At 32.7% G+C, this 72,089-nt stretch overlaps 2 protein-coding genes across 2 annotated transcripts; both read left to right on the top strand.

The window, feature by feature from the left end:
* The first annotated feature begins 15,133 nt into the window (after positions 1-15,133).
* On the top strand, positions 15,134-16,192 carry LOC149557604 (uncharacterized). Its single transcript, XM_089832243.1, has 2 exons — positions 15,134-15,438; positions 15,528-16,192. The coding sequence occupies exons 1-2, from the start codon at positions 15,171-15,173 to the stop codon at positions 15,857-15,859; spliced, it is 600 nt and encodes a 199-aa protein (XP_089688369.1). The 5' UTR covers positions 15,134-15,170; the 3' UTR covers positions 15,860-16,192.
* A 19,826-nt stretch (positions 16,193-36,018) lies between these two features.
* LOC149557605 (uncharacterized) lies at positions 36,019-36,995 on the top strand. Its single transcript, XM_089786012.1, has 2 exons — positions 36,019-36,323; positions 36,416-36,995. The coding sequence occupies exons 1-2, from the start codon at positions 36,056-36,058 to the stop codon at positions 36,745-36,747; spliced, it is 600 nt and encodes a 199-aa protein (XP_089642138.1). The 5' UTR covers positions 36,019-36,055; the 3' UTR covers positions 36,748-36,995.
* Positions 36,996-72,089: the final 35,094 nt, after the last annotated feature.

Here is a 72,089-nt window from a genome sequence, read left to right on the forward strand (position 1 = left end):
AGTATTCTTCTTATTAGTTATTCAATAAGTATCCTCAATACAATTGTAATCAAGTATTCTTTCTTGAATTCTAAACTTTTCATCAATTTTCATATTATCACTCTCAATAATAGTCCTTGATCTCTAACTAAAAAAATTGTATGATTTTGTTTTCACCAAAAAAAATCCAAGAAACATTCCTTCATCAATTCTAGAATCAAACTTTCCAATATCCTCATCTCTCTTAATATAGCATCTACTTCCAAATATTCTAAAGTACTTCATAGTAGGTGCATGTCCAAACCAAAGTTCATTAGTGGTCTGACCAATGCCTTGTTTGATTTGTGCTCTATTCATAGTATATACTATTGTATTTAACTATTCTCTCTAAAAGATATGTGATACTTCTTTTTTTCTAACGTTTATACTCTTGTTTCTTAGGTCACTAATTTATTTCTCCTTTCTACTATCCCATTGGGCTTTGGTGGCTTAGGGATTGAAATTGGTCTCTTTATGCCATTATCCACACATATTGTTAAACTCATTTAAAATAAATTATCTTCATTTATTAGATCTCACACATTTAATCTTCGAACTAAATTCATTCTAAACTCTACTCTTAACTATCTTGAATCTCTCAAAAGATTCACATTATTCTCTAACAGAAACACAACACACATGATTCTAGTAAAATCAACAACAAGAATTCCATGAAATACCTTTCACCATAAAATTCTCTAGTCTTTGTAGGACCACCCAAATATGTATGAACAATCTCCAACTTCTCTAAAGTTGTAAAAAATTTATTCATAAAATAATTTTTCTTCTATTTTACCAACAAACCCTCTTTCCACACCATGTTAGTAGGTTTCAAAATCTTAGGCATACTCTCTAACTACAAATGTAGTACTAACCTTCATAATGTCATCAAAGTTGATATGACAAAATCTCTTATGGAACAACCAATTGTCATGAACCTTAATAATGAAATATTTCATTTTAGGATTCAACTATAATATATTAACTCTTTTTCTTGTACCAATTCTAATTAATGTGCCATTCTTATCCTTGATAATATAAATCTTCTCTATAAAATGTAATTTATATCCCTTATCACTAAGATTTGCAAAATACCATCCACAAAGTAAACATCTTTAGTGTTAGTGTTTCCATCAAACATGATAAATCCTTTTCCTTTTATGTGACATGTTACATTATTCCCAACTCTAACAATTCAACCATCATAACTATTGAAATCAACAATTTTTTGTTTCTCCTATCATATGATGGGAACAACCACTATCTATAATCCAATAAGAGTTTTATTTTCAACTTGTGATATTAATGCTCTATCTTCTTTTATTTCTTCTCTCTCAGGGCTCTCTTCTTTAATAGAAGCAATCAAATATTATCATCCTCATCATAACTATCATTCAATAACTCTACCATTTTAAAATCAAATTCACCATCCTCATTAACATAAAAAAAAGTCCTTGGGCACTATTGATGTATAAAGCTTTCTAGGCTTCAAATTCTTTTCTCTTGTAGGAAATTTAGAAGAATAATGACCAAAATTTTTACATGTCCAACAAAAATTAATTTTGTTTCCTTTAGGTTCTCTCTTCATAAGTAGGGTAGGTCCTTCTTTAATCTTCTTGTCTTCTTCATTTTTTGTTTGACTATTAATAACATAGTCTCCACTTGTACCTGCACTTCTTTTCAACATAGGTCTTCCTCTTTGTACAATAGAAGAAGTCTCTACTATAGGAAATTATCCACTTTGTTTCATCCACATTTCAATGTCTCTGATCTTGCAAGAAGAGTCTCTCTTATAAAGTTAGGTTTGCAAGGAATAACTTGTTTAATTAGACATGCTCTCTATTCACAAGAAGGTGCCAAAGTCTTCAATATTTTCCATAAAACTTCATCTTCTTGAAATATTTTCTTTCCAAATATCATAGTTAACTCCATCAAACTTTGGAATATTTTTCTTGAAATTTTTCATAGATCTACTTAAGCTATTAATTTTTTTCTTCAAGGACATAATTCTTTGATAACAATTGTTAGAAAGTAATGTCCACAAAGATAACTATGAGGAGTGGGGAATGTAAATTAGAAATGCATTAATTTTTTTTTCTCAATGTCTTTATTAATTGTGAAACATGTATACAATAGATGCACCAACCATAGAAAGAAAACCATACATAATAACACCATATATGTTAACTAGGGAAAATCTTGATAAGAGGGAAAAGCCCAGTGACAATGATGCCCACAAGATGTTGTAATAATATAAAATATTCTTTGGAAAGGATGGAACCTTTTAGGAGAAAATAAAATATAATTAGTACATATGAGTCTGTATTGGGGGACTTTAAATCCCTACTAGAGATTCTAACCTTGTTAGGATTGATGCCAATCTTGCTAGGAGTTTATAGAAGGACAACTCAACCCATTGTCTAAATAGCTTAAATACTATTCCTTCTAAATAATATAAGTGTGAACTAAAAAAAATCCAAATAGAAACTTATCCTACCAAATTAGTTCCCTTTATCTTCATTGTGCATCAACCACACCAATATCTTCTTTGATCTTCACAAGTTCTCTTATCAAGCTCGCACAATGCATATTACAAAGATATGACCATAGACCACACATCGCATCTAAGGAAAACATTCCTTTATACCAAGTCTTAAGGAGTCAGTATTGAGCTAACCTTGAGGCTTTCCCAATTTATAATAATAATATACATCAATCTTAAGATATTACAATACATGTTATATTATAATTTTACATCATTTCAAGTTTACAATCAAACTGTTTGCTCACAAATTTCATAAATTTTTACTTGATGATATTATATTTAAATTCCCTCTTAACCAAGGAATATTTAACATGTCTTCAACCCCTATCTCAGTATACTCAAGAAAATTCCATCTCTATGAGGAGATAGAATCAAAACAATAGTACCCGCTTTCCAGAAATGCTATTTGAAAGATACCTTTAGTAAAATCCTCATAACTCTATCTAGTCTTCATATTTTTGTATGCGCTCCTGACTGTAGCAGCTAGATATATTTTGGAATATTTATTTTAAGTGTGTATAAGCTGATATTCCATCTTCAAATTATTTCAAATGCTTCTACATCTATAACTCGATGAGTCTTCATGGAATAAATAGTATGTTGACATCAATGACAACACAATCATGAATGCAATACATAACCAATGAATTATTTATTTAGAAAGTCTAATATACTCCCTTATAGGAATATCACTAGCATTTATGCTAACAATTCTTTAGTTGCCTACACCTGAGAATTTGAGTGAGGTAAGATCATTTCATGGTTTATCTAGTTTCTATAGGAAGTTCGTCAATAATTTTACCTTAGTTTGTAATGCTATGAATGAGACAATAAGAGATGATAAAAAGGATTATAAGTGGACACATGAAGGTGATAAGATCATTTGAGACTTTAAATCAAAAGATTTTTGAATTATCCATGTTATCTTTGCCACATTTTAGTAAGGTCTTTCAAGTTGAATGTGATGTAAGTGGTAGTACAATTGGAGCTATGTTGAGTCGAGATGATTAATATATTACTTTCTTTAGTGTGAAGTTGAATAATGGTAAAATAAATTATTCTTTGTATGATCAATAGTTACTATTTTTTAATCTTTGAAGAAGTGGAGACATTATTTGATACCTAAGGAGTTTGTGTTATACACTGATCATAAAGCTCTAAAGTATTTGGGAAGTTGGCATAAGTTGAATAAAAGACATATTCAAAGTGAGTTGAGCATTTACAGACTAAGACATATTCAAAGTGATTTGAGTGTATATCACATTGGACTATCTAACCCAACTAGAGATGCATTAAGCAAAAGAAGATCTTTGTTAATCAAGATTCAAGATGAAAGTTGAAGTTCTCGACTTTGATGAGATGAATCATTTGTATAACATTGACACTAATTTTTTTGAGGGTAGAGAGAGTGCAGATAAATAGTACCAAATCAATTCAGTGAGTATGAAGATTATTTAATTCAAGAAGGTGTGTTGTTAAAAGGAGTTCATTTGTGCATACTAAGAGGATCTATGAGCATTATTTTGGTTAAGGAGAAACACAGTGGTGGATTGGCTAGTTATTTTGGTATTGAAAAGATATTGAGTTTGAGTAAAAAAAAGTATTAATTGTTGCACTTGTATAAGGATGTTTATAAATTTGTAAGGAGTTGTGGATTTTATAAAGTTGCAAATGGAGTAGATTAGAATACTGGATTGTATAAGACTATTTTAGTTCTAGAAAAACCATGCAATGATATTAGTATGGATTTTGTTCTTTGTTTACCGAGGAAAACAAGACAACATGATTCTATGTTAATATTTGTTGATAGATTTAAAAAGGAACATTTCATACCATGTAGGAGAAAATATATTGTATTTCATGTTGCTAAGGTTTTCTTCAAATAGGTTGTTAGATTTCATGGATTACCGATGAGTGCTATATCTATCTAAGAAAATAAGTTTGTTGGTTGCTTCTAAAAGATTTGTGTAGGAATATGGAAACCAAGTTGAATTTTAGTTCTACATTCCATCCATAGACTAATGGATGTAAAGGTTGTGAATAGACGCTTAGGTAATTTTTTGAGATGCTTAGTTGGAGATAAACCAAGTAACTAGAATTTAGTATTGGCACAAGAAAATTTGTCTTATAATAATTCTATGAATGAGAGTAGTGGAAATACATGTTTTGAGATTGTTACTCAAATGCATTGTAGAGGTATGCCAAATTTAAGGGATGTTGGTGAAATGAAGAGGATTCCTGAAGGCAAAGAATTTTCTCAATTTATAAAGTCTTAGCATGAGGAAGTGAAACATAAGTTAGAATAGAGTAATCATAAATACAAGGAGAAAGCAAATAATTCTAGATGACATATTATTTTTGAAGTTTGTGATGGGGTGATGGTTCATTTGAAGAAGAGTAGATTATCTATTAGCACATATAGTAGGTTTGAAAAGAATAAATTTTCTCCTTGTAGAATCTTGAGGAAGTTTGATAGTGTAATGGCTATAAAGTTAAGTTACTTGATGACATGGATATATCTCCTATATTCAATATTTCTGGTCTAAACAAGTATCTTAAAAATGATGGTGAATTGGCAATACCACATGGTTATCCTAAGAAGAATGAAGAGATGGAAAATAGTTTGGATTAGAGAGTAAGTAAGGGTACAAGAGGAAAGGATTACTTTTTGGTAAAGTGGAAGGACATGCTAGTTGAATATGCTATGTGGATTTCTCAATATGAGTTGGATGTTACTCAGATTGTGGCACACTCATGATACAAAAGAATCACTTTCTTTCAACCCTAGTTGTTTGATTCATGAGCATCTTGGGTTTTTTTGTTGTCCTTTTTAGTTCTATATGTTCTCAGTGATCATTGTAAACCTTCTTGGTAACTTTTTTGTTTTTGGCTTAGTGGAAACATTCCTCTCTACTTTCATCAAGTGGTTTAGGTTCTTCATTCATTGAGTGATCTTTTTATTGTATTCACCAAGTTTTTTGGCTAGTATTTATATTTTTTGTTTAGTGATGTCATGTTAGTCTTTCAATGAGTTGTCTATTTGGTTCTTATTTAAGAGCCAACTTATGTATTTAATTCATCATCATGACTTAATGTATTGGATTAATCATTGGGATGTGTGTATACTATTTTTTTGCCCTTCTCCATTATGATGATCTAGAAACTTCTTTAAGCCATTTTGGCAAGTATAAATAGGGGGTCTTGGTCTAGTTTTAGATGAAGTAGTTAGTATAGGAGTTAGAATATGAAAAAGGCATCATAGGTCTCACAAGGTGGAGGATATTTTCTATTTCCAAATCTTTGTATTGGTCATAACCTAGAAGACCTCCTAGCCAGGCATGTATGATGAATTAATGAAATATTTCTAGTTCTGTCTCCTTTCTAGCATGGTCTTTATATGATTTGTTTTCTTTGTGTTAACTGAGTAAGGTTGTGTGGTAATAAGGTGAGTCCTTGGTGCTAGTTGTTAGCTTGCCTTGCATTAGCAAAAGTGGGAGCCATTTTTGTGATGAGATGGTGAAGACTTCAAAAAAGTTAATGTAATGTTATCAAATTAATAATTTTTTAATCAAAAACTATAAAATCATATTAAAATTATTAGAAAATATTATCAAAATTTAGTAAGAAAATTTATTTTAAGAAATTGAATCATAGAATAAGTTGTCTTCTATGTGTTAGATATTGTACTAACATCATTTTATGGAATTAAATAATGATTAAATATTAGTTTAAATATAATTTTATAGTTATAGATTTATTTATAGTAATTAATACATCTATTAGAGGGTATGTGTAGGATCATGGTGTACCAAACTATGGCCTTAAGTGGCAGTGAAAAACCAACAAATCAAGGTTATGTCAACTTGACACATAATTTTAAAGTGGTTCTGGACTTTATATCAAAAAGTTGTAAGAAAATAATTTGTACAAAATTGAATCTAGTTTCTAAACTTCAAGGACTTATCTGGAGAAAAAAATATTTGGTTGGTCAAAAGTTTATATGTTAATGCAGTACTACAAAATTTTAGGGCAAAAATAAAAAGTAGGTGTATGTCTGACCACCTTAATCATAATCAAATGATAATATTTTTAAATATAATTTTAGATATAAAAAGTAGACTCATGCCTAGATGTGACACATATTTTTGGGAGTTTCAATTCCAAATAAATAATTAAGTATGAATTTTCTACTGTACCATTTTCTAAATTAAAAAACTCCCGTGTCTGGCCACCTTAACTAGTTCAAAAAAATCAAAATTAAGTTTTTCTATTTTTTTCTTACACTAGTCAAAGCATAGAATGTGATGCATCTGTTGGATTTCACAAATCTTATATGGTTTGAAAGTTATAGCTATTTTTCAACCAGTATGTCAATCAATACTTTGTAGCTAACTCCATTAGAAAATAAGTAATAATTAATTATTGAACTCATAATTTGACAAACCTTACATTTATGAAAAGCTAAGAACATTCTTAAGAAACCCTTTTCATTACATCAAATTTTGGTTAAAAAAAAGTCATCAGCTACATGCTTGAAGTAAAAAACACATAAGAACATGCCAAAAACACATTTTTGGGATGTTTTAAACATGACCATATAAGGTTGGTATTGAAAGATATAGTAGGAATTATAAAGGAATTAGTTGTTTTCATTTAGTATTAGGATGGGTGGGAAAAAAGTTAGAATATATTTTGAAATTCTTTGAGGCATTTCAGAACTACATATTTTTCAGATCGCCACTTTTTGGCACACCATGATCCTATACATACCCTAAAAGCCAAGTATGTATTATCTTATGTTTAAAACTGATATAAATTATTCAATTACTATTATTTTTAAAAATTAGTTGTATGTGATAGTTGTGATAGAGTAATACCATTTTTTCTTATTAATTAAAATATATTGATTTAACTATTAAGTCACTTATTATCTCTAGTTTTCTTAAGCTAAACTTTGGGTATATAATAATTAATTCTTTTATTAATTATTATCATGCAACCTAGGTTAGTTAGATATTAGAGTTTTGATCTCCATTTATAAGGATTGATCTCTTTGTAATTTATTGATTCAATTTTGATAATATAAACTTCTCTTTTTGCTCATTAAGAATGTCTCATCTATGGATCTAAGAATTTTAGCCTTCATAGCTTTTTCTTTTCTCTTTTAGTGACAAGTGTTTTCATGCAAGTGATTCTTGGGAGCTATGGGGTTAATCTTTTATCAACTTCAACATGCTATCAGAGCTCTACAACTTCATGCCTATGTTCTATTTATGAGAAGTTTGGGTTGGCTTTAAGATCTATATATTTTTTAGAGGGTTTCATTTTTAAGAGACTTTTTGTATTGGATCTAGGGGTTGACCTTTTTCAGTGTACTTTGAGCACAAATAGACCTCACTATTGAGCTTAAAGCGCCCCAAAACCCTTATTTTTAGAGAAAAATGTCCAATTTGGACACAGTTGGAATTTGAGGAAAAAAATAATACTACTAGATTGGCCACATTTCTTGAGTTGATTTAAAAAAATTTAGCACAAAAATCAAGATTTTTGGGCACAAAAATTGATTTTTGGCACAAAAATAAAGATATTTTAGCATGAAAATCAATATTTTTGACATGGAAATCGAGTCAATTTTTGATACAAAATTGGCACAATTGTTGAGGTAATTTTTATAGTGGTGTATGAATTTCCTATGGCATTTTGGCATGGATCCTAAGGTAGTAACTATTTCTATTTTTCCCTTCCTACTCCATTTTGACCTACATGTGGTTGTTTGGTCATAAATTTCTCATTTGGACTTTGTTTCTTGCAAACAAGATATTGCTAGAAAGATGGTTCTAAGCTCATTGTGATGGTGCAATTTATTTGGATTTTTAATGTTGATTGGTTTTCAGTTTGTAGTCAAAGTTATAAGTTATATTTTGCACTTCAGGAGACATATCTTGAGACATTCTACTTTCTAGATTATACTCCAAGCACATCCCATTCAATTTTTTTTTGCTTTTTTGCATTCTAGTGGATATCTTGGTTGTTTTAGTTTGTAATATCAATTTTGTTGCTTCATATGATTTTTGATGGGTTGTACTATCTATTGTATCAGCCTTATGTCTCTTTTGATATTTGTTCATATCATGTTGTAGTAATTTTGTAAACACACTAAGATAAAGTGTCACTCCAAATTGCATTTCAATATCTTGCATATCTTTGTATTCTATTGTACTCACACTACATTATAAAGTGCCTTGTAGGGTTTCATGTTGGCCATATTCTTTATCTTCTTTTTTCAAGTGAGTGTTCCTTCCATGCAATAGCCTCATGACATGTTGGTGAAATGTGTCATTATAGGTGTTTGTACTTCTTTTGCACTCTTGATGTTCCAGGTTCTTCTTTCTAAAGGATATATTACATTTAGTTTAAGTGTTCATTTCTTACCTCTCAACATTATAGGGGGTTATATTGGTTTTGTTTCACTTTCTTGGTTTAATGGAGTGATCTTTGTATTAAGTATTTGATCCTATGTACTAGGTGATTGTAGTGGCTAGATACCTATGCATTTTGGTGAGATGAATCATTTACCATATATAAATTCTTTCATTCCTATTTTTGGAGGCTATAAAGATACATTCCATCTTTGATTGGTCAGCTCTTAAAACTTAGTCTTCTCTACCTGGTCATGTTCTATACAATGGATGTTCTTTAGATCAATAGTTTCATAGTTTTTGTAGCTTTATACTTTAGTGGTGTTCTTCATGATCATATTTTGTTCCTATCGTATAGGATAGTCGCTAGTTTGGAGGCTTCTTTAGTCCTTCACTATTTTTTTTCAACATTATTTTCATCTCTTTTCAAAGTACGATTTTTCTCATTGGTTTTCTCTATTTCTCCTCTTTTCAAAGATTTGGTTGTGCTTGAGTATCTAGTTAGGCTTTGTTGCTGGGACCCAAATCTACTTTCAGTACTAGTTTCTAGGTTTTTAGCTACTCCCTAAGTTTATCTTAAGGGGGGGGTGTTAGAGTAAGTTTTTTCTTATTAATTAAATTATATTGATTTAAGTATTAAGTCACTTATTATCTCTAGTTTTCTTAAGCTAAACTTTGGGCATATAATAATTAATTCTTTTATTAATTATCATCATGAAACCTAGGTTAGTTACCTATTAAGGTTTTGATTTCCTTTTGTAAGGATTGATCTCTTTTTAATTTATTGATTCAATTTTGATATTATTAATTTTGCTTCTTTCTCATCAAGAATATCTTGTCTATGGATCTAGAAATTCTAGCCTCCATAGCTTTTGCTTCTCTCTTTACATGAAAGGTGTTTTCCTATAGGTGACTCTTGGGAGCTGTGGGGTTAATCTTTCATCAACTTTAACAAGTTGTTGTAATAATTAATGATATAAAAGGTGAATGCAAGATTTTGATGTAGTGTAGAATTATACTTATCTTTTAGTAGATTATATGTATGTCAATTGATGTCACATAATCTAAATTTTATATTACTCAGATATAGTCTCGCTAAGTTTGCATATCTACTAGTTGATTCATACAAAGATCTCTTTTTTAATTATTGATGACAAATAGCACTTTCAAATTCCATGAGGAATTTCCTAGGCATTAGAGTTAAGTTTTCCTATTTCTCCCCCTTTTAAAACTAGTTTTAAAACTATGCTTGCAAATGTCATTGCAATTTTTTTACATTAACATATGATATCTGAATGTTGATTCTACACATTATTTGAATTTTTGTTAATGATAAAAGAAAAAATTATTTGAAGATACTATAAATAAGAAGTTATAAATGTTTTTATTTCCTTGGGTTTCAAATTATCCACATTGAATTCTTGTAAATACTAGTAAATATAATTAAATCACATGATGTCACCAATATTAAAAAATGGACCTTAAGAGTAAACTCGACAGATAAATAATTGATAATAGTATATTATTGAATAGAATGAGTAAGAGAGGAGGTGAACACACACAAACAACTAGAGTTTTCTTTTGCACAGGGGAGTTGGAGGTAGATATTGATGATGATGAAAACATAGATGGGTGCCTCTAAGTTTTTTGGTTGGACTTGTTGGAGGTGCCAATTGGTCATTGGTTAGTCTTTGGATGTTAGGATGGGCGGCTCTAGTTCTTTTATTTGGGGGACTATGGTCTTGATTGAAGTGAAAATCTTACCCATGTTTTTCACTAGAATATGCTTCCTCATTGTTGACATGATATGGGTGTTCTTGTTTATCTCTTTGGAATGGATTAGAGTTGCTAGATGTGAAGGATTTTGATTTTTTGTAGTCCCCTCCTTCCCCATAGTTTTCCTAGATTTTGGGTTATGTTGTGGGAGCTTGGGATGTCAATATTAAAGCTTTCTCTCCTTTTTGAAGATGGTGTGACCACTAGGTTTCAATTATCCGAGTATTTTCTCAGGGTATTTCTTGCTTCTATGAGATTCATTGTCTTTTAAGAGGCTAAAGTGACTTTGAATGAGGGTCCACAGATGTATTTTCTCTTGGACTATGGTTTTCTCTAGGGATCTCTTGCTAATCCTAGGAGGGTTTGTGCTTTTGAGCCCAACACTATTATTGGTAGATGTTTCTAGATGTCAATATGTGTCAGGGTCTTCCCCCTACCAACCATTTTTAGACATTAATTTTTTTCTATTTAGATTATTCTCCCTAAAATGAAGATCTTATTTTAGGAAATTGTCTTTTGTATTTATTTACACGTTGATGTTGTTTTTTTCTCTTGGCAAAGTTTTCTTGTCAATGGTCAAGGTAGATGCTAATAGTTTTGAAGAGCCCAACTTGATGTGGTTTGGTTTTTTCTTAAGAAATAGTTTTTAAGGCACCTTGTTTGGCCTTAGGCTCCATCTAGAGGAGGATATATTAGTTTGTGGCTTGTCTCATCTATGCTTAGTTCCCATTATGGGAGATCTAAGCCCTATTGAGGCATTGTTTCTTGGATCTCTCTCTCTATCGGTCTGGCTCACTAATCTTCTTTTACTCTTTTATACTATCTTATTGGTGTAGGAGCATCTTAGGTTGTCTTGCTATCCTGCTCATATTTGTTCATTCTGCATGTTGGAGACGAGTGCTAGTGGTTTCCAAGTTTTTGCCGAGTTTTTCAGTGTTGGCCAAGTGACTGTAGCTATTGATGGCCGAGTTAATATAACTAGTGTTGGCCTAGTTACTATAGCTAGTGATGGCTAAGTTACTGTAGCTATCTTGTATTGGCCAAGCTATCTAGTGTTGGATGAGTGTTCCTTCGTGTGCTGAGTAAACCTAATATTTGTTGATGCTTTGGTTCTTCTTATACCAAGTTTGTTGTGATTGGTTCTTAGCTTGATTTGACTTGCATATTTAATTTGGATGTGAATTTAGTGATGGGGTCATATCTTGGGATGAGTGTAGATTATTTTAAGGTCAACCTTTCTATTATGTAATGATCTAGAATCTTTTGTAAGCCATTTTGGCAAGTATAAGTAGAGGTATTTGGTTTAGTTTAGGGATAGGGACTTAGAGAGTTAGAGAAGATGTTTTTGGAATTATAAAATTGAAGATGGATTGTAGATCTTAAAGTTGTATTTTCTATCTGGTTGTAACCTAGAAGGCCTTATATCTAGGCATGTATATTGATAACTTGATGAAACAATAAAGGGTTGCTCTCTCTCTCTCTCTCCCTCTCTATCCCCTTGGTGTTGTCTTTGTGTTGTCTTTTCTTCTGTTGTGTTTACTCAACAAAGTGTTTGGATAGTTAGTTGTGCCTTTGGCCCTAGATATTCAATTTCCTCCTTACACCACCTATTGAGGTGGTTGTCGATATTTGGAAAGTGGTGATGAGGGATCTTTTTTGGGAGGCTTTGTAATGTCATGACTTTGACTACAATTTGATCTATATCTAGTTTTTTTTGGGGAGTGTCCCTTACAACTTCGACAGGCTTTTTAATAATCACTCTATAGAGGTAGTCCTAAATGATGGTTTTGGGAGCCATGATAAAACCCAAAGGTTTGGTCTAGGGATTCATCACATTTCCTCTAAGATTTGGGTATTGTAGCCTCTTGTTGAATCAACATACTAATTTAGAGTTTTGGCTGCAACTACGTCTTTGTATGTATTATTAAACTTTTAGCTACTATTTTTTCTCCTAGCTCAGGAATGCTAGTTTTCTTTGGCACTGGCGTCAGTAGTGTTTCATCAATGTGTTAAATAAGATCTCTATCAAAATTTGATTGTACATGGTTTCAATGTCCAATCACAATTTGTTTTCCCTTAATCAAAAACCTTGACAAAGAAATACTAATATTGATATGGGAATAAATGCTTCCCATGGAGTGTAATAAACTAATGATTTATGTAAATTTGCTGAGATACTAATTTTTTTCCCAACCTTATGCTAATTATTTTCTCATAGCACTTCTTCAGTACAAAGTGATCAAGTATGAGGATTTATTCATGTCATCTGTCTCTCATCTTGTACTTGTTTTCAATCCATGATCTCATCTCTCTAAGATGCATCAACATATTTTTTCACTAACCTCATTTTATTGAGGCTAGGATAAAAATTACCTTTTTCTAAGAGGTTTCTTTGTGGCTTATTTTGTTTGTTCTAATGATATTGAACCTTGGTTGGATGATATTTTTGATGTGGGACATGCATCTTTGCTTGGCTCACCCTTAGCATCCTTTCTTCAATTCTTTAAAGAAGTTTGTTAACATTGTGCATCTTTGGATGAGATTATTTTATATTTCATTATGATATGGTACTTTTACTTCTGAGGCTGTTGGTAATGTTCACAATGGATTTCTTAAGTTGACCTAGGTTCTAAAAACTTACCCATAGTTCATTTTCTTGCATTTTATTGAAAGTAAATATATTGAAAGCTCTAGCTAGTAAGATCATGTAACAAGTCAGTGATCAATCCTAGTCAAGAAGTTGGTAGGTTATGAAGATTGTCCTTTTCATTGTAATCTTTATATTACTAATGTGCATTTTACTTCTATTGTTCTTGCAACATATGATATTCCTAAGATCCTATGATGTATAATACAAATTCAATTCAATGACCAACTCTATACATTTAGAACATTCCAAAAAAAATTATTTTTCTCCACTTATGAAACTTCTAAGTATCTAAACTCATTGGTATATTTAAATTTTATTTTAAACTCGCCTTTCATTATAGACCCTCAAATGGAGCTTCTAATCCCTCTCTATTATGTGTAAACTTTAACTCATGAAGTTGTATAAAGGAAGGAGAAAGATTCTCCTAAATTACACTCTCATCTATGAGCCGAACCTTTGCAAATAAAGATATATAGATTTGGATTAAATATTCATTAGATTTGATCTTTGGGTTAAGCACTGATTAGACTTGATCTTTCATATTATAATTTTCCTTGAACAACTTGATAAGTAGGAGATAATTTCCACAACAAGTCAAATTGTGATATTGCTATTAGGATTTAACTGTGTGATTTTGAGTCAAACTCATTGACCCATGTTTCATAAGGCACAACACTTGGTGAAGGTTTTGCAAATGGGGTTGCAAACTTTGGGTTTAACCATCGAGGAAACTCCATAGTTAAGCGCGCTCAGGCTCGAGTAGAACTGGGATGGGTGACCTCCCGGAAAGTCCCGGTTCTTCACCCCTGTGAGCATCACCTAGATCCAATGAGTGCTAAGTGTTCCATTTATTCTCATGAGAGATGGATTCATGTTGAATCACTACTCATGATCACCTAGATCCAATGAGTGCTAAGTGTTCCATTTATTCTCATGAGAGATGGATTCATGTTGAATCACTACTAATGAAACATGGGTCAATGAGTTTGAGTCAAAATCACACAGTTAAATCCTGATAGCAATATCACAACTTGAACAACTTGTTTGTTTGCTTTACGTTATGTTTCCGCTGGTATATAAAAAACTGGAATCGAATCTATCAAGAATTCAATTCAAACTTATTAAAACCAGCTCGCAACTTTTGATATAATGCACTGTGACTGTATTATATTGATTAAAGGACAAATTATATCGACGGACGAAAAGATATCCGATAATAAGAACGATCTTTGATTAGCAACTTATAACAAAATGGTCTCCTAAATTATGAAAAAACAAATGACGACTAGAAGAAAAAATCGCCGTTACATGATTTGAATAGCCATGCCAATCCTAAACAACTGATATTACAATCTATTAGATTAGATTCTCCATTATTTATGATAATTATTAACCTGTCATTATACTAACAGAGGCAATAAAACTGTTCGCCGGGTATTTTACAACACGAAATGACGAGGATGCGACCCTGTCCAACCAGCTTGAAACTCATTTTATCTGCAGTTTTAGTGAAAAATGTCGACATAAAACTTTTGGATCCTCACGTCTTTTTACGTCTCATTTCACCATCTATTGCTTCGGATTATGGATCCATTGTTGGATCTTAGTCACCTTGCACTAGAATCCCTATTTTCTCTTTCTCTCTCTGTCTTTCTGCCACAGACGTCCATTATCATCACTTTGCTCATCTTCTCTATAAATACGTGCCGTATCATCTCGTTGAATACACACAACACAGTCGTTGAATATATTGAGCTTCACAATGGCTGGACGTGCTCTTTTCTCATTAGTTGCTGCTCTGTGTATCTTAAACATTGCTTTAGCAGCAAATAACAACGCTCCGAAGGTCACAGATATCCTAGCAGACAAGGATGTTCAAGAAGCACTGGGCACCGCGTGGAAGGAAAGCTTTGCGCAGAACCCTAAATCCGCCCAAGTGAGAGGAGGGTGGATTTATGCCGACTCCAACTATCCCGACGAGCACAAATATCTCCTTGTCCAGCACGCCTCAAAAGACCGCTCTACCCAGGGTTTGTCATATGTGATACTCATTTCATTTTATAATACAACCATAATGTCTCATGTCTTATGATTGACAGTGAGAATCTGTGTATTCCAGGAGCAGGTGGAGAGATTGAGCTGGACAATCCGGAGAAGGACGCCGAGCTGAGCAGCGAGCATTACAAACTGGTGGCAGACTTCCACACTCATCCCTTCGCTGGCAAGACACAGCAGAGGGCTGACTCCGACGACATCAAGAGAGCGTACGAGAGAGGGGTGCCCGGAATAGTTGTATCATGCTCCGGTGTGTTCTACTTTGGCCCCGAGCGCCGAGCATCAATGTATGGACCCACTGGCTACCCTCAATCTTCCGGTGAGTCTTACAATGGCCAGAAGGACGTGAGGTTCGGCGATAACAAAAATGTTGTCCCAGGCCAGTGCAGCCCATAAATTTCAACACTCACTACTCATTAGTACTACTATGTTAGTCCTACCACCTCCACCTCCGCCTCCATCATCATCATATTATGTTCATGTTTGATATCTGTATGAACTCCCACTATGAATAAGCTAACGGTGATCTCAGTCTGGATATACTTCCATGTTGCTCTGCAATATGGCATGTCTGTGATAACCCTGTTGCATGAATCTTACGTATGTATTTGAATTCCCACCATAAATTGATGTTGATTTCGGTGTGAACTTGTTCGAGTGTGGTGTATGAAATTGCAGGCAATTTTGTCTCCTGCATCTTTCGCAATAAAAAAGGATTGCATTTGTTTAGTCTTTGTGATTGTGAAATATGCATATCCTTGCTATGCTTCTTTTAATTCTTTTTTTATTTGGGATGCTTTCAGTGCAATAATATATTAATTTAATTAAAATTATTATGTGATTAGTTTTTATTTTTTCTAGTTTAGAATCATTTGAGTTTAAGATGTATGTTTTGACAGAATAATAATCACAAACCATGCAAGAATAAACACAAATAACAAAATAATCAAAAGAATTTATTAACTTTACTGTATTATTAGTCAATATGAGGTATAACAGTATATTACTATAGTATGATATTTAATGATATTAAATATACACTTACAAAATAGGAGATTATAGGAAAAAAATCATTAGATATATTTCATTTTTTGAAAAGGAAAATATTTTCTAGTATTATAATATTAGTTACTTACATTGTGTATGTCATTTTTGATAGTTCTTATTGTTGTTAATTTAAATTACTAACAAGATTTATCTATGAAAAATTATTCCAATCTCATGTCAATGATTCTTTGAATCATGTTTGTGGAGACAATATTGTCAAACCTCAATATTAAAAAGTGGAAGATTAATAGAAGACTTTTGGAATTTATTAAAGTAAAACAATCTTATGCATAAGTGGCACTAGGATTGAAATGGACAAATTCTAAGAAAAATATGTTTTAAATTTAATTAGTTCATGATTTTCAATACATATGAGAGGATTTGATTCTATATCATTGCTCAAAATTTATGATAAAATAATAGACAACTATGTTCCAAAAATTTCACACACACACACACACAAGTGTGTGTGTGTCTATGTATGTATGTAATATTTCAACATCAATATTTTATTATATGATCCATGTTCATTCTAAATTACTTTAATTATTTTCTTATTCAATTAAATTAATATTGGTAAAAGAATACATTGCTTGCTTATATAGATTGACAAATCTAATCTAGTATAATCCTTGCAAATTTTATTCTCCATGTAAATTAGCATTTGAGATCTAATTTTATTTTTGATTATCTATTTTATTTTCATATTTCATTAGTCTCCCCACTAGAGCTTGTCCTATTTATTTTGATCATTTATTTCTTTCATAGAATGGATTTATAATTTATCATATCATTTATTTCTAATAGTCTACCATATGATCCATTATTTGGCTTTTATGATTGACATTTAAATTAAATCTTTTATCTGCCATTAATTTATTCTTGCATAAACATTTATCTTTAGTTTATTCTTAGATCATTCAATCTATTCTATAAATGTTTGTAAATGAAAGGAAAAATACATTTTGAAATATTGATTAAACTACATATTTGAAATTAATTTTACATAATTCTCAAAACCATTAAAGATTCAACTTCTTGGTGATTAATTTTACATAATTCTCAAAACCATTAAAGATTCAACTTCTTGGTGATTATTAAATCAACAAAATTGAGCAATTTAAAAAAAAAATCTTATATAAATGTATAAAAGAAGCAATATTATATCCTTGCAATCATCACCATAATAGAGTAAGGGAAAATAGATCTATGGTTGTATTATCTTAATGAAATAATGAATACATACACTCTTCCTTACTTCTCATAGTAAACATTAAATTTTATAGCACTCATTTATAAAATAATAATAATGATGATTCATAACGTCTCCATCTTAAGTCTTCAATATACATAAATAAAAAAAAGGGAACTTAATATTTAGGAGTCAATGTATCAAAGAGATATCACAATACATGTAATGTCAAATATAGAATTGAATGATATAAGATCTAATAAATTTGAGGAATCAATGGGTATCGAAATAACATCCTATCTTTAAGAGATAGATTAGCAATATTGATTTTTTTTAAAGGAGGATAAATTGAGAATCAATTATAGTGGTTTGATAACTTGATCTAGGAATATGATATTGATCATGAAGAAATTGTTATGAGACTCCATTCAATCCTTCAAGGACAAAGAGTTACAACCATACTCTATTGGTTCTTGGGTTGAATTAAAATCAACATCCATTAATCAATTTTCTAAAAGAATTACTGAATCATTATTACTTTAATAATTATTAAAATTTCACAATAAAATAGACTAATCTATAGTAAATTTCAATCTCGTATTTTCAAAGATCATAATTGGACATCGTAAAAACATGAAGCCTAATTATGCACTAGCTTTATCTATATAATTTGATCCTTTCAAGGAGAAGATGGGTAAGTTCAAGAATTACGAATAGTATATGTTCATGAACTAGCAATAGTATCTAAAATAACAATGAATTATCTACCTCATTTTATCTTTCATTATACGATGAGAGGTCTGATTCCCTTCAAATGATATTTGAGCTTGAATACAATGTTATATATATATGAAGTACACGTGCCTAAAGAAAGTAGAAGCGCCTCGTGCAAATAATCAAAATTATATATATAATTTAAAAAACCAAAGGTATAAAGTTGATGGTTGTAATACATATGAATATAATTATATTATCTTCAATCAAACCATTCATAAATATAGATCATTTTGAGGGTCAATATTCTTATCAATTAAATACAAATATTGATGATTCTATTATACATTCCCAAATCATGGGTGACAATAGAACATAAGCATTTTTCAGATTATGGTAGTAATGCATTCACAAGAATGTAGAAGTAGTGTGTTGATGAAAATTATTTGAATGAAGTACCAAAAGTAATGGATGATAGTATCATAGTAAATTCATGGACAAGTATGTTAAATGAATTGGTAAAGTTTGTTATGTACGTGATGATGACTCCAATATTTGTGTTTGAGATGCATAGTGATGTGATTCAATATGTTTGTTGTCTTCGTGATCATATTTTCTGTTATGAATTGGATTTAGAATATGATAGATCCTTAACACCTATTAATGGTTCTCTAATCAAAATGTTGAGTTCATGCATCTCCTACATAATTATAAAAATAATTATAATTCTATTGCTCAAGGTGACAATCGAGTGCATGGGGAGGAATTCTTTTAAGATGAAGTAATTCCTAAAAATAATTAAGACATATATTATGACTAGAAAGATGGAGGGTAATCTATATTTGAAAATGATTTTTAGTTCTTTTTTCAAATCCATTACACAAAGGAATGATAAAGAAGATTGTGATTTCTTTTAACAATGTGTATTTTGACCTATCTTCGAAAAAATAAAAAAATAAAAAATTATATAATGGGACATTAGAAGAAGACCATTAAAACTATTACAATAATATGGTTAAAATGTGATTTCTATGCGATTATGTAGATCTCACAACACTTTCCCTACACATCTCTATCAATGAGACAATAGGATCAACATTTGGTCAAGTGTAAATATGGTAAAATATTGGTCAAAATTCTAGTGCATGTATTCTTGTTGGCTCCAAAGAAAAAATGAGACAATAAAAGTAGGGAGAATGGAAATGAACGTGACCTACAAAAACACTAATATCATTAACTAGAAAGAATCACAATTACATTAGAAGAATAGAGAAAAAAACTCTCACAAAGATGCGAAGAAGACATTTAGAAAAGTAAAAGAAAGACTCTGAATGTGGGAAACCATGATGATATTTTATTGATAATGTATAAATAGTTTTTAATAGATTCGAATGGATCATACATTATTGAGTAAATACAAACAGTTGAAATTTTTTCATTGTTGCATCAAATAAAAGACACATGATTACCACTGCCAAATATAAAAGAAAATTGAGTCATTAAGTTTCTGATGTAAACCCTCAAAACTAATCTATCTAGGACTTCAACATTGAGAGATATTTTAATACTAGAAAAGGTCCAATAGGAACTTGAATCTATGCCTATGGATAATTTAAAATGAAGAAAATTCTCCTATTTCCTAGACATGCTATCTTGTAATTTGTATGTAGTAGGTGTATGGTAAGGTAAGGGATTTATAAAACAATGTGTGTTGTTCATTGCCACCACTTTGTCATGTCTCCTCTCTGAATTCAATTTTTTCTAGAATTTTATGATGTTGATGACTTCCAATCTACATAGGTTTATGACAATAAAAAAGTACATTATCCTAATAGAAGCACATGAAATTTTTAACTCCTCAAAAATTTGAAGCAAAATATCAAAATTACAAGACTCACACCTCTTTATAGCAAGAAAGTCCCTAGATATTTTTTCTGCTCATGTAGAAGTAGAGAGCCTCGTGGGTTTTGTCAAAAGTATGGATAACATTAGCTTTAGATCAAAAAATGGTTGCCTGTACAATATTTCCCTTGCCTCCTTCCTACCATTTATTGGGTTTGGTAACATCCCATTGTGATCTCTACTTTAGACATCAACATTGTTAATAATATACCATATAAAACTGTAGGAGGGAGAAATTGTCAATCAAATAAACCACCTCATAATGGAAGCATAGATAAGATGAGAAAAGAAAAAATATAATAAAACCTTCTAAAATGTTTTATCTATATATAATTTCTTTGAAGTGTTATCTTACATGTACTGCAATTGCTTTGCATCTAGAATGACAAATGCTACTAGAAAGACTGCCTATGCAATTAGCATAATATTTGAAAGATGGAAAATAATAAAACCTTTGGGGAAATCCCAAAAAAACAATTAGGGAAAACATATAAAGGTGTAAAAATAATATTTAATATAATTTTCTTAGTGAGCACAAGATAAAATAGTTGTGGGAAGATTTCAAGAATTGAATAAATTGAAAAAAGTTTATTGGTGGTTTGATAATGCGGTACCCATTGGGAGGGAGGAGCTATTTTTTTGCTCTACTAGGGTTTCATGCAATCCTTGATTTCCTTATGTATGACTCTTTGTATTGGCTTTCCTTCTATGTTTTCCACCTGTCAAACCACATTTACTGTAGGATTTTTTAGGCTAGTTTATAATGGCCCTAGCTAGTCATGAACCAGTTGTTGATACTTGTGTTCACACTACAGCTTTGGAAAGCCATGGCACCTCCATTGAACAAAGTTCCTCACAAGTTTATCATGAAGGTTTTTCATGAGGTAATCCTAATATAATCCTTCCTTTGCAAGAATTTGATGCCTCTTGTGATTGGTTAGAACAACATATCTTAATAGGGTATTTTGTGTGTAGGACTCCTACTAAAGCTATGCTTTGAGAATGGTTTAACAAGAGCTAGATTCCTTATGGAGTTCGCTTTGACACTATGCAAAACCTTACCAAAGATTTTTTTATTTCACTTTGCCAGCCCATCGCAAGTAGATGTAGTTTTTAGTAATGGTCCTTGGTCAGTTCATTCTTTCCTACTAGTTTTTCAAAGTTCGTCAACAAATTTCACTATATCTGATGGAAAAAATCTTAGGGTTCCTATGTGGGTAGAGTTCCTAGGTTTACCCTTTCCATGTTGGCCTTTAATTAAGTCCATTGCTAATACTCTTGGAAAAGTTATTACAAAGGAACATGAATTTTTTTCAATGCTCATCCTCAGATTTGTGTATGCATTGAGGTTGATCTCTCTAGGGATCTTAAGGATTCTGTGGAGATATAGATTAGTTCTCAAACCTTCTCTTAGAAGGTTTTTTACTTCAACCTACCTAACACCTATTACAGGTGCCAGTTAGTAGAACACAAGATTAGGGATTTCCCTTTGCCTATACATAGGGTTAAACCACTACCTAAAGAGGCCCCTATCAAACTAACAAAATGGAAGGAAAAAGAAGAATGCACCATTGTTTAGTGCAAGGGAAAGGCTCCCTTGGATCTTGAACAGTTATATGTAGTTGTCATTTTAGTTCCTCCTATTTCAACAGGAGTGTAAACCCTAGCTAGTGTTAGAATGCAAGTGGTTTTTTGGGACCAAACCTTGGTGATCCACATGTTTTAAACCATGGTTCATAGGGGATCAAGGTGTTCTCCAAGGCTAACACTTCAGTTGTGATTCACACTCCTTTTGTTGCTTCCTCTATTGCTACCTAGAATGTGCTGCATTCTCCCAATCCTCTCAAATGTGATGAGAAACTAGAGGAGAAACATCAGGCCATAAGTCCAAGGGATTTTCTTTCTAGCTTTAACCAAGTTTCAACTTTCTTGCAGAATAGCTACTCCTCTCTCGAGGGTGAGGAAGATATGGAAGAATTCTCATGAATTTTTTTTTATCATGGAATGTGTGAGGTCTTATAGACCTCTCTTGAAAGTACTATGTCATGGTTACCTGTCATAGATTTGGTAATTTAGATTTTCTCTATATGCAAGAATTTAAGATCTCTAGTTTTATTCTTTCCTCTATATGTCATGTCATTTGGCCGGATGGCATTATGTCTTGGAGGTCACATTTAATCTTATGAAATTGATTTATAATATGATGGATGCTTGAAACATATGAAAGGTTTTCCTGATTATGAAAATGAAAAAGTTGAGCTCATGCATAATTATAATATTCATCAAAATAAATATAATTCAACTTCTTTAGATGACAACATAGTGGATGATGAGGACATATTTAAAGATGAGGTACCATTTTTAAATGATGAAGATACCTATTATAAATACAAAGAATTAGAATATATGTACATTTAAAAATATTTTTCAAGTTGTCCCAAATCCATTGCAAAATTGAATGATAGAAGAAGATTGTGATATTTTCCCAAGATGTGTTTAGAGGTAACTTCAAATTTAATATTTAATTTTATTATATGTTTGGAATTTACAAGTGGGAAGTATACTTCTTGGGGAGGCGGTGGGGGTGAATCAGAAGTACCAAACTTTAACCAATAAAACTTTGAACATTAATCAATACATGCATGCAACATATTTAAATAACATGAAAGTAAAAGAATGCATGAAAATAGTTGACACCATATTTGATCACCCAGAAACCCTCCAAAACAAGAAGGTAAAATTGGGGTGGGGATGACACCCAAAACTTACTGTTGCAGCAATAATATAACTTGTCAAGGTTACAAAGTTGGACTATGAGCCATGGTCTGCCCTGTGAAAGGCCTTCCTTATTAAAGGCTTTTACACCCTGTTAATGGTGTACCTATCTAAAGGATTTACAAAACATTCACTTGGAATGTCACCCTGTTAAGGATTTATACAATGGCTATTAAACCAACTTAAGTCCATAGGATTTCATTCTACTAATACAATTGTTGGAGAGTATAGTAGAATGTTTGACCTGATCACTTACAATCTAATATTGCTGATTCTAGACTGCTATTCAATCTAACCTGATCCTTGTTGATATGATATGAAGTTGTTGTAGAGCTAATACTTTGTGCTACTAACTAATCTTGCAATTCCTCTACTCTGCTAAGTCACCTTGAATGTCCTCTTATCACTTCACCCATTTACTCCTTCTGTTCTTTGCTAACTTAAATAATATTCCTCTCTGAATTATGGAGCTTCAACCTCCTTAAGAGGTTTTTGTGACTTAGGGTTAGGTATGAATCTATAGCTAAGATTCATCTATTTTTCCTCTTTAGCATTCCACTTATTTTGATTGGTTGCATGTTGATTACATAGGGAATCAAAATAGATTCAATATTATCTCTAAGCTTCAAGATCTATCCATTAGCTATCATGCAAAATGGTTTACATCTCAGTTTGTGAAGGCACAAACTCTTATGTCAAAACTGTGTTACTCGGCACTTGATAAAATTGCTGCTCACCACATACTGGAATTCTATCTAGCTTGACACCTGAATATGCTTAGTATCTATTGTTCACTCGGCACTTATACTTACTCGACACTGTCTATTTGCTTGGCACCTAAGTGACTCCACACTTACTCTATTTCTAACTCAAAACCTATTCCAAATTGACACTTATATATATATATATATATATATATATATATATATATATATATATATATATATATATATATATATATATATATATATATATATATATATATATATATATATATATATATATATATATATATATATATATATATATATATATATATATATATATATATATATATATATATAATACTTGGCATACAGTACTAGCTTGGCATGATCTTAGCAAATAACTTAAGTTTGTTGACACTCAATTGTCGAAACCATTCTAAGATCAACAATCTCCCCCTTTGACATGAGTGTCAAAAACACTTAACTATACATGATGAGTCTATCTCCCTTAAGTATAATATTATCACAGTTTGGCATATATACAAAACTTCAAAATTTGTTCAAAATTTTGTGAAGGACTATATACCTCAAAATCTTGTAACCCCACCTGAGTTTATGTACCTTTTTTGTTATCCAAAATCTCCCTTAGTAGATTTGACTCATGCTAATTCATTCTGATACTCTTTATCTGATCTACCCTATTTTTGCTTGTTGTGCTATTTGCTCCCCATTTGACATGTCTCCTCTTGTAGATTAGATCTTCTTCTAGCTTCCTTTTGTAATTTCTTCCCCTTTTGGACACTTATGTCAAAGGGTCTATACCTTGACTGAGTATTTAGCCAAGAAGGTCTTGTTCACTTCTATCACAATTTCGAGAGCAACATTCTAGTTTTGTAGTGCAAATTCTAGGAATTTTATTTGTATTGTTATCTCTGCTGCAAGGTGAACTAAGCCATCTAATGTTAAAATATTTGGATCTTTCTTCAATACATTTTATGTATAGGCTAATTTCTTTTGTAGAATCTCTATGTGGGGTGTCAGGGTAGTTTAAATTTGAACTAATTGGGCTCTTGTATTAGCCTCTTCTACTGTTAGTACAACTAGTTCCTTTTGAGTGTGAAGTGCTATATAAAACTACTTCTCACTTTGAGTTGGATCTTTTGGAAATTGCATGCTAGATATTTTTATGTTTCTTTCCAAGCTCAATATCCTTTGGTTGGTTTCCTGTGTGAAGATTGAAGGGTCACACAATTTTGTGTATAATGAGAATATATTCTCAAGTACATGTTTCACTTTTTCTATCTTGTTTTCCATCTCTACCTATGATAGTGCTATCTCATTGGATATTCTTTTATTGAATTTTTCTTAGAATTTCTTTTTTGACCATTCCATTAATTTGATATTTGCATCTTAGTCCTCATTTGTCACCTCTTCGACAATATTTGACAATTGTTCCAATATATCCTTTGCCTCTTCAGCGGGCTGTAAGTTGAAGGCATCTAAGAAGATGTCCTTGATCTCATGTAATATTTGCTTCTCTTTGTACTCATTTCTGAGTATCTCCTACTTCTTTTTCCTCTCTAATACCTCTTCCATGATGTTTATCTATTCTAGTGTTAAATTTTCATAGTCATATTTTGGAATGACTATCTCCTCATCTAGTGTAGCGTCTCCATAGTGAAGTACCCTTACTACTCTTGTAAAGCTTGAGCCTGGTGTTGAGATTTGCAAATGACATAGCATTAGTGCTTGGCTTCTAAAGCATTGTAGGAGTCCTAGTGGTTGGTAGATTTACCAATGTTTGAATTGCTTCCTACTCCTTTTCCTTTGGACTTTCCTTGTCTTCTTCTGATTTATCTTTATCAATCACAACTATTTTAGGTGGTACACTTCATATTTGTGTAGTAGGTATAGAAGTATCCATCTATCTTGTTTTCTCCTTTGTAGGCTATTTCTCTTCTGCACTCTGAGTCTTGTGTTCATTCATCATGACTTGAACTGTTGAGTCAACCTTTGTAGATGTGTCTATTGTTGTTTGCACTATTGGTTGTCCACTTGTAGTTGTAGGGATGTTAGAAGGTGGTTTTGTGTGTTCACCTTGTCCCTTGTCAAATCAACTACAACTTTCTACAACTTATCTACGCTAACCAAAATAGGATTATTCCATAATTGTGCTTCTAATGTAGTTTGGTCAAGGATCTTCTTGAGGTCCTCTACAGTAAATGGATTGATGTTGTGACTAGAGTTGTTAGGAACATCCTTTATAGTTATTGTATCTTAGGTGTAGAGGTGTCATGTGGAGGGCTCAAAGGTGGTAGTTGTGTGTCTAGCACACTCTATTATATTTTCTGCTCCTCAATAGTTGCCACTTCATCTTTTCATTGTTGGGTCTCCTCCACTATATTTTCACCTTTTTTTGTCTTAGTTTCCTCTTCTTTACCATTCTCCTCCTCTTCCTCATCATTCTTTCTTTCAAAGGGACCTATCTCTCCTAGTTTAACAGTAGTTAATCTATATGTCAGCTTCCACATCTTGGTGGATTTACTAACAAAATCTTCAATTTTATTTTGAAGAATGCTAAAGGCTCTATATTTTGGGGAAAATTTATTCCAATGCTTCTCAATTGCCTTCGTTATCTATTGTCTTGATAATTCTAGTGTTACTTGTACTAGTGTGGACTCTCTTATTTCCTTCTCCATATTGAGGTAATAATACCATTTATTCTCAACAACAGAATATAATTCTTTTGGCATAGAATCATCAAGTTCCAGTGGAGTGTTCTTAAAATTTTCCATCATGGCATATACTGATTCTTTAATCATATTTTGCTTATCTCTACTCAATTTACCAATATCAATACTTTTCAAGCCAGTTAAGTCAGAATTATCCATAATATTATCACAAATATTTTCTAAATTAGATTTAGATGCATGACTTACCGCTCTAAATTGGCTTGTTTCCTCTGACTCAATCCTCTCTTCATTAGAGTTAGGTTGAGCAACATATTTTCTTCTCAATTTCTTCTTTGCTAGTCCTTGTTGCTTGGTAGCCTTCTTCTTTTCCTTTGTTTTCTCTTGTACCTTTTGAGTAGTATCCCTTGTAGTGGCTCTTGTTGCTAGAATAGTAGGCTTAGCAGGACTTGGTTTGGCTATCTTCTTGCTCTTTGGCTTGGCTAGAGGCTGTGTGCTAGGCTTTCTCTTTTTGGGCTCAGGTTTTGCAAGTGCTTCCTTGGCTTGTTCCTCCTCGACACCTTCTCCCTCTTCATCCTCACCCATGCCTTGTGTCAAAACAAGTGGTCTTTGGCCATGTTCTTCCACTTCTTCTTCATCTTCATCATCTTCTTTATCATTGCCTCTAATAGTTCCTTCTCCAAATTTGGCCTTGAGTTTCTTGACCAATTTGTCCTTTTTCAATGTGGATGCTATTTTTAGCTCCATTTCCACCTTTGATTTTACAACATCATAAGTGCAAAAAGGTTTTGCACTTTTGTCAATTTCCTCTGTAAGAAATGTTGTGATTGTTCCTGATTCCTCATCAATGGTTATTTCATACTATAATGGCCTTAGCCATCTAACTCTCGGCACTACTGCTTGAATATAAGTATAATCTATATCAACTAGAAAGAAAATGTCATTTATGTGTTGCTCTACTAGGGAAACTGTTATTCTTAGCCTTTTCTTCATAGATTTCTTAAAATCCTCAAAATAACTAGTCATAATTGTCTCAAAATTGTCTCCCATTGGCTCTATAGATTCATTTATTTGTATAGTAGCTGATCTATTTGTCTTCCATCCTATTTTTCCAAAAGAGGGAAATTTATTTTGAACATAAAAGAATGTACATATCAAAATGGAACCAAACTTAAATTGAGCACTTTTTGATCTTTTTATTGCTCCCAAATTCTCCATAATTGTTGTTGTAGTTCTGCCAGATCATATGTGTGATCTTTCTTTACAATTTTATAACCTACATCCACTACAATGCATGACACACTATTTAGTTAGTTTGATTAGTAGAATTGGTGTGAGATGACCCTTATTATAAATTCTATGAGTGGATCCTTGATGGTTTCTATGGTCATTCCTCTCTTATTCCATTGTGCTCTTGTGTTTTTCTCAATGACTTCCTTAGAGTCACTTCTCAAGGTCTTTGGCCAATCTAGGGTTGGATAACATATGACCCTATGTATGATTCTTTTTGTCAATTTTATAGGCCCTCCTTCCAACCATAAGCATCCATCATAGATTTTGTTCAACACTATCCTAATCCACTTTGTCTTGAAGACTATGGGAAAATCTAGGGCACACGTTAGTCCCTTCTTCTCAACAATGTAGGCATAGTTTATTGTAGGCTTTCCTTATCTCCATATCATGAATCCCTCCAATCTTGCAATTGTAACATTTTCTAACATCTTGAATCATGACTACCTTGGGTGGTATAATGGATAATGCACCAACAGGGTCGTTCTTGTATGCAACTTTGGGTATGGCCCTAAAATTTGGTTGTTTAACTTCATTGCTAACCAGCTAAACTTCAAATGGTTCCTTATCCTTAGGGTTCCTAGAGCTAGAAGCCATTTCTACAAACTAGGCTTTATCAAACTTTGAAACAACATAGCTTGGCACTTGAGAAATACCTTAGATCAATGAAATGATGTTCTATTGCTATTGAAATCTGCACAAATGCTATTTCTTTGCTTTGGAAATCACTTCTTCACTCTACTTGCTGTTTTCTCTATGTTCAAATGATGAAAAATTATTGAAAAATCAAACTGTACCCTTCAATATACTATGTTTAATGCTTATTGCATATACAACTATTAACTTGGCTTGTGCATAATTTTCTACTTTACTTAGCATAAATGCAATTTCCACTTCACTCGACAGCTATAGGAATTATGCGTACTCAACTCTAATAGAAAGTCCTTTTACTTGGCATCAACTTCTTACTATTTTGCTTGGCAGCAACTACCCATTCGGCTCCAACTAGCCTTGGCTAACAACTTGACACGCATTATCATTCACTCAACATCTAAAGGTAACTTTTCATATTTGGAAACAATATGAAAACTTAAGGTTTTCCTTCATAGACTTGTATCTAAGTTTATGCTATTTGTATCCTTTGTAGTACTATCTTATTTTGGAACTAATGTATAATGAAGCATTTGAATATCAGTCCCACATACCTTCTTTGGCTTAGTTTGATGAGGTGTGACCACTTGACCTATTAGGTGAAGTGATCCCTCCATTGGATGTGCTACTTCCATATCTTCTCTTCCATGTCTTATTCAACTCTCCTCTGATGTGTTCAATATCTACTTTCCCTTTTCCTTTGTTGAACTCAAAGGTGGGTGCCTTTGACCTTGTTGGGCAATACTTGTTGATGTGACTAGTCTTTAGGTAGCTGAAACAAGTGGTTTGACTCAACCATCTACTATAGTTACCACTAAAATGCATTCTTATGTAGTTCTCAAGAATGTGTCCATACTCTTGACAGTAGTGGTAGCTTTGCCTAGTGTTGTAGTCCCAATTTTAGTGGTGTTCATGAATTTTTGTCTTTGCTAGTTTGTTTGGTGACCACATAGGATTGGATTTGCATTCAAAGGCTCTATGTCCATACTTCTAATAGTTGTAGTAGTGTCCTTCAAATCTTGGTGTCCGGATGGTTCTAGTCCTATAATCATGTGCTTGATGACCTTTCTTATTGCACTTATGATAGTGACCCTTATTTTTAGGTTTGTCATGGTGATTGGCATTCTTGCTCCTACACACATTAGCACTATGTCCTTTCTTTCCACAAAAATGACAAGTGGATTTTGAATTCTTACCTTTGTCACTTCTTTCTTTAGAAATCTTAGATGATTCTCCTTCTTTAGTGCTAGTATAGTCTAGTCTTGACGTGTCATTGCTGGACCTAAGAGATTTCAGTAGTTGCTCAAAGTACTGAATGGCTTCATTGGGCTTGTTGAACCTCTCTACAATTTCTTTTTCTCTCCTCAAGTAATTTTGAAGCTATTCATTTTGTAACTTTACTGTGGTGATCTCAATGTCTTTGATATTCAACTCATGATGGCCATTCATCATATTACTTAGGGTATCCAGTTGCATGTTGGATATTCTTGCAAGCTCAATTGACTTCTCTTCTAGTCTATTGACTATGTTTCCCTTGTCATCTTCTATCATAGCCTTATCTTCCATGGCTATCTTCTTCTATTCAGTCACTTCACATAGCATCATGGCTTGTGATTCTCGTTCAATCTTGAGAGTTCTGATTTCTTCTACTTGAACTCTATTCTTCTCCATTAGGTCTTCTATTGTTGTATCAAACTCCTTTGAGTCTCCATTAGCAAATACTTTAGTGGTGTCAATCTCCTTTTATTGTGTATCATTCTCAGCTATGGAAATGTCTTTTCTTCTCTTTAGGGATTTCACTAGTTCCTCCCTAGCTTCTTCCAGAGAATGTAGAATGAGATGTATTTCAATCTCCTAGTTCTCTATTATCTTCATAGGCTTTTAGACCTCCATGTCTAGATCTTTTCTCCAAGTTGTAAAGCTTCTCCTAATGAGAACTTAGCTCTGATACCAATTATTGGAATTTACAAGTGGGAAGTATACTTCTGAGGGTGGGGGGGGGGGGGGGGGGGGTGGTGAATCAGAAGTACCAAACTTTAGCTAGTAAAACTTTGAACATTAATCAATACATGCATGAAACATATTTAAATAACATGAAAGTAAAAGCATGCATGAAAATATTTGACACCATATTTGATCACCCAAAAACCCTCCAAAATGATAAGGTAAAACTGAGGTGGGGATGACACCCACAACTTACTACTACAACAATAATGTAACTTGACAAGGCTACAAAGTTTGACCATGAGCGATGGTCTACCCTCTGAAAGGCCTGCCCTATTAAAGGCTTTTACACCTTGTTAAAGGTGTACATGTCTAAAGGATTTACAAAACATTCACTTGGAATGTCATAGTATTAAAGGATTTATACAATGGCTATTAAACCAACCTAATTCCATAGGATTTCATTCTACTAATACAATTTTTAGAGAGTATAGTAGAATGTTTGCCCTGATCACTTACAATCTACTATTTCTGATTCCATATCACTATTCAATCTAATGTGATCCTTGTTGATTTGATATGAAGCTGTTGTAGTGTGATACTCTATTTTGTTAACTGGTCTTACAATTCCTCTACTCTGCTAAGTCACCTTGAATGTCCTCTTATCACTTCAACCCTTTACTCCTTCTATTCTTCACTCACTTACATCATATTCCTCTTTGAATTATGGGGCTTTGACCTCCTTAAAAGGTTTTCGTGACTTAGGGTTATCTATGAATCTATGAATGATATTCATTCTTTTTGCCTCTTTAGCATTCCATTTATTTTGATTGTTTGCATGTTGATTACATAGGGAATCAAAATAGATTTGATCTTATCTCTAAGATTTGAGATCTATCCATTAGCTATCATGCAAAATGGTTTACATCTTAGTTTGTGAAGGCACAAACTCTCATGTCAAAACTATGTTACTCGGCACTTGATAAAATTGTTGCTCGACACATACTGGAATTCTGTCTGGCTCGGCACCTAAATATGCTCGACATCTGTTGTTCACTCGACACTTATACTTACTTGGCATAGTCTATTTTCTTGGCACCTAAGTGACTTAGCACTTAATCTACTTCTGACTTGACAACTATTGCAACTCAACACTTATATATATTATACTCAGCATGCATTGCTAGCTTGACATGAACTTAGCAAATAGCTTAAGTGTGTTGACACTCAATTGTCAAAACCATTCTAAGATCAACAATATGATGAGATAATGGAGAAACATATGTATAAAATATTATGATTATGTGGTCAAAGGTGATTTACATGTATTCTTAAAATCCATTAATGAGGATTTTTTATTTATTTCATATGATCAAGATGACTTAAATAAAGTTGAAATGAAGCCATGTACACTATTTGATGATAAAATTAAAGTTAGGATAGGTTCTTCAATTTGAGTAACTCTAGACAATGATGTGGACATAATTAATTACAAGGATAAGATAAGAGCTGATATATAACATCCACTAGTAAACATAAGTCATGGTAGTAAGTAAGAGGAATGTCATTATACTTGTACAAACATAAAACTAATTTAAAGTTCAAGATGAATACCATAATAAAGTTGAGAATAATAGTATGATTCAATTAAATTGAGATCATAACTCAAAAGGTGATCATAGTGACAAGCGTATTAATGATTTCCCTTTCTTATATGTCATTCATAAATTTGGAAATGGATTAAATGACTAAGCCATAGAAATGAGGGAATAATGAGTTTGTGAAAAATTATAAATTTCTTAAAGGTCAGAGGATTATTATCATGATAGAAGACATGAATGATAAGGAATAGTCTTAAGATAAATTTTTAACATTTTTTATAGGATGTGAATCAAATATTTGATTGAGGAAAGAGTCGATTCATACTTTGGGTGCCCAATACTACAATATGAGATTCTAAACTAAGTTTGTAGATATAAACGAATTGTTTCCAAGAACCCAATGGATAAGTAACTTATCTTGAACTACCATATATTTGTATTGTTTGTATGTTTACAAGGGGCATACATCCTTGAGAAAGAGCCACTAGTAAAAGTCCATGAAATGAGTTGTGATTATTCCTTGATACCGATAAAGATTTCATGTCATGAATGTAGTTGACTTGGAGAATTGAAAAATAAATGGGAAAACTAACAATATTAATGAATAAATTGACCTATGTTATGTATATCTCCATAAAGAAAGGCTATCCATATAATTAATGTTGTGTTCCCTTAAGGTCATAAAGGTCTAATTGTCTAAAACATACTAAACCTCTCATATGTTATGTCATAGTACACATTTAATTCCCTAAAGTCTTATCCACAACTCTCCAATATGTCACATGATAGTTTTACAATGTGCTATCATTTTTACATATGAGCACCCTCAATTATTTTGAAAAGTCACTATCTAGATAAGGAAAAATCATCTTAAAATATATCCTAAAATGTTCTAAAATTCTCCTAATATATTCTATCATTATATGAAGGTATTTCCTCCTTCAAATATTATGATAATTTATTCGAAAGAACTATGGACTTGAGAGAGGGAGAATGTGGACTTATAGAGAAGACAATGTCAATAAAGAATGAACATGAGAAAAAATTTAAATCTAAGAAAGACCTACTTAAGACAATCTCATTTCCAAGTTCCAACTAAAATCTCATGTTTGTATGATGTGTTTTGGGTTATCAACCAAACAAATATATAAGAAATAGGTGTCTATTGACTAATTAGACAATTAGTTTTTCTTTAAAGAGTTTTTCCTAAGTTTAATTAAGAGTAGTGTCTTTTCAGTTCAAAGGGGTATGCAAACTATTAAACTACATATGGATGTGTTGTAAACTAGTAACATAAAGGGTATTATCAAATGGTAATATATATCATCATGAATTAATAAGAGAATTTAGTGCTTTTCATTTTAACTTTTCTATGGAATGTTTCCTTATAGATGAGTTATTGTGATTTTTAAATTTTATGTAATTTAAGGCCATTTTAAATCTTTTCATGAAGAAATTATTTATTAGCATAGGATTTATGAATGTTTCAAGATTCGTTTGAGAAGTTGTCCCCAATATGTTATTTTGTCAAATTGATCTTTTTGGAGAAGTTTAATTCAATTGGAATATTCTTGTGTTAGATATATAATAATATAGTATTTAGGGTTAAATGGAAAATTGATTTATCCAAGGGAAGAATTTAAAAACTATTTCATAGGGGTATACATGAAGGGTCTAGAAGGAAGGTGACAATAAGGCTAATAAGAGAAGAAGGAATTGGTCAATTTGATATTTATTTATTTAAAATATTATCATATTATAGTACAATAAGTAGAAGATAGATAGGCACAAGAATAAGTCATAAATTAAAATATTTGTAGATAAGAATAGAAATAGAAACAAGAATAATCAAGATATCTATAAAGGAAACTAGGGAGTGAATTAGTCTACTTTAAGAATGCATGCCATTTTGAGATAAAGACTAGATGCAAGATACAAGAGATATAATATTCTATAAAAAAGCATTAGCTTGAAGATTTAATTCGTGAATAGGTGTACCCACCTAGGTTTTATAGCGCCGAGGTGTAGGGGAAATTCAACCATAATTTGGTTACTCCCAATTTGTTGGTCAAGTAACTTTGAATGTTTATACAATGAGATTAGCACACTCTTATAAATTTATAATATGCTGATTTGGGAGAAAATAACACCTTTCCCCTAGACCATATAAAAAGGACTAACCATATAGATAACATGCAACTAATAGAAATGAAACTAGTATTTTCTTATAAGAAATGAATATATACATGTATCTAATGGTATAAAATGTAATTTTTCTTGTATTCAAGGTATTAACACCCACCTCACATGAAACGTCTTTCATTTTTTACAACAATAAATAAAATAATCAAAATATCTAGAAAGAGGGAACCCACCTTTTGTAAAACCAAATTTTTTGAATCACTAACATTTAGAGAGTATAGATATGACAAACTCTATAAAGCAAAATATCACCGATAAGATGCAAGAGTACAATATACATGCTATTTACAATATTCATCTAAGGTTCTAGGGTTTCTAAAGTCACAAAGATGCAAGAAAATCAACATAAAAAATTCATTGCGATTTCAAACCCTCCAATGGTTTGAATTTTTTATTTTATAAAAAATATAAAAAATATTTTCAAATAAAATTGAAGTGAAAAAACTAATTTTTATTATCACAACCATAGTAGAGTTTGACAAAAAAACCATATGTATTAAAAAAGAAAATAAAATGTAACATGCATAGTCCATAGAGATTGACTACACAAATAGAGGGAACACAACATTCAATATTTCAACAAAAATGATTAGGATGTTATGAACTACATTGGAAAGTCATTATTACATGAAGATGTTGTGATTGATGGCAAAACATATTTATAAAGTGGTACCAAAGAGATACTTAGATGTGTTTTAATTTTTTTTAACAAACTTGGAGTTATATGGATGGATAACCATAGTTGTCTTTGATGATTACAAAACAAACTTTCTTTGTTGGGATTAGAGTAGAAAAAAATTACTAGATACTCTCCAAGGTAAATATGGAGGAAAACAATGGTCATGAAAATAGATCCCGAGCCTTTAAGAGAGAATACAAGAAACATGACAACTTACCCTTCAAAACTTAAAGCAAATCAACTTATATCTTATGAAAAAGCACTTTGATGGCAATCTCTTATTTATGACCTTCGTTGACATGTAAGCTTTAACAAATATGATATGATCAATATCATTTATCACATTTAATATCTAATGAAATGAATCCTATTCTACATCATCATTAACTTAATTGTAATCCACATCAAAATAGAAAAAATATCAATAAAAAATATTATTAAAATACCCTCTAATTATATCTAAAATATCTATCTCATATGTTAATAGTTCAGAAATAAGAACATATTATGATATTATATCTGTCTAACTAAATTAGATAATCTAGAAAAACTCCTGCATAACAAAATTAAATAACAAGAAGAGATATTCATTACCTATAATACATTAATTAATGGACAAAATATATTCAACCGACCAGCCTATATATGATAATTTGGAGGATCATCGAATAGCTCCTAATAATAACAAAATCTTCCAAATTAATCTTTTAAAAAGTGACGAAGAGACGAAGCAAAGGATCTAACGTGACTCGAGTAGCACTGCCAACCTTATGCAGCGCACTTGCAATTCGATTTGATTGTATTCTCTATTATGATTTGTAATAGTCTTTTTTAATTACTATTTCTTTAATAATTATTAACCTGTCACTATATTAACAGATGCAATGAAACTGTTTGCTGGGTATTTTATCTCATGAAATGATGAGATACCATCCGTGCTCAACCAGCTTGAAATGCATTCCATCCGCATTTTTCAGTGACGAATGTCGACACAACTTTGTGATGCACATGTCATTTTAAATCTTCATTTTCACCTTCTGTTGCTCTAATTAATGGAGCAATTGTTGATTCCGAGTCACCTTGCACTAGAAGCTACAGAGCTCCATTATCAACACTTTACTCATCTTCTCTATAAATACCTGCCTTATCTTCTCGTTGAATACACACAACACAGTCGTTGAACATATTGAGCTTCGCAATGGCTGGACGTGCGCTTTTCTCATTAGTTGCTGCTCTGTGTATCATAAACATTGCCTTAGCGGTAAATAACAACGCTCCGAAGGTCACAGATATCTTAGCAGACAAGGATGTTCAAGAAGCTCTGGGCACCACATGGAAGGAAAGCTTTGTGCAGAATCCCAAATCAGCCCAAGTGAGAGGAGGGTGGATTTACGCCGACTCCAACTATCCCGACGACCACAAATATCTTCTTGTCCAGCACGCCTCAAAAGACCGCTCTACCCAGGGTTTGTTATATGTCATACTTAATGCATATTATAATATCACAATCGTGGTTTACTATGTCTCTTAGTTTACAGTGGGAATCTGTGTATTGCAGGAGCAGGCGGAGATATTGAGCTGGACAATCCGGAGAAGGACGCCGTGTTGAGCAGCGAGCATTACAAACTTGTGGCAGACTTCCATACTCATCCCGTCGCTGGAAAGACACAGCAGAGGGCTGACTCCGACGACGTCAAGAGAGCGTACGAGAGAGGAGTGCCCGGAATAGTTGTGTCGTGCTCCGGTGTGTTCTACTTTGGCCCCGAGCATCGGGCATCCATGGATGGACCCACTGGCTACCCTCAATCTTCAGGTGAATCTTACAATGGCCAGAAGGATGTGAGGTTTGGCGATAACAAAAATGTTGCTCCAGGCCAATGCAGCCCATAAACCAACTCCCATTACCCATTAATAATACTATGCCAGTCCTACCAACTCCACCTCCACAATCATCGTCATATTATGTTCATGTTTGATGTCTGTATGAACTCCCACTATGAATAAGTTAATGGTGATTTCAGTCTGAATTGACTTCCATGTTGCTCTGCAATGTGGCATTTTATGTCATCACCCTGTTGCATGAACCTTACGTATGTATTCGAATTCCCACCATAAATAGAAGTTGATTTCGGCGTGAACTTGTCTTGGTGTGGTGTACGAAATTACAGGTAATTTTTACTCCTGCATTGAATTTGTTTAATATTTGTTATTGTGAAATATGCATATCCGTGCTATCTTTCTTTTAATACTTTTTATCGTGGAATTTAATTTAATTTAATTTGTGATTTCTTTTTAGTTGTTCTAATTTGGATTCATGATCTATTCTTGACATAATAATAATCATAAATTATGAGAGGATGAGCACAAATTAAAAAATAATTAAATTTAAAATTTAACCTTTTCACTCCTTTTTTAGGTCTTTATGAAGTCTTTAGTATAGTATTAATCTGATATATTATTATGGTACGACCTTTAGAGATATTAAATATATACTTATAACATTATAATAAGAAAATTCTTAGATATATTTCTTTTTTAGAAATGAAAATATTTTCTTGTATTATAATATTAGTTACTTACAAATGATTATGCATATTTTTTTTATAGTTCTTATTATTGTTAATTTTAATCATCAACAATGCTGATCTAGGAGAAACAATTATAGTCTCAAGTCAATGATCCTTTGAATCATGCTTCTGGAGATTTTATAAATAAATTTTAATATTAAAAAGTTAAAAGAAATTAGAGGTCTTTTGAGAATCATCTATATTCTAACAATTTTATGCAAAGTAACTCTAAGATTGAATTAGACAAATTCTTAGAACAACATAGTTTAAATTTTATTGTCACACAATCTTTTATATGTATGAGAGGTTTTGATTCTATATTACAGCTCAAAAATTATGATCAAAATATTATACACACACACGCACGCACGCACGCATGCACGCATGCACACATGCACGCACGCACACGCACACGCACACGCACACATGCACACACGCGCACACACACACACACACACACACACACACACACACACACGCACGCACGCACACACGCACGCACGCACGCACGCACGCACGCACACACACACACACACATTTTAAAATCAAAATTTTATCATCTGATTTAGCTATAAATTAGGTTATTATTTTCATATTCATTTAAATCAATAACAATAAAGAAATCTAAGACAATCCCTATAAATTTTATCCTTCATATAAATTAGTATTTGAGATTTACTTTTATGTTTGATTATCTATTTCATTTTCATATTTTATCAATCTTCCCACCTCCTCTTATCCTATTTTTTGATCACTTATTTTCATAGAATGGATTTATAATTTATCATAAAATTTATTTCTAATAGACTATTTTTCCACCCATGATTTGGCTTTTCAAATTGATGCCTAATCTACATCTTTTAAGTTTTATTAATTTATTCTTATAGTTATATTTATTTTTAATTTATTCTTAGATTATTCAAACTACCCTATAATGTTTATAAATGGTACGAACCATTACATACCAAATATAAATTCGACTACAAATTTGAATTGCTTTTACATAATTTCTGAAACTACAAGACTCAACCTTTTTATGATGCTAAAATAAACTAACCTTATCATGTGTTTAAAAAATAATCTTAAATGAATATTAAAAAATAATATATTATATCATTAGAATTACTACCATCATAGTGTACTAAAAAGGAGGCACAATTTAGGGATGACTAGAAAGATAAAAGAAAAGAGAAAACACAACAATTTTCTAATATATATATATATATATATATATATATATATATATATATATATATATATATATATATATATATATATATATATATATATATATATATATATATATATATATATATATATATATAATACTAAAAAATAAGTCTAAGGTTGTATTTTCCTTAGAAAAGAAAAGATTACATAAAATCATTTCATCCTTCTCCTATTCAACCTTGAACCTGATAGAACTCATTTACCAAAAAATATGATCTCTCATAATGTCTCCATTTCAAACCTTCAACATATATAATTGGAAAAGGATAGCCTAACTTTTAAGGATGAATATATCTTACAATATAGTAATAAAGAATGTATAGTTAAATGATATAAGGTCTTTTAGATTTTTGATGCATAAATGGGTGTCTAAATAACATTCTCAAATTGGGTTTCCTTATTAAATTTCAGTGTCAAACATTGTGTGGATTTTTTTTAAATTTTGATGCTACTTGCTATTTTGAAGTTTAAGTTTATTATTGATAGTGATAAGTTTCTGCAAGTTGGCACATATAGAATAGAGAGCTATAATGAAATGAATAAGTTGGATTATAGTGAACAATTTTTATCAGTGAATTATTGGGTTAAATTTATTTGAAGTTAAAAGTGTTTGATTTATATGTCTAGACTTTGGGATAAGTGATTGCCCCCCCCACCCCCCATTTCATCGACAAATATTCTAGCAGAACTAAGATAGAATAAAAGACCTCTTATACAAGAAAATAGTATTTTTTAAAATTATTACTAGTATATTAGAGAACTATAAATTCTCTTCCACACACACACACACATGGACATGCACATGCACACACATGCACATGTGCACATGCATGTGCGTGCGCACGTGCACACACACACACACACACACACACACTCGCATGCACACACACACACACACACACACACACACACACACACACACACACACACACACACACACACACACACACACACACACACACACACACACACACACACACACACACACACACACACACACATGAGTAAAGTATATGTACCTAAAAAAATAAAGGTTTATCGTGTATATGATTAAAATTATACATAGAATTAATAATTAAATGTATACAAGTTTGAAAGCTGCAATAGTTTGTACTTGAATAATAAACCTTTTGCACTTACTCAATCTTGTTTTGCTAAGAAGTGGAATGAAAAAGGCATATCATTGATTGGTGATTCTTTAGTTAATAATAAGCTTGGGCTATGGGAATGAGATCTCTAAGGAATTTGAGATCCCTAGAGCTCAAAAGAAGACATATACTCTGGTGACTAAAGTGATTGGCAAGGAAAGGATGTTATTATGATGAATAGTGAAACATCTCTTAAAAATGCAAAATGGATTGATGGTAGTAGTATTGATAAATCTTCCACTAAATAGATATATGGTAGATATATGCTATGCTTAAGACTAATAACTTTGTGCTATTGTAGAATGCTAATTATTGGGGGTTTGAATGTCCATTCTCTAACTGGAAATTCTTGTTTGAGTATTTTTGGAAAGGACCCTATGAGCCTAGAGGTATTCATTTTAGATAGTTGTTGTTGTTTAAAAAACTTGCTATTGGGCCTATGTTGTCTACCATTAATGTTAATCTGGTCATTTTTAGTCTTTGTAATAAACCTGAAAGCTTTGAGCATGTCTTTTTTGGATGTTTGTATGCTAAGAAGATTTGATCTACTTTCTTTGGCCTTCCTGTTGTTTGGAATTGTAATGTTGGTTTTTCTTGGTGCGAAATCCTTGCTGGGTATGTTAAGTCTTTTGATCCCTTTGTTAACAAGTTTTGGTATGCTCTAACTGGTGAAGTGTTTTGGATTCTTTGGAAAGATAGGAACAAGGAGATTTTTCAAAACATCAAAAGATGTCTTGTTGAGTTTAATCTTAAATTCACCCATTTTTATATAATGTTATAGGTTTCATTTTGCTTGGAGATTCCAAGATCTAGATTTACAAAGCTAATGCATGATGGTGTAATCCAAGTATTCCAAGATGAAGTGAAAGCCACATAGTATATAAAGAAATTTCAAAGCCTCCTTCCTAAGGAAAAGGTAGAAGAATTGAGCAATATTTTGAATAAGTATCATTTGGATGACTCCCAGACTCAAAATGTTCAATGTAGTTATCAGTCTACTCGATGGGAGATGAACTAAAGGGTGGGTTCAGTCATGAATCAGGGGGAATTATCCTAATAGGAGAAGTCTAAAGTGTAAACTATTGGTTCTTAGTTTTTGGGGGTTGTAGCTGATATGTTTCAAAATGCAAATAATGTAAAATTTTTATTCTGGTTCTTTCCTCAATTCTAATTTGTGAGGGTTGGTGCAATATTTATATGTTGGACTTTATGTTGCTTAAACTCTTTCAATACAAAAGAAAATTGTAATAGATATAAATACAAGTCCACTACCTTCAATGAGTAATCATTTGAATCAATACATGAATCACATAAATATTGACAAATTTGTTATACATTCCCAAACTATGAGTGACAATAAAACTAGAGTCTTGTTTGGATTATCGAAAAAAAAGTGTTTTTAAGAATTAAGGACTAGTAATGATGAAAAATATTTGAATAAAGTACGAGAAGATGTGGATGCTATTTATAAAGTACATTAATTAACAAATAAAAGAAAAAATAATAAATATGGTTATGTGCATGGTTATGACTACAACATTTGTGGTTTAACATTAGCTTATGATGTGAGTCAATATGTTTGTTGTCTTGGTGGTCACATTTTCTCTTATGAAATGGATTTATAATGTGATGCATACTTGAAACATATGAAATGTTTTCCTGATTACAAAAATGAAAAATTTGAGCTCATGGATTTTTTTAATATTCATAAGATTAACTATAATTCTACTTCTCAAGGTGACAACATAGTGCATGAGGAGGACATATTTAAGGATGAGGTGCCATTTTTAAATGATGAAGACACATATTATCACTAGAAAGAAGGAGAATATATGTTGATTTGATTTTTTTTTTCAGATTTTTCCAAATCCATTGTAAAATTGAATTATAAAAGACTATTTTGATTTGTTTTCCAAGATGTGTTTAGAGGCAACTTGTACAAAAAACACTAAAATTTTTACTATATGATAAGATAACAAAAGAACATATATCCAAATGATTATAGTAACGTGGTCAAAGGTGATCTGTATATATTTTAAAAATCTATTAATTATGAAAACAATTATTATTTCATGTGATCAACATGACTTCAATGAAGTTGAGATGAAGTCAAGTACACTATTTGATGATAAAATTAAAGTTATGAGTGGTTCTCCAAATTGATTAACTCTAGACAATGGTGTGGACATAATTGATTACAAGGATAAGCTAAAAGGTGATATACAAAATCCACTAGTTGACATAAGTCATGGTAGTAAGTAAAAGGAATGCCATATAACTTGTACAAACATTAAACAATTTAAAGTTCAAGATGAGTACCATTAGAAAGTTAAGAATAATAGCACAATTTCCTTAAATAGATTTCATAACTTAAAAGGTAATCATAGTGACAATGTTGTGTTAAATGATTTCCCTTTTCAAAAATCATTCATAAATTTGGAAATGGATTAAATGACTAAGCCATACAAATGAGGGAATAATTAGTTTGTAATAAATTATAAAAATATTAAATATTAGAGGATTATGGTTATGATAGAAAACATGAATGATAAGGAGCATTCTTATAATATTTTTTTACATTGTTTATGAAATGAGAATCAAATATTTGATTAAGGGAAGAGATAGTTTTTAATTTGGGGGCCCAAGGCCACTATATGAGATTCCAGCCTAAGTTTCTAGCTATGAAATAAATAGTTTCCAAGAACCCAATGGATAAGTAACTTGGTCTAGAACTACCATATATTTTTATTCTTTCTATGTCTAGAAGGGGCATACATCCTTGAGAAAGTGTGACTTGTGGAGCTTCAGATTTCCAAACAATTTCAAGCATCCTAATATGTGAAATTAGCATTTAGTTTATAAAGGTTTGTGTTATGACTTATGAATATTCCTTGAAACTAGTCATTGATAAATATTTGATTTGATGAATGGGAATGAATTGGAGAATTCAAAAGTAAATGGGAAAAGTAATGATATTAATAAATCAACTAACACATGTTTTGTATTTCTCCATGAATAAAAGTTATCCATCTAATTAGTGTTGTGTTCCCTTAAGGTCATAAAAGGTCTAAGTGTCTAAAGAATAGTAAACCTCTCATAGCTAATGTCATAATACACATTTTATTCCCTATAGTCTTATCCACAACTCTACATTATGTCACATGATAGTTGTGAAATATGTTATCATTTTTACATATGAGCACCCTAAATTATTTTTAAATGCAACTATTTAGATAAGCCAAAATCATCCTCAAATATATCCTAAAATTTTCTAAAACTATCCTAACATATTCTATCACGACATGGTGGTGTTTTCTCCTGATATTCTGATAACTTATTCCAAAGAACTATGAACTTGAGAGAGGGAGAATGTCAACTTATAAAAAAATGACATCAATAAAGAATGAACATGAGAAAGAATAAACATAAATAAAGGTGTTTTTGATAATTTTAATTATGATTAGTGTCTTTTCAATTAAACTGAGTATGCAAGATTATGGGTAAAAGGACAAACCTATATCACCCTTTTATAATGAAAAAGGCTAACAAAAGTATAACTATTCAACTTCAATAGCATAAAACTAGTATTATTAGTTAGAATTTGAGAATCAGGTTAACTAATAAAATGTGTAGGAATGGATGAAGTTTAGGATTATTGATTTCAATAATTATTTGGAACAAGAATTGATATATTTTCCTAATTTTGAAGACTGATTTTTTAGTTGTTGAAAAATGCTAAAAATGAGTGGTGTAGTTCCCATCACAAAAGTATAAGGAAATAAATCTTTTTCCCTATGATGTCATATTGTATTATATATGGGATATATATCTAGATCAATCAAAAAAAAAAAAGAAGGATTTTGACCTATATTTTCTCTTTTATAACAATTCCAATTTCACCTCACCTGAAATTGATATTTTTCATCTCCCACCAAATGTTTCAAAAGAAATCTATTCTAAACAAAATAAAAATTATGTATTTTGGAAGGGGACTCTCACCTCCAAAAGCACATATTCTTTTTCAATTTTTTTGATAAGATTAACTGTTTTTTTTCTTTCTCAAAATAAACATCTTCTCTACGGGCTAAATATGTACTTTTAGTATTTTTTAATTACAATATACTATATCTAAATAAAACACTATAGACTGTAAATGACAATATTATTAACTTTTTATTAAAAAAATCATATTTACTAATTATTAAAAAAATCATTAGAAAGAGTAAGAGTTATTGTAATGTCATTTTTTTGAAATAATTGTATTTCTTTAGTAATTGGGAACTAACTATTATAAAACTTGCATTTAATAGGTATTTCCAATTGGAAGAGTGTGATAAGATATATAACTTAGCTCCAATGAATTTATCTAGGTCATATGTTTGAATTTTCTATATTTTTAGATAGAAATTCTCAAATTTGGTCATATTGATATGTCAGTGTGAAAGGTGAGACTATTGAAATCACTACTTCCGTTACACTACAAGCTCAATTTGTTAATGAATGTTACAATAGCCAAAGACAAGGATCCATGGGAGGAAGTTAAGAACATGTCATAGATCTATTGGTCTATGGTGGATAGAGGCACCAACCTAGAGGGGATGGAGGCACCAACCTCCCAACAATCCACCCTTTACATGACCTGAGGGATTTGAACCTGTAATCTAACACTCTAATACCACTTGTTGGAATCACTGCTATCATTACACCAAAATCTTGAGCTATCAATGAACATTACAATAGCTAGAGATAAGGATCCACCAGAGGCAGTTAAGAACATGTCACAAATCCATTGGTCTATGCTGGACAAAGGCACCAACCTAGAGGGGATGGAGGCACCAACCTCCCAATAGACACAACCTTTTACTTTTACCCAAATATTAAACAACATATAGATGTGGTGTAAACTATAAAGATATAGGTATCATGAGATAGTAATATATATCATCATTAGCTAAAAGGAGAATTTTGTGTTTTTCATTTCAATTGTGCTATGAAATGTTTTTCCATAGATGAGTTATATGCAATTTTATTTTTATGTAAATTAATTCTATCTTAAATCTTCTCATGGAGAAATTATTTATTAGCATAGGAATTTGAATGTGTCAAGATTTATTTGAGAAGTTGTCCCCTATATGTTTCTTGTCCAATTAGTCTTTTTGGAGAAGTTTAATTGAATTGGAAATTTTTTGTGACCTAGACATATAATTAAATAGTATTTAGGGTTACATGGTCGATAGATCCATCTATGAGGAGAATTTAGAAATTGTTTCATAGGAATATACTTGAAGGTTCTAAAGGGAAGGTGACGCTAAGGCTCATAAGAGTAGAAGGAATTGGTCTATTCTAAAAAACTTTATTCAAACCAATATCAAATTATATTACAATAAGTAGAAGATATATAGACACAAGAATAAGTAATAAATTAAAATAGTTGTAGATAAGAATAGAAATATAAATAAGATTAATGAAGATATCTATAAAGGAAACTACTAATCAAATCATTCCACTTCAAGAATATATGCCATTTTGAGATAGAGACTAGATGTGGAATACAAAAGACATAATATTCTATAAAAAGAATTGGCTTGAATATTTAATTGGTGAAAAGTTGTACCCATCTAGGTTTTGTAGAGCCTCAATGTAGGGGAAATTCAGCCATGATTTGGTTACACCCATTTGTTGGCCAAGTCAATTTGAATGTTTATACAGTGACATTAGCACAGTCTTAAAAATTTCCAATATGTTGATTTGGAAGAAAAAAAATCATTTCCCCTAGTTCATACAAAAAAGACCAGCTATATAGGTAACATGCAACTAATGGAAATAACACTAGAATTTTCTTATAAGAAATGATTGTATTGATGTATCTAATAGTGAAATAGTATGTAATGTAGACTACTAGAGTGTACTTTTCCTTATGCTCAAGGGATTGACACGCACACAACATGTAAAAGACTTCATTGTTTACAACAATAAATAAAATAATCAAAACTACCAAAAAGAGGAAACCCACTTATTGTGACATCTAATTATTTGAATAACTAACATTTAGAAAGTATACATATGATCAACTCTATAAAACAAAATATATACCATAAGATTCAAGAGTACAATATACATGTTATTTACAATATTCATCTAATGTTCCATGGTTTCCAAACTAACAAAGATGCAAGCATATCAACATAAAAAATAATTGTGATTCCCAAGTCTCTATTGAAATTTTATAAATTTTTAATAAGATATTTTCAAAAAAAATTGAAATGAAAAAAATAATTATGATCTTCATAACCTCACTAAAGTTTGACCAAGAACCATGCTTATTAAACAAAATAGAAAATATAACATACATAGTCCATAGATATTGAGTACACAAATAGAGAGAATACAATGTTCATTATTTTAACAAAATTGAATAGAATGGTATGAACAACATTTGAATGTCATTAATAAATAAAGGTGGTGTAGTTGATGGCAATAGATATTTAGAAAGTAGCACCAAATAGACACTTAGACATGGTTTGATTTTTTTTGGGTACAAATTCCTAGTTATATGATGGATGCCATAGGTGTCTTTGATGATTAGAATTATTTATTTATTTTTGGACTTAGTGTAAAATTAGTTTACTAGATAATCTCCCAAGTAAATATGGAGGAAAATAATGAGTGTAAAATTGGTTTACTAGATAATCTCCGAGCCAAATATGGAGGAAAATAATGGTCATGAAAATAAATCACGAGCCTTTAAAAGAAAATACAAGAAACATGACACCTTACCCTTAAAAAACATAGAACCAATCAACTTATAGCCTATGCAAAGGACTTTGATGACAATATATCTCTAATTTATGACCTTCATTAACATCCAAGCTTTGACAAATATAATATGATCAATATCATTTATCACTTTTAATATCTAATGAAATAAATCCCATTTTACATCATTATGAACTTAATCATAGTCCACATCAAAATAAAATAAAATAATTATTAAAAAATCCTCTAATTATATTTAAAACTGATTTATCTATCTCATATGTTAATAGTTCAGAGTTAAGGACATATTCTAATAATATTTATCTAACTAAATTAGATAATATATAAAAAGTCATGCATAACAAAATTTAATAATAATAAAAATACCAAGAAGCCATATTTATTATAATACATTAATCAATGGACAAAATATATTCAATCGACGAACCTACATATGATAATTTGGATGATCATCAAATAGCTCCTAATAATAGCAAAATTTTTATAAACTAATCTTTAAAAAAATTGACGAAGATACGAAGCAAAGGATCTGACGTGATTCGAGTAGCACTGCCGACCTTATGCAACGCACTTGCGATTCGATTTGATTGGATTCTCTATTATTATTTGTAATAATTTTTTTTTATTACTATTTTTAAAATAATTATTAACCTGTCACTATACTATCAGAGGCAATGAAACTGTTTGCAGGGTATTTTATCTCATGAAATGATGAGATCGTAACCCTATCCAACCAGCTTGAAATGCTTTCTCTCAACATTTTTCAGTGATAAATGTCGACACAACTTTGTGATGCACACGTCGTTTTAAATCTTCATTTTCACCTTCTGTCGCTCTAGAAGTTACAAAGCTCCTTCATTTTCACCTTCTGTTGCGATTGTTGATTCCGAGTCACCTTGCACTAGAAGCTACAGAGCTCCATTATCAACACTTTAGTCATCTTCTCTATAAATACCTGCCATATCTTCTCGTTGAATACACACAACACAGTTGCTGAACATATTGAGCTTCGCTTTGGCTGGACGTGCGCTTTTCTCATTAGTTGCTGCTCTGTGTATCTTAAACATTGCTGTAGCTGCAAATAACAACGCTCCGAAGGTCACAGATATCTTAGCAGACAAGAATGTTCAAGAAGCTCTGCGCACCGCATGGAAGGAAAGCTTTGCGCAGAATCCCAAATCAGCCCAAGTGAGAGGAGGGTGGATTTACGCCGACTCCAACTATCCCGACGACCACAAATATCTCCTTGTCCAGCACGCCTCAAAAGATCGCTCTACCCAGGGTTTGTTATATGTCATACTTAATGCATATTGTAATATCACAATTGTGGTTTAGTATGTCTCTTAGTTTACAGTGGGAATCTGTGTATTGCAGGAGCAGGCGGAGATATTGAGCTGGACAATCCGGAGAAGGACGCCGTGCTGAGCAGCGAGCATTACAAACTTGTGGCAGACTTCCATACTCATCCCGTCGCTGGAAAGACACAGCAGAGGGCTGACTCCGACGACGTCAAGAGAGCGTACGAGAGAGGAGTGCCCGGAATAGTTGTGTCGTGCTCCGGTGTGTTCTACTTTGGCCCCGAGCGTCGGGCATCCATGGATGGACCCACTGGCTACCCTCAATCTTCTGGTGAATCTTACAATGGCCAGAACGATGTGAGGTTTGGCGATAACAAAAATGCTGCCCCAGGCCAATGCAGCCCATGAACCAACTCCCATTACCCATTAATAATACTATGCCAGTCCTACCAACTCCACCTCCACAATCATCGTCATATTATGTTCATGTTTGATGTCTGTATGAACTCCCACTATGAATAAGTTAATGGTGAACTTCCATGTTGCTCTGCAATATGGCATTGTATGTCATCACCCTGTTGCATGAACCTTGCTTATGTATTTGAATTCCCACCATAAATAGGAGTTGATTTAGGTGTCAACTTGTCTTGGTCTGGTGTATGAAATTACAAAGGACTGAATTTGTTTAATATTTGTGATTGTGAAACATGCATATCCGTGCTATCATTCATTTAATTCTTTTTCTTTTAATCGTGGAATGGTTTAAATGTAATAATATATTAATTTAATTTAATTATTGATTTCTTTTTATTTGTTTTAATTTGGATTCATTTGAATTCAAGATCTATTCTTTGACATAATAATAATCATTAATTATGTAAGAATGAGCACAAATTACAAAATAATTAAATTTACAATTTTACATTTTCATTGTACTTATGAAGTCCTTTAGTATAATATTTATGTAATATATTATTATGGTATGATCTTGTAGAGATATTAAATATACATTTATAACATAACAATAAGAAAATTATTAGATATATTTCTTTTTTAGTAATGAAAATCTTTTCTAGTATTATAATATTATGTTTTGATATAAAAGAAGTCAAAATTAGGGGGTCGATCCTTTGCAACAGTGGTGGAACAACAAGCAAAACACCAACAAACAATCACACACACTTGGTAATAGTTTACATTAAAAGCATAAGTAACAACATAACAATAATTAAAAGTACTAGAGATCTGTTACCTGGACATTTTGGAGGGAGGATTAATTATATTAATTAATTAGAAAGAGAGACATTAGTCCTTAGCTAAACCAAACTTTCTCTCTCCCTGACTTTTCTCTCTCTCCATGTACTCCAACTTGTAGAGAGAAGTTAAGGGTTTTGAGTTTGGATTTGAGTTTCCTTTCTCTTTCCACTTTCTCTCTCCCTGTACTTTTCTCTCTCCATGTACTCCAACTTGTAGAGAGAAGTACGGGTTTGGGTTTGGGTTTTCTCATTCAATTTTTCTCTCTCCCCGTACTCCAACCTTTTAACCTAATCCTAACCCGAACCTCCCAACCCAAACTTCAACTTGAAATCAACTATTGGCTGGAAATTAAATTCACAAATGTTTGGAGTAATTCAGGTGTGTTGTTTCATTGGAAGCTAGTTTGAAAGCAAGCCCGAGTTAGAGCAAGATGAATTGTGGTTTCAAAGATGCTAAACTATTTTGATATGCTACTTCAGAAATACATATTGTTCAGCCATCCACTCAAGTCAAGACCCGTGGTTTGACAAGTAAGCTAGCATCGTGAGTTACTTGAAGGAACAACCAACATGAGAAGCATGAAAGATTTTAAATGATAATGGGTGTATTGTAAGGGATACCTGTTACTCAACCAACCCATGCAAGTCCAAGCATATGGACTATTTGATTAAATATTCTCAAGTTTGTAGAAACTATAGGTATGACTAGTCACATGAAACATCTCATTAAGGTCCTCTTTATCGATCCGCATCTTTGATAGAAAATAGACATGTCATGTGATTCATTTGAAAGACAAAGATGGGAGCATAATTTTATTCATGGCCAATTTTAAGCAATACAACATCTAGAATGGTGGTCAGCCATATACAATGTGAGTGACTTTCTTAGCAAATTGTATCTCCACCTCTCCAGCCATGATACATTAATGGAAATGATGGTTTGGCATTTGCAAAGACTTGAGTTAATTCAACATGATCCTACAAACAAAACACACAGCAGATCTACATCATGATTCCCTATGTAGCAAATAGAGGACATCATATGATTTGTTTGATATAAAGGAAGCTGCCAATATGAAGATTGTGCACCTATCCAAATGTTCACTACATCAATCATTTAACATGCAAGAAATAATATGTTAGAAGTTGGATTATGTGTCTCAAATCCCCAAAATAAGGACCTGTAGGCAAATGAAAGAACTTGTGGCATGCCCAATATCATGGATTAATTGTGATGACAAAGCCTCCCAATTGTTTGACAGAATGCCGAATCTAAAAGTGCCCAAATTCATCTGACAGAGTGACTGACTTGTTTGATTAAATGCTTCAACAATGCATCATTACAGGATTAGTTCTATTATAATGTGAATGTTTAATAAGGAAACAAGAAAATCAATTGATCAAAGGCCAACATATGCTTGGGAGCTTTGAAAAGAAGACGACATCAATTGAAAAGACTTTTCAAATCAAGTAGTGGACTTGAGCCAGAAAGGGAAAGGCAAGTGAGCCGATTGGTATGACACTTTAAGTGAATCTGTGTGCCTTGAAAACTAAAATTTGACTAAAGGAGCGTTAGTCAAAGTACTTGGTAAGTGATACTATGAGGTATAAATTTCAAGGTAAATAACCTCCTGCAATATTAAAAAGCATGTTCCCTGAGATATCAGACACAAAGATGGGACATATAGAAGTTGCAGACTTTTGGAAAATGATGAGTAGAGAAGATAAATCACCCCTAGCACATCGAACATTGGAAAGTGATCTTGCCCATGCAGGAAGACACCCACTTACAGTTCAATGTGTGGAATTGGTTTTAGAATGTATCAATGCATATGATCAAAAATCCAAAGACATCAAGACCTCAAGAGGTAATGTCGTGGCAAGGTTAGATCCAGTATCTATCTCCATCACTTTCAAATTGCTAAAAAGAGAAGAATTCACAGAAATATCCAAAGAAGGTGCCTAAGGATACTTCCATCAGAATAAGAAACTTGTCTTAATGTCATTGTAGGAGTTGGCTAGATCAACGTAGACAAGGAAAGTCACAATTGCTAAAGGTGTTACGCAAAAACATTTTCAATGAAGAAATCTCTAATATGATAATTCTTCTCAATAGAGTGGTGAGAAATTAGATGGCTGAAGATTTTCAAGATTGGATGTTTTTGTATATTAATACCATCACCACTGGAAAACAATTTATAGAATGCCCTCCATCATTAGTTAACAAGCTTCAATGCAACTCAGGGGTTTTACATGTCTTCATACCTAATGTATGCAATTGCTAGTATGAAATCATGGCCTCATCTAAATCCTAATGGGGAGTATAGATTAACCACAAAAATTTATAATTATTACCCCAAGTTGTAATTAAATGGAGCAATGTACACTTCCACAAGGTGAATGATACTTTTTCTATGCTGACTGCCAGGGAGCTACAAGGAGATATAGGAATTCAATTTTCTCCTGAAGCAACCAATGTCATTAGTATTTATGGTAGCTTCTTCATATAGTACCCCCAATTAACTTACATCCACATCAGAGGTTTTCAAGATTGTCCTCTCATGTTGCCTCATTTTGTAGATGACAAGTTGGTACTTTCAGAAGTTTGCAGACAAATTGATCAGGTAAAAAAAAAGTGCAGGAATAAAAGATCAATCCCTTTCCCAATTGGCATTGGACATTATAGTTGGTATCTTCTTTGAATGCTCAAAATATTGAGGGATCCATGGTGAACATAACTTTACACTCTTTCTATGGTCACTTTCCATTTGATGGCAGCGGGTATGTTAAAAATAACTTGGCACTTGGACCCGGCTATCTTCATTTCCCTACATTGAAAGATTATTGGGCGAATTGTGAGAATGATTTTGAAGTAAGAAAAAGGGATTGGATGAGATTTACAATACAACAAATTATTGATTACAAAATGGGATGGGATGTGATAGGCATAACAGAGGACAGGTTAGATTTGATTGATCCTTACTTCTTTGAGTGGATACAATTATTATAATTGCCATAAATTAATTGGTCTCTACCAGAATTGAAAGACCTCAAGGAAAGGACTTTCTTTGTGATTCAACAAACTGAAACTTGGTTAAAGAATAAAGTCAAAGAAGTCACTGCTACTAAATCAATAGGAAGAAGTAGTGTAAATAATAATAATATTTCTCAAGACGGAATGTCAGTTTAAGCCATTCTATCTTCTATCCCTACATCCTTGGGCTCTTTACATAGTATACAAGGGAGGGATGATGGTGAAGATCTAGATAAACGAGTTGATCTAGTTTCAACTTGTGAACTCAATGCAGTCACTAGGAAGAAGAGATCAAAACCCAAGGAGAAGACTTTAAAACCAATTCAACAAATGATAGATGAAGCTCCTGAGATGAATACTTTACCATCATTTATAGATGAGATTATTCAATCCATAACATCTCCTGCATGCTCATTGTCTCCAAAAAGCACAAAAGCAATCCAAGAGGAGCCAGTTGTAGAAAATGTGCATAGCTTGAACTTATCATCTATGGTCTTATAGGGTCCTTCAGTAATCAACCCATATGCTTGCATTTCAACATCTTGGTTACAACAAAGTTTAGAGAGAAAGAAGAAAAGGATGATTCAATTGGAAGCACCCAATCTGGATGTTGTAGCTGACTTAATGCATAAAGGTACAAAGATAAAGAAGACTAAAATGGATTCCAAACTAGTAGTGAACCCTACTTTAGGTAATTTGTCTATTGAAATTGCACAACCAGTCATAGAGAAGGACATAAATGAGGCAAATTAATATGATTTTACCATCATTAAAGTGGACCTAGGCTAGACTACCCGTGAAGGGGAAGAACACAATCTTCAAGTGTTAGCTGTTGTCCTAATAGAACAATCAAGGAGCGATAAGAAAGTTAAGAATCAGCACAAGTGTCAAGTCCGAGCCCTTTCTTCATGCATCCAATTGATGGTTGGTGACTCCTTTCTAGATCCTAGTTCATCCATAGAAAGTACAGAAGATCCGAAGAAGATGTTTGATAAAGACACCATTCAAAACATAGGAGAATGCCAAACTCATGGTAAGATGGTGAAAGCGTGGATAAAAAGCATGAAAGAACAAGCATCAAGCTTATTTCAAGATGTTCAGGTTATATTTACCAAAGTAGATCATATACAACAAAGCATTCAAAAAGAATTAACAACTCTCAAGGAATAACAAACATTCTGGAGAGAAATTGATGCCAATTTAGTAGATATTAAAGTCATGGACAGAAATATAGTTAAATCACTAAAGTTACTCAGCATTGGAGAAGAAGAGAAAATTGATAAATGGCTAGAAAACATCAGATGGAAGAATGATAGTATGAATAAACAATTGGGTGAAGGAGAACAATTCTTAAACTCATATAAGTTACTAAAAAAGAAGGCCTCGAGGGATATACTGATGATCGTAGAAGGTATTCCTATTAGTGAACACACTCTAAATTTGGACATATCTTCCATTTTGGAATACATACTAACAAAAATCAACACCGAACGTGGTACTAAACAAAGTTCAGATGCTAGTGTTATGATGAGATTGAGCAGTCTCTCAGTTGCATTGGACTCCTATACTCAAAACTTGCCAGGTTGCATCACAAAATTGGATGAAATTAGAAAGAGACATGAGCTATGTAAGCTGAAGATGTAGAGTTTAATCATCATTAAAAAAAAAAACTTTGGCTTAGGTTATCAAATCATTTAGATTTTACAAGGCAAACTTGACTCAGTTGCTGACAATACCTATAGATCAAAGAGCAAGCTCGAGAAATATCAATGATCACAATTAAAAGTTAGAAGTACATATATCTAAAGTTGTCTTAGGTATTATTCATGTATTTTGTAAAAAGGTCAACTTTAGAATTAATTTTGGTTTTGGTTTTTCTAACTGTAGTTAAGCTTTAAAAAAGTTAGAGTTGGTTATGAACCATCTTCGAAGTGGTCCAAACTCTAAATTTTTGAGTAGTTACGAACCTGAAAAGTTGGTTAATCTAGGATTGGCTAAAAATTCCTAAAAATCAATGTAATAAGGGACTTTTTTGGTTTTTAATAAGGGAACACTATGCTGAAATTTTGATCAAGAGATAAATTTTGGAAAGTATGTACAGTTTTATCTCTGAAATCGAAAAATCTCTATTATCTTCTTGGTACAAGGAAATGAAATGAGACGTGCTCTTGATTTCTTGTTCTAAAATCAAAATAGTTGCAGTTGTAGTAGACATTCTCATGGTACTATGTGAGTGTTTATGAATAATGAATGTGCTTGGTAATACTGGTTACTTTCAAGCATAGTTCTTGATCACCTTTGTTATCATTCTTGTTTACCCAAGAAAGTTGTGAGGTCATGTTGTGCATTTCTCCTGAATAGATTTCTCTTGATCTTTGATGTTTTAGATTATTTATTTGAAAACCTTTCAAAAATTATATCATACGAGGGAGCTACTCCTCTAAATGCAGAGGAAGGCTGCATACCAAAGGCCTATCCAACTGTTGGAGACATCGGTTTGCCACACACTCTGTTGGGAAAATTCTATAGTGACAAATCTATTTACCAACAAGATCCAACTCTTAAAACCAACAAAGTTTAACAAGTTAACAAAAAGCACATAGGTGGTCATCACATCATACCACCTACAACCTAGAACCAAGTTCAACATAAAAAAAAACCATTACCAAAGGATGGAGAGTAATAAGCAGTAGAGTGCCACAAAACACCAAGTAGGAGGCCACTAACTTGCATCTTTTTTCTCTCCTTTCCTAGCCAAGAGAACCTTGGCCCAGTCTTCAGAAAGAAAGCTATAGAGTAGCTTCACATCATCCTTCCCAAGGCTGTCCTCCTCCAATGCATTAGCCATCAGTTGGAGAGTGGTAGTAGCCACATGGGTCACCTTTAGAGTGAACTTTGAGAAGAGGATGAAACCCTCCTCCACTGCATTGCACCTATCATTCAACCCTTGGAGTTCCTTGTGAGTAACAACCCCATTCTCCTTAGTTGCCCTGCTATAATTCACCAAATAATTCTTATTGTCCTACACAAAAAATTGTTAGTGGGGGCCTTTAGGTTTTCCAGAACATCTTTTGGGGAGGATATAATGTCAAGCGAGTTGTTAACAGCTTTGGGGTTCTCCTAGTTATCAATAGAAGGTAGAGTGATGGTGGTAGCTACATGGGTGGGGTTGAGGGAGGGGTCATTGGTAGGATTTTCTACCTCAATATCCCAAGTGTCCTCAAGAGTATCATCCTATTTCTCCACTTCTTTGTTTAGCTCATCTTTTCTCTTCTCTTGACCATCCCTTGAGATCTTATCACTCTCCTTAGAGTTGGTATCTTCCTCCTCCTCCTCCTAAGTGTGATTGGAGATTTGTTTGTATCTACCATAGGTCTTAGCAATTCTTTGCAACATTCTTCTATTCCCACATATTTCCTCATCTAAATTCCTAATTTCTACCTCCACCTTCTTATCCATTTTAATTTTTTATTGGTAGCCAACTCCAAGGTCGGAGTTTTGTTCTTCCTACCCTTAATTAGAGTTTGGATTGGAGAGGGTTGCAGACTAGGGGCATAGCTACCAACTAAAAACTTTGAACGAATGGGGACCCAGAGTGGAGGACATTATCAATGACTATCACACAAGGAGGGTAAAGGGCTAGGTAAAACTTAAAAAAGACAAAACATGAGTCCTTGGTGTGATATAGTGAAATTAACCCCTTTCTTCATTTTATCTCTAACATCCACCATAGTCTCTTCAAGGGCATGCATTAGAAGGAAGGGAATGAAAACTAACTCTCTATTCTGAAAGTGGTTAAGAAAAGGGAAATGTTAAAAAAAAAAAAACACTATGTATACCTTCTAGCATTTTATATTTCTTAATGACTAGACACACATCATGCAAGGACTCTAGAAGCTTATTCCTCATAAAACCAAAAGACATATAGGTGGTCATTGTATCGTACCACCTACAACCCAGAGCTAAGTTCAATATACAAATCTAAACCATGACCAAAGGATACAGAGTAATAACTAGTAGAGCACTGGCAAAACTCTAGGCAGGAGGCCAATAACTTGCATCTTTTTTCTTTTTTTCCTAGCTGGGAGAACCTTGGCTTATTCTTTAGCAAGAAAGCTATAGAGTAGCCTTGAATCATCCTTCCAAAGGTTCTCCTCTTCTAACACATTAGCCAATAGTTGGATAGTGGTGGTAGCCATATGGGTCATCTTTAAAGTGAACTTTGAGAAGAGGGTGAAACCCTCCTCCAATGTGGTGCACCTATCCTTTAGCTTCTAGAGTTCCTTGTGATTAACAATCCCATTCTCCCCAGTTCCAAGCTTTAGAGCCCTGCTAAAATTCACGAGATAATTCCTATTGTCTTGCACAACAAGATTGTTAGTGAGGGCCTTTAGGTTTTCTAGACCATCTTTCCTGACTGGGGAGGATATAGTATCAGGGGAGTCATCAATAGTTTTTGGGTTCTCATGGTTGTCAGTAGGAGGGGTGATGGTGGCAAAGACATGGGTAGGGTCAAGGGAGACATCCTTGGTAGGATTGTCTATCTCAAAATCCCAAGTAACATCAAGAGTAGCATCCCATTTCTCCACTTCTTTGTCCATCTCATCTTTCTCCTTCTCTTGACTATCCCCCAAGATCTTATCACTCTCCTCAGACTTGGAATTTTCCTCCTCCTCCTCTTGAGAGTGACTAGCAATTTGTTTGTATCTACCACCAATCTTAGTAATTCTTCCCAACCTTCTTCTATTTCTACATATTTTCTCATCTGAATTCCCAATTTCCACCTCCACCCTCTTTTCCTTTTTAATATTTTTATTGCCAACTAGCTCCAAGGCTAGAGTTTTGCTCTTCCTACCCTTAACTAGGGTTTGGCTTGGAGAGGGTTGAGGATTATGGGCATAGCTTCCATCTACAAACTCCAAATGAATGGAGGACCTAGGGGGAGGACATTATCAATGACTATTGCACAGAGAGGGAAAAGGGATAGGTTGAACTGAAAAAGAAAAAACATGAGCCATTGGTGTAACATAGCAAAGTTAACCCCTTTCTTTATTTTCTCTCTAACATCCATCACAGTCTCTTCAAGGATGTGCATCAAAAAGAATGGAATGTAGACTAACTTTCTATTAGGAAAATGGTTAAGTGAATGGAAATGATAAAAGTAATACACACTACGTCTACCTTCTAGCATCAAATATTTCATAATGACAAGACACAAATCATGCTAGGGCTCTGGAAGCTTATCCCTTCTAAAACCAAAAGGCATATAGGTGGTCACCTCATTGTACCACCTACAACCAAGAACCAAGTTCAATATAAAAAACTAAACCATCACTAAATGATGGAGAGTAATAACCAATAGAGTACAAAAAAACACTAGGCAAGAGGCCACTAACTTGCATCTTTTTCTTTCTTTTCCCAGCTACAAGAACCTTGGTCCAATATTTAGCAAGAAAGATATAGATTTTCTTTGAGTCATCCTTCCTAAGGTTCTCCTCCTCCGATGCATTGGCTAGTAGCTAGAGACTAGTGGTAGCCACATCGGTCAACTTTAGAGTGAACTTTAAGAAGATGGTGAAACCCTTCACTACATTGTACATGTCCTTCAGCTCCTAGAGTTCCTTGTGAGTAACAACCCCATTCTCCTCTATTACAAGCTTTAGAGGCCTCCTATAATTCACTAGATAATTACTATTGCCTTTCACAACAAGATTGTAAGCTTTAGTCACCTCCTATAATTTACCAAATAATTCCTATTGTCTTGCACGACAAGATTGTTAGTAAGGGCTTTTAGGAGTTTAAGACTATCTTTCCTGACTAGGGAGGATATATGTTAGGGAATTCATTAACCATTTTGGGGTTCTCCTGGTTGTCAATAGAAGGCAGGGTGATGGTGGTAGAAATATGGGTGGGGTTAAGGGAGGGGTCCTTGGTAGGATTGTCTACCTCAAAATCCTAATTGCCATCAAGAGTGTCATCCCATTTCTCCACTTCTTTGTTTGTCTCATATTTTCACTTCTCATGACCATCCCTCATGATCTTATCACTCTCCTCAGAGTTGGTATCTTCCTCCTCCTCTTCATCAGAGTGACTGGTGATATGTTTGAATCTACCATAGGTCTTAGAATTTCTTCCCAACCTTCTTCTATTTCCACATATTTCATCATCTCAATTCCCAATTTCCACCTTTACCCTCTTATCCATTTAATTTTTTTAGTGGAAATTGGCTCCAAGGTTAGAGTTTTGTTTTTCCTACCCTTAACTAGGGTTTGGCTTGGAGATGGCTAAGGAGTAGGGGCATAATTACCATCTACAAGCTCTAAATGAAGGGGGAACCTAGAGGGGAGGACATTATCAATGGCTATTACTCGAGGAAGGAAAAGGGCTAGGTGGAACTAAAAAGGAAAAAAAATGAGCCCTTGGTTTAAGATAGTGAAATTAACCCCTTTCTTTGTTTTCTCTCTAACATTTGTCATAGTCTCTTCGAGGGCATGCATTAGAAAGAAGGGAATGTAGACTAACTCCCTATTGTAAAAGTGGTTAAGGAAAGGGAAATGGTAAAAGTAATACACATTGTATCTACCTTCCAACGTTGAATTTTTCATAATGACTAGAAACACATCATGCCAAGGCTTTAGAAGCTTATCCCTCCTAAAACCACCATGGTACTATTTGGGGCATCATTTCCTCTGAAGAAACTAGACATGCTAGCTTCATCCACCACCTTCATAGTCTTCTACCATTTCTTGCCACTTATGTCCAGGACTGCCACCATGACAATGGACTCATCATTCACTTGAAATGTGATGACATTGATAGTCACCTACCTATCCTTCTAGGTAGGAAGAAATTATTGTGAACAATTCTTGTCATAGCCAGCCATGGCTTGAATGTAGCAGACAAACCCTCCTTCCTTTAAAATTATCCAAGTGGCCTACCTTTTGAAAACATCATCCATCTTTTTGGGCTCCAATTTGTTATGGTTTGCAGTCATGGAAGCTTCTTTGACAATATCTCTTTCCTCAATCTTATTAATTCTCATTTGCACTTAGAAAATCACCAAGGCAGGGCTAATAATGATGTAACCAATGATTAAAATGTTTGCTTTCTTATACATCATGAGACCATGAATTCCACAATATAATCTTCAGTTTAAAATATCATTACACGGAGTGAAAATAATCCCCATGTAATACCTTAATGATCTGTCCTTAATAATAATGGGAACATTTTTCATAACCATCCCATAACACCAAAAAATGATGGTGTAATTTTTAAAGCTAGTGTTATTAATTTCATTCACTTTTTTGTGTCCTTTCATGATGTAATCCACATGGTTGATCCTTGTGAAATGACTTGTCAAAATCAAGGTGATCTTAACTATCATAAGAATAGCAAGGCCACCAAATTTTTGCATTCTCCAAAATTGGAAGGTCATTAAACCTAATTTAGAGGAGGCTTTTCCCTACTAATGAGTGAATTTATATAGTTAGGTAACATTTCAACACTCTTCTAGTTTTTATGTTCTTGAAATCAAAACCTGATCCTGCCAAGGCATCTGCCACCACATTTCCTTCTCTATAAGTGTGTTTTAAGTCATAATGATCAAGGGTTTTGAGGTAATGCCATATATCACCCAAGATGCAATGCAAGGCCAAACCAGGTTGAGCATGCTCTTGAATAGAGTCAATGATGAGTTTAGCATCCCCTTTTATGGTTAATCTTCTAACCTCCATCTCCATATAAAATTTTATCCCCCAAAGTAAGATAGTGGCCTCTGCTACATTATTGGTTCCCTAGACAAAATTTCCCAAGAAGGAAAACAACACATCACCCTTTCATTTTGTAGCACACCTCCAATTTCCACTAGCCCCCTTTGTGCCATATCATCAAAGTTTAGTTTGACTATGGACCCAATGGAACGAATTGAATGGGTACATTTTCTAGCTACCATTTTTAAGTTGTCAAATTTTTGAAAGTCAAGGAGAATATTCCATCTCCCAACAATATCCTCCTCCTACCTACTTGCAAGATCCTATGGCACTCTAAACTTAGCCACCATAACATTCTCTATGATGAGATTTCCCAAACTCTCTCCCACAACCTCCTCAACCCTTTCATCCTCCCAAAATACCCAATTATTTATCTCCTTCCAAAAACCACATTACACATGTGGGGGGAGGAGATTCCAATAGATGTTGAGATAGGGTTGGTTGAAGGGGTAGCTCCAGTTCTCCATGAATTATTCAATACCTTTGTTCATGACCCAAACCAATGGGAATGTATTCTAGATATAGGGCCAAACTTTTAAAGTATCAAGGCATTAAAGATAGAGCTGAACAATGCTTTCCTCTTCCTCCTTGAAGAGGTAGCATCAATTGGTAATTAGTAAATCTCTCCTTCATAGGTTTTTAGTAGTAAGGATCTTGCTATAGATGACTTTCCACCAAAAGAAATTGGCTTGTAAGACCCCTCCTCATATGTACTTATTTAAATAGGAATTTCTCTATTAAATACTTTATAGGAGATTTCAATGGATATGAATTAACATTTTATGGTTTAGGTTTCCTAATTGAAATTGAGATCAGTTGATACATTCATGTTTGTTACTCTGTGATTCAAGACTTACTATATTGATTGTACTAATGATGATAGGAGATGTTTCACATTATGATGATGATGTTGATTATGGTACCTTGATGATTAGGTTATATGAATTCAGATAGTTCAATATGCCTTATTAATGATGTTATGATGTTTGAGTATACGTACACATTACGATGATTATTTTAATATTTTAATTTGAAGTGATGAATATGTTATGATGATTCAATTATGAGATTAGTGATGATCAAATATGTGTGTAAAAGTGAGAAAAAAAATATTATTTAAATGAAATTTGATATTTTGAAATGCGATTATGCAATTTGGTTTAAATATATGAATATGATGTTATCAAACTATTGATGTAGGAATTGAGTGTATAGGGTTATTAACCATGGAATTTATCATAGAATCAATAATTGGCCTTATGTGCATACTGTAAGACTAAGATTGAATCAAATAAAGTGATTCAAACCTCGTTGTCTCATAATTTATTTTTATCATAATTTGAATATGTAGCATTTTGTATTTTGTAAGGTGTTGAATGTTATGTAATAATGAATTTTATGGTGTCACTTGACACTCGTAGTATGTACATGTGTATTAGCATGTTAATTAGGATTGACAATGTAATATGTTGCCTAAAGATTGATAGTGTTAGTAATCTAAGACTAATTAGTTAGTAACCTAGATTAATTACCATAATTAGGGTTTAGTGGAATGGTTACATTCCTAGGGTTTTAAAAAATCCAATATTCTAAGCCATTTATCTATGTCCTAAAATGATCCAACAGGCCAAACTTAATATAATCCAAGTGTCCAAGGGGTATGTGTATGGGTTGGGAACAATTTTTACCCTTCTAAACCCTTTTGATGACTTTTATGACCCCTTAAATACCTCATTTTCCCTTTATTGCAAAAATTGAACATCTCCACGAGACTATTCAAATTTATACTTCTCCTAAAAGGTTTCCTTAATGGTAGGAACAAGTGGGAAGATCCTAGAAGGATTAAGTCAAGTCTAGAGTTATTTTCATTTTAGGTTGGTGAGTTTAGAAGCTTATTTAGTGGCCATTTTGAGAGTTGAAGGTTGTTCACCCATTCTCCACATTTAAAGAATGTTAAGCTTGGAATTGAATAGGAAGAAGGATTAGCTCATCTCAAAACTCCATTGTAATAATATTTGTGAAGGTAGGATTCTTCATGGTCTTGTTCTTCATACATTTTTCTTTATTTGTTTATGTAAATATCTTGCATGTGTGTATTTTTTGTTTCTGTTGAAACATGAGAGGGATGGTTATTTATGGATTTTTGATTTTCTTTTCTTCATGTTTTTCTTTTTATTTTGTGGAAAAATTGTTAAGGGTGTGTTGGCATTACCTACCCTCAAATAGGGAAGAAGTGGCCATGTATAGGAGGAGGGCCTTAGGTGGACTCCAAGTTAGTGTAGAGTCTCTCCTCATCATGACGAGGAGAGGGAGAAAGTAAGGTGTTATAAGCCCTTACTTGTCAATATGAACTATTTTTTGTGTTTGGGGAGATAAGGAGAGAAAGAACATAAGTTCATTGTCATTTGTTAGACTTGGAAGAGACATATGATTGTATGTTCATGATTGACATACCCTCCCTGAAAAAATCCACCTTCTCCCTAGTCTTGCTTCTATATAGAACTTATTGTGCAAACATTAGATGAGATTTAATTATTGAGTTGATTTGATTTTCACCTGGTCAATTTCGGTTCTCCTAAGCTCGGGGTGGGGCCTTACATCGAGGTCTTAATTGGGAGGTGAGCTCTCTATGATTGTCTTTATGTATTCAAAAATTTCTTGGATATTACCTTGATATGGAGAAAAACTAGATTTTGAGTCTACTCGGTGTTCTTGAGTCCATTATTCTGGATACTTCTCTTGAGAAATATGATCCTGATGTATAAAATTTGATAGTAGAAATGAGAACTTGTTAAATGGATTTCATGGTAAATTCCTTAAAAAATTATCAGTATATAATAAATGGAAAAATATGTTGATCTCAGATTGGGTTTGACAAATAAATGTCAACATACTTAAACCATTTACTTAGTTCATGCCAAACTAGTAATACATGCTAAGCACAAAAGGTAAATATTAGACTATGCTAAGTTACAATGAGTGCTGAGTCACTCATATGATGAGTCACTCAAGTGCTGAGCAGATAGACCATGCTAAGTAATTTAGGTACCAAGTAAATAGTGGATGCCAAGTAATAGTATACATCATAGTGCATGTCGAGCATCAGAGACTTCATATGTTGAGTGACACCATTTTGACACTTTTTTTTGTAATGAGACAAATAACTATGTAAACCATTTAAAAGCTAACCTAAGGATAGATTATGATCTTTTGAAGATAAGGATGAATCTATACACAGATTCCCTATGCAATTACATGAAATCAATCAGAAAATGGGAAGGTTTGAGTGACAAATTGGATGAATCTCAGCTGTAGATTCATACCTAACCCTAAGCCACCAAAGTCTTTTTAAGGAAGACAAAGCACTAAATCAGTATGAACGAGAGAGAAGAATTGGAGCGAACAAGACTATTTTCTTGCAGAGCATTCAAGGTGACTTAGAAGAAAGAGTGAATTGTTGAATTAGTTAGAGAAGAACAACATATAGAGGAAAATGATACAACATTGATACATTTGATCAATATGGATCAAAGGACATTGATTAGAGGTGATCTCTTATCAAGAAACAAAGTTCCAATTACAAGATCTATGCTGAGACATTTGAACAGGGGATTTTAGTTAAATCTCTTAATCAGAGTAGTCCTAATAGGCTGTATGAAATCCTTTACCAGGGTGCTTATTTAATTGTAAATTAAAGTCCTCCAACTAGGCACACTTCTAACAAGGTGTTGAAATCCTTTAACCAGGTAAGACTTAACAGTCTTTGCAAGCCTTTAATAGGGTAGGTCTTTCACAAGGAAGACCATGATTCATGTTCAAACCATTGTAACCTTGATTGGATACACTTTATTTTTGTAGTAGTGAAGATTTGTGGGTTTCATCCCCACCCCAGTTTTACCTTCTCACTTGGAGGGTTTCTGGGTAATCATATATGGTGAACTATGTGTGTGAATGCTTACATGTTTTAGATGCATGTTATTTCAGCTTACTTTTTAATGTATGCAAATTAATGGTGAAAGTTTTATAAGTTTAAACTACTGATTCATCCCCCCTCTCAAAAGTTCACCTTCCCTACTTGTAATTCCAACAATTGGCATTGGAGTAGAGTTCTTAGAAGGAAAAGCTTTGCAACTTTGAGGAAAAGATCTTGAAATGGAAGTCCAAAAATTGGGAAAGATTATTGAGAATTAAGGAATTGAGATATAATTCATTCTACATCAATTGGATGAGACTAGACAGGAATTAAGAAAATCCTTGAAGAGAAGGAAAGAAATTGCTAGTGCAGAAAATGACACACAACACAAAGAAATCGACAGTACTAAGCTATTTGCCAATGTTGGCTCCAATGAGTTTGATGCAATAAATGTAGATCCGATGGAAAAGAATACAATACAAGTTGATGGAATCAAAAATCTCAAGCTAGAGAAAGAATCTCAAGCCATGGTGCTATGTGAGGCAATTGAAAAAAAGAAGAAAGCTATGGAAGACAAGGCCATGATTGGAGATGACAAAAGAATTCAAGATAAGTCAATAGAGCTAACCAGGATCTCCAACATGTGATTGGATACTCTAAGCTAAATGATGAATGCTCATCATGAGTTGAATGTCAAGGACATTGAGATAACTACACTGAATTTGTAGAATGGACGATTACAAAATGACCTAAAAAGAGAAAAATAATTTGCTGAAAGTTTCAACAAGCCAAATGAAGCCATCAAATACTTTGAGTAACTATTGAGATCCCATAGATGGAATAATGATACATCAAGATTGGGATACACAAGAACTAAATAAGTAGCACCATCCAAAGTTGCAAAAGAAACTAACATCAAAGGTGAGACTTCCAAACCTACTTGTCATAATTGTGGTAAAAAAGGACATATTGCTAATGTGTGCAAGAACAAGTTTACAAATTAGAATGTCAAGCCTAAGAACATGACTTATTGTCATAAGTGGAACAAGCAAGGACATCAAACACATGAATGTAGAACTAGAACCATGCATACACAAATATTTGAAGGATATTGCTACAACTATTAAAACTATGGACACAAAGCTTTTGAATGCAGATCCAAGATTCTGTGGTCATCAAAAAAACCAACAAAGGTAAGAAACTATAGAAACTCCTACAATTGGGATTATAATACAAGATACAACTATCACTATTATCAAGAATATGGATATATCCCTGAGAATTGTATTAGGACACACTTCAGTGGTAACTACAAAAGGTGGTTGAGTCAAACTACATGTTTTAGTTGTTTGAAGACTGGTCATATCAGTAGACATTGTCCAATAAAGTTAAAGGCACCAAGTTATGAAGCAAAAAAAGGCAAAGGAAAGGTAGATGTTGAATACATCAAAGATGAAATGAACAAGACATGGAAAAAGAAATATGTTTGTAGCACATCAACTAGAGAAGGGATCACTTCACCTAATAGGTCAAGTAGTCACACCTCATCAAACTAGGAGAACATGAGGTATGTGGGACTGATATACAAATGTTACATCATGCATCAGTTCCAAAAGTAGATAGTACTGAAAGGATTATATTAGCATGATTAAAGATGCAAAATGTTATTGGAAATCTTCAAGTTTTTCATGTTGTTGCCGAGTATGAAATGTTTCCTATGTGCACTTAGTGGAAAGTTAGTTGATGCCAAGTTATCAAGACTATCTAATGGATGCCAAACTTGTAGCGGCTACCAAGTGAAGGAAATATTAAAGGATGCTAAGTGAACCTAAAAATTGGTTGATGTTGAGCTTATAGCCGTGTAAGCACTCAACATTAAATGTAAGGTTTTCATAGGGTATATGATCAATATTTGCTCATTATTCATCATTTCAAATTTGAGCAAGAGCAAGTAGAGAAAAAGGTGATTTAGAAACTTGTTCAAGGCATTCACAAAGATTTTAGCAACAATTTCACACCAACATACAAATTTCACAAGGTATTTATCACAAGTCGAGCTATGCAGTTTTATTTTGCATAAACCCTAGTTTGATAGAATGGTGTCTAGTTCAAAGAATGTTGAAGGGAAGGAAGTTTTAAATGTTTAGCTTGTCAGTAATGAAGTAAAGCAACCTATATTTAAGGCCATTCCTGACATATCTTATAAACAAGACCCATCAAGTGCATTATCCATGATCCTGCCAAACATTATTGTGGTACAAGATGTAAGAAGATGTTATAATTGAAAAATTAGTAGCATTATTGACTTAGAAATTAGAGAAGCATATGATAGGTTATATGAAAATAGTTTTTTTGAAGGAAGAATATAAAATCATTTAGACAAAGGGCTTAACGTGTTCACTAGATTTTCCTAGTGTAGTCAAAATTAAGTGGATTAGAATTGTTCTAAGAAAAATACATGACCGTTCTTTATGGCTAAAGGGTGGACCTATTAAGATCACCAAGAGAATAATTAATAGGGTAACTAGTTATCCAACCCTAAATCAGCCCAAGACTCTGAGGAGTGACTCTAAGGAAATAATTGAGAAAAATACTAGAGCAAAATGGAACAAGAGAGACATGACAATAGATACTATTTCTAATCCATTGTTGAACTTTTATATAAAGGGAATCTCACACAAATTCTAGATTAAATATTGTACCCTGCATAGCTATGGATGTTGGTTATAACATTGTGAAGAAATATCATACTTATGATCTGGCAAAGCTACAGTTACAACAACTGATGGAAAATCTTGGAGTTATCAAGAAAACCAAGAGTGAACAATGCAAGTTTGGTTCAATATTAGTTTGCATATTATTTTATGTGTAGAATAATTTTTTCTCTTTTGGTACTATAGGATGGAAGACTAACAAGTCAATTGTAGTGCAGATAAATGAGTTTATTAAATAGATGGGAGAAAATTTTGAGACATTGACGGCAAGTTATTTTGAAGATTTTAAGAAATCAATGAAGGAAAGAAAGAGGATACCTATTTTCATAGTTGAACAACATTACAATGACATATGTTTTCTTGTTGATGTTGATAATACATATGTGTGACCTACCACACCAAGGATAAGATGGTTATGACCACTTGGATATAAAATTAATTTTGATGAAGCTTTAGCAGCCATCACTACACTCCTAGTAGAGCAAATTGATATAAATGCTAAATTTTTTGGAAACTATGAACTAATGAAATCAAAGATTGAGATGCAATAGAAAACTACCTCCACACTCAAGAAGAAAGATAAGCTTGTTAAGAAGCTTAAAGCTAAATTTGGTGAAGGTGTAGATGAGGAAGAGGAAGAAGATGAAGAGGATGAAGAGGAAGAATAAGCACAAGCACAAGAACCTCTCGCATTAACTCAATTCATGGGAGAGGATAAGAAAGAGAAGGAAAATGAAGGTGCCAATGGAGAAGAAGCCAAGGAAGCACCTACTCTTGCTAAGCCAAAGAAGAGAAATGGCAAGGGAAAAAAAGACTATCAAACCAAGCCAAGCTAAGGTGAGTGCACCTACCACCAAAGCCACCACACAAGCAACAAATCAGCAGGCCAAGGAAAAGACAAAGAAAATAGAGAAACGTGGATTGAAATATAAAAGGAAAAGAAGGAAATATATTGGACGGTTAGATTTAGATGAACAAAAGATAGAATCAGATGAGAATAGTCAATTCAACGTGGTAATTTAGAATCTACTATCTGATCTTGAAAATGTATGTGAAAATATTAAAAGCAATGCAGATTTGTTTGGTTTGAAGAATGTTGATATTGATAAAGTTGGAAGAGTAGAGAAAAATCAAGTGGAAGAGAATTTATATGCCATGATGTCTAAATTTAAAAGCACTCAACTAGAATTTGCCAACACAATACCAAAAGGTCTATATGATATTGTTGAGAAAAAATGGCAGTAGTGTTTAAATTTTGAAAAGTAAATAAGGGAATAAATAGTAGCCCAAGTAATGCTAGAATTAAAAAAAGGGCGAATTAGCAAAGGCTGTGAAGAAGTATGTAACCAAATTCACACTAGAATATAGAGCCTTGAGCATTCTCTGGAACAATATTGAAGATGTGGTCAAGAAATTAACCCAAATATGGAAACTTATCTATGGGATGAACACTATGAAACAAGGAGAAGTTGACCCACTAGAGGGTAAGGATGATGATAAGGAAGAAGAAAATGTAGTTGGGGAAAGGAAAGAAGGACAAGATGTTGATATGATAATAGTTGAGCTTGAGTAGCAACAAGATGAACAGAGTGTGCAAGACACACAAGTACTGAGTGTTAGTCCTCCCCATGATGCAATAAAGTCTACTAAAACTATTGTTGTAAAGGATGTCTCGATATTTGAGCTTAGAACATTAATCCCTTGACTGAAGAAGACTTGAAAAAGATATTGGACCAATCCACAATACAAGCTATACTATTTGATAATCCAATTTGGGTCAGTATAGATGAAATCCAAAAGGTAGTAACTAATGTTATAAGGGACAAGGTGAATCCATAAGAACCAACTTCTATCATCCCTTCAGTTACTCAAGTACAACCTATGACTCGAACAATAGTAGATAGATCTACTTAGGTTGATACACTTGTTACAATTGACACATTTGAGAAAAAGAAAACTACAGAAGAAGAAATAGGGACAACAATAGGACAAACATGACAGATAGATTCATCTATACCTAAAGCACAAGAACAAGGTGCTAGTCATGTCATTGTGATAAACAAGAGAAAGTGTTAAGAACATGAGAAAACCCCTAAGGTTAAGGAGCAAGAAACCATCCAAGCATTGGTAACCCTACCAACATCTAGAATTCCTTCTACACAGGTTCTTCAGAAGTAGAGCATAGAAGCTACACCATTGTAAATCTCAGTGCCAAGCTCTAGCTCTTCAAAAGTTGAAAAGGTAATTCATTATGGAGATGTCACTCTTGATGAAGAGATTTTTATAAATAAATTTGATTATGATATAATGATAATAGACCAAATAGGCATATTGCAGTAAGCCTTAGAGAAGAAAAAGCATCAAGAAATGCTTAGGAGAGAACATAGGCATAAATAAGCACGCCAAAACATAAAAGACATCTCTTTAGTTTCATTGAGCCTACCAACTTCTAAAGAGACCAAGCTACTACTAGAGAAACTATTAGGTATAGTGGAAAAGGTCAATAATGAAGACATTAATACTAATGCTAAATTCTTAGAGTGGGCTGAAAAGAAATTCTAGAGCAAGGTAAATGAAAAGATATCTAGTGATATAGCACTCACTCAAGTTGCACTGGCAACAAAGGTTGAAGATGTGAAGAAGGTACTAGAGAATATATTCTCATTGTAAAAAAAATTGTGTGACCCTACACTCTTTACCCAAGAGTCCAGACATTGTATTCTAAACCTAGAGAGAAACCTAAATATATTAGGTACTCAGCCACCTCAAAATCTAGCTCAGAGTGAGAAGCATTTTAATACATTGCTTTAGTCACAAAGTCAAGTTGTACAAATAGTAGAAGAGGATAGCATAAGAGAAAAATTTCCATGTATATAGGCATCCCTCACCCCCCATATGGAGATACTACACAAGGAGCTAGGTCATGCCAAGATTTTACTAAAGATATACACCAATGTTTCTACTTTAGATGACCTAGTGCACCTTACAACCAAGCTTGCAATCCAAATCAAATCATTGGATGTTGCATCTGACAACTAGGATGCAACTCTCAAAATAATATTAAAATTCCACAAATAATTTTTGGACAAGTACACTATACATGTATAGCCCATTTGACATAAGTGTCAAAAAGGGGGAGAAATATAACAAGGGGGAGAAATATAAAAAGGGGGAGAGATTACTAAAGGGAGAGTATACAAAATAGGAGAGTAAAATGAAAGGGAGAGAAAAAAAAAGGAGGAGATATATCATAAGAAGAGAGATATAATACATGGGGAGAATAGATACAGATATTAGCCAAGACAAAGAATATCAAATGAAAGTGTATCAAATAAAGTGCATTGAAGTCAGAAAGGAGCACAAATTTTGGATACAAAATAGATATATTAACTCTAGGGGAGTTATCAATTTTGAGGTATGTAGATTATTGCAAAATTTTGAAATTTTAAAAGTTTTGTATATAAGTGGAGTAATGGATATGTTATGCTCGAGAAGCTTAAGATTGAATATGAATATTTAAGTGTTTTTAACACTAATGTCAAAGGGGGAGATTTTTGATCTTAGGTTTTGACAAATGAGTGTCAACACACTTAAACCATTTACTTAGTTTATTCCAAACTATTAATACATGTCGATAACAAAGGTAAATATTAGACTATGCCAAGTTACAATGAGTGTCGAGTCACTCAGATGTAGAGTCACTCGAGTGCTGAGAAGATAGACCATGCCAAGTGATTTAGGTACCAAGTGAATAGTGGATGTTGAGTATTGCAGATGCTGAGTAATAGTATATAGAATAGTGCATGCTAAGCATCAGAGACTTCATATGCTTAGTGACATAGTTTTGACATGTATTTTTGTAATGGCACAAATAACTACGTAAATCATTTTTATGCCAACTTAAGGATAGATTACAATCTTTTGAAGACAAGGATGAATCTATATGAAAATTCCCTATGAAATTAGATGCAACCAATTAGAAAATGGGAAGGTTTAACTAGAAAAATGGATGAATCTTAGTTGTAGATTCAACCCTAAACCATAGAAGTCTTTTTAAGGAAGACAAAGCACTAAATTAGTATGAATGAGAGAGAAGAATTGGAGGAGTGAATAAGACTATTTGCATGCAAAGAATTCAAGGTGACTTAGAAGAAAGAGTGAATTGTTGACTCAATTAGAGAAGAATATAGTATAGAGGAAAAGGATATAGCATTGATACATCTAATTAAGAAGGATCAAAGGAAATTTATTAGAGGTGATCTATTATCAGGCAAGCAAGTGTCAGTCACAAGATCTATGCTAAGACATTTTAATACGTGATTTCAGTTAAATCTCTTAAGTAGAGTAGTCCTAATAGGCTGCATGAAATACTTTAATAGGGTGCTTACTTAATTGTAAGTTAAATTCCTATAACTAGGTACACTTCTAATAGGGTGTTGAAATCCTTTAACCGGGTAAGACCTAACAGTATTTGTAAGCCTTTAACAGGGCAGGCCTTTCATAGGCTAAACCATGATTCATGGTTAGACCATTGTAACCTTAATTGGATACACTTTATTGCTGTAGTAGTGAAGATTTATGGGTGTCATTGCCACCCCAATTTTACCTTCTCACTTGGAGGGTTTCTGGGTAATCATATTTGGTGTTATGTGTGTGAATGCTTACATGTTTTAGATGCATGTTATTTCAGCTTACTTGTTAATGTATGTGAATGAATGGTGAAATTTTTATAAGTTTGAATTACTGATTCACCCCCCCTAAGAATTTTACCTCCCCTATTTGTAATCCAACAAAATATAGTGTTTTAGAATTTATTTGTAACTTTATATGTGTAACGACAATGATATCAAGTTTTCTTCCCTGATTCTTTCCTAATTGATTCTTTGAATCAGGTTTTAAAATTAAAAATATAGTTTTGTTTATTTTAACTTATGAGATTGGTTAAAAGTAGTGTTTTCATATTTATTAACAGAAAATGATAGCTCTTTATATAAGGAAAGGTTCATTGTTTTATTATAATGTTCCATTAGTTCTTCCATTGTGATTTTGTCTTCAAATGGAAATAACAATTACATATTGTTTAAATGTTTGATTTGTATCATATTGAAAATCCACCCCTTTGTAATTGGTATCAATCATGAAAGAAAAAAGGAGTGTTTTATTAAGCATTAGTCATAATATTTTATGTAGAAATCAAAATGGATTATGGAAAGATTTACTTGAGTTCACTAATCAAATTCTATGTTTGAAATGATGTACTTCCTTATAGTTGCACCTTAATTATAAATATTATATCTAAATGTTAGACTAATATGTTTATAACCATATTAGAACTATTACATTCTACATTATAAATATCACCAACCAATAAGGAAATAAAAATATACCATATATAAATAGACCTAGATTGATATTGTTGCCCCACTTTTCACCCTGTACCCAGTTTGCAATAGTGGAAATTTTTTTGTCTTAAGTTTGGTCTAGGTATGTCTAGGTCTAGTTTTTCCTCCTTAGGTGAAAAGA

The sequence above is a fragment of the Cupressus sempervirens genome, chromosome 5, assembly GCF_028749045.1.
Source record: "Cupressus sempervirens isolate cs-2001-9-10 chromosome 5, ASM2874904v1, whole genome shotgun sequence".
In the NCBI taxonomy this organism is placed as follows: Eukaryota; Viridiplantae; Streptophyta; class Pinopsida; order Cupressales; family Cupressaceae; genus Cupressus; species Cupressus sempervirens.

Excerpts from the sequence above, each read along its gene's own strand:
- LOC149557604 (XM_089832243.1), top strand. The coding sequence starts at position 15,171 with ATGGCTGGACGTGCTCTTTTCTCATTAGTTGCTGCTCTGTGTATCTTA. Across the intron at positions 15,439-15,527 it reads AAAAGACCGCTCTACCCAGG|GAGCAGGTGGAGAGATTGAG; the intron begins GTTTGTCATATG and ends TGTGTATTCCAG.
- LOC149557605 (XM_089786012.1), top strand. The coding sequence starts at position 36,056 with ATGGCTGGACGTGCGCTTTTCTCATTAGTTGCTGCTCTGTGTATCATA. Across the intron at positions 36,324-36,415 it reads AAAAGACCGCTCTACCCAGG|GAGCAGGCGGAGATATTGAG; the intron begins GTTTGTTATATG and ends TGTGTATTGCAG.